The sequence below is a fragment of the Hydra viridissima genome, unplaced genomic scaffold, assembly GCF_058129835.1.
Source record: "Hydra viridissima isolate aposymbiotic clone 2 unplaced genomic scaffold, HvirCarnegie_v1 scaffold_11, whole genome shotgun sequence".
NCBI classification, from domain to species: domain Eukaryota; kingdom Metazoa; phylum Cnidaria; class Hydrozoa; order Anthoathecata; family Hydridae; genus Hydra; species Hydra viridissima.
The window spans coordinates 852,129-903,624 of record NW_028324310.1 but is presented as its reverse complement, the minus strand read 5'-3'; the positions used below and the strand labels follow the sequence as shown (position 1 = coordinate 903,624).

Below are 51,496 nucleotides of genomic sequence, written 5' to 3'. Positions count from 1 at the left end.
CTAAAAAGTTCAAACAAGCAACTTTTTTTTCACAGTTTTTTCTTAATGTTACAAGAAAACGTACAATTAAATTTGTAATTCAATAGGAGGCTAATTTAAATTCAATAAGAGGCAAGTAAAAAATGAGTTTTACTTTTAAGAGGCGCTAAAAATTTGCTTCGTTCAACTATTTAAATATTGCTTTTTTTCGCAATAACGTAAATAAATAAATTTTAAATAAATTAGTTTAAATAAATTTTGATATAAAGCTATATAGAAAAACTGATATACTCATATGGTTTATTACAAAACTAATTTTATTTTATATAATAAAGTAAAATCTTAGTCTGCAAACATAAAGTGATGCAGAAGTATCTTTTATCATAATTCGCGTCCAATTCAACAACGTGAATGTATTTAACTATTTCTGATAAGCTCATTTTAAGACAATTGCTATGAATTTTATATATTTAACATAAAAATATAGCTAAAAAAAATAAAAACAAATAAACTGTATATATTTATAACTGAAATATGTGCGGGCATAAATAATAAGTTTTCGGATAATAAATAATGAATTTTTATTTCGTATTTTAAACCAGTTTAATGCGAACGGTTAGAAAATGCAATAACTCAAAAACTCGAAGTAAATCCGGAAATTTCTTCAATGAAAATAGCATATACATACATACATACATACATACATACATACATACATACATACATACATACATACATACATACATACATACATACATACATACATACATACATACATACATACATACATACATACATACATACATACTGACACAAACTGAAATCATCTAAAAACGAGTGGTTTCTAATGCCAAAATATGCGGGAAAAATCCTTTTGAAAAATAAACTTAAACGATTGAATTATATTAATAGGTGGGGGAATAAGCGGTAACCGTATTTGAATAAAGCAATATATTTTTAAACCTAAGAGCTTGAGCCAAATTACTTAACAACAAAAAACAAGCATGGATTAAGTTTTAAAATGATATGGAATTGTATGCTCAATAAAAACTTGCTTTTATCAATTTCAACTCTAAAGTGCCAATATTTGAACATGACACAGAAAATCTGACCAATTGGCAGTTCAACACCTAATTGACAATTTTGAGAAACGGAAGATGATCCTACAAAATATTGTATATTTATTGTATATTTATCGTATAATTATTGTATATTTATTGTTTCCACCCATATATATATATATATATATATATATATATATATATATATATATATATATATATATATATATATATATATATATATATATATATATATATATATATATATATATATATATATTGTTCTTAAACTGAGCACAAAATACTCAGTTAAATAAAGTCACGGTTTGAACGCTGTAATGCTGTATTTATTACTTAAATAGTGTTCAAATTGACCGTGTTTATTGTGTTTGATTTCATCGTTATGAATTATCCAACTTTATGGGCAGAATTTTTTTAATTACACAGAAGGAAATCCTGTACCAAAAAAAATGGATTTAACACTCTACCTTTGTTTTTTGTTGTTTTTTTTAACGAGAAACCTATACAACTAAACAAGCAGGTTTTTAATGATATAGAAACTTCAAAAATAATAAAAATAATCTGTAATAAAACCTCATAACAAAAAAAAATATAAAAACTGTAATAGCGATAATATTTGGACATCCGCGAAACAAAATTTTTAAAAAGAATTCTAAAAAATTTATTTAAAATAAATTTATTCAAAACAAATTTAAATAAGTGGAGTTAAAGTAACAGTTCTTCCTTTTTTGGTAAACAAAAAATTTGGGTTTAGAAAATGTTTTGTATCTAGGTAGTGTTTTGCGGTTAGAACGAGTACTCAAATATAAAAAAGTGTTATGATCCATCGACAGTTTCAAAGATCAGCTCGACACTTTAAAATACAAGAATTCTAATATATTTTTACTGACTCAAACAAATAATAAAAGAATAAAAATCAAAAACGCTATAAAAGAGACAAAAATAATAATAAAAACTAGCAACCACAACTTTCATGTTCATCGAATTTTTCAGAAGGAGACGAAACAACAATATTTATTGGTTTGGATTTTTCTCTTAGATTTTTCCCACTACTTTCGTTTACCAGTTCCGATGCGATTTGTAGAAATAACTAAATATATATACAAAGATAAGAACTTACATAGTTGGTTTAAGAAAAAATTTAATTACTCATATTAATTTTAAAAAAACACTAAAACTGTGTCCTGCCTATTTAAGAGCAATCTTGAATTTCATCAAGAATTAATTTATATTATTTCCTAGTAATTGTTACTTTTAATCTTAAAAAACAAATAAATAAAAAAAAACAACAAGAAAATGTTGTAAAAAATTCAAATTTTAAGGAGTTTAGTAAATATAAACAAATATAAACATTGAAAATGTTTGCTTCACATGTGAAGCACATTTGCACGTTTTTTACTTTTTAAAAAATTTTAGGAAACGATAGAATCGGATTTTTTTTATTAAAGTGGAGGCCATGCAACGTAATAGAATTTAAATTTGCATTCTTTACTTAAAATATAAAAAAGAAGTTTATATTCTATTTAATTCTTTTTTTTAATCAACATGTTCTTTACGAAACCATATCTTTTATAAAGATAGTTATTAGTGATGCAACTGATATGACCTTTTCCATTTATTGACTGACCGGATATTATTCAGAAAAATCCATATCAGGTGCATTGCAAATATAACTATCCAGCCGGATTCGGCCAAATATGATATTACTTACACCCCTACTAAATACAGGAAGAAAAAAATTATATCAAATTATTAAAAAAATTTTGTAATATGTGCAGAAAAAGTTCTTATCAAAATAGATGGGTAACATTAGAAAGAATAGGTTTCAACCTAAAAAGGTTATCATAGGTCACTTGCAGGCATTAATATTGCATGCTGGCAGCTGTTAGTATAATTTCCTATCTAATTTTATTATTATTTTTGCTAATAAAGCTCAATACAAATAGGTTAAGAAAAAAAATTAAAAGATCCTTAGTTGTCTTATTGACTAAGTCCAAAATGATGAAATAAAGGCAGCAGCAGTTAAAAAAACACATACAAATGTAGAGAAAAACATGGAATTCATTACTAAATGAGTCAAATATACTATAGGAAAAAGTAGAAAGAAAAAAACTTGGACAAAAAATTAATAGGAAGAAAATGTGACATATTATTAGTTTTGATTGTAGAAAAGATGATAGAATAACAGGAATATTTAAAGAACATATTACAATAGTAAAAAAACCAAGCAGCAGCTATATAGATCATCTAACACCTGATCATAAATTCTTTATTCAATATTAGAAACTGGCAACACTGGTCCTAAAAATGCTCTCTTATGTAATGCAACTATAGTTCTCTTGTAAACATTCATCATGCTTGAAGGGTTACAAGGACAAAGCGTAATCTTTGCTTATACATTTATACAGTAAAGCTAGCTAAAGAACTCATTGACATGGTTACAATGATTATGCAAATGTAATGCACCCAGAAGTAGGCAAAAAAAAGTACAAGTCACATGAACTAATCTGAAATGTCTATCCAATATGAGTAGATCAACATCCAACTTAATTTGTTTATATTTTTAAATTAAACTTTTAAGAAACAAATTGCTAAAAAAATGATAAACTTAGGAAGAAAAATTTCAAGTTTAGTCTGCCACTATGGAAAGTATTCAAAGAGTATTTACTAGCTTAGAAAAATTATGTAAACAATTTTTTTAAAATTTATTAAGTTCTAAAAGTAAAGAAAAAATAACTTTTACTCAGAGGTAGATTTCACATAAAATGGCCTATTGGGCAATAGCTAATTAAAAACAGGGCCATTTTATGTGAAAAAATTTATATAAAATTCTATGCTAAAATGCTCAGGACTTGCTTTTCTCATTGATATACACCAGCTAACAAGTTTCATCAAAATTTGAGGTGGTCTATTTGAGACCTTGCAAAACTTTAGTCAATTTGATAGGAAGGAATTATTTATTTTTGTCTTAACATATTTGCTATTCTTTTTAACTAAAAGTTGACTGAAGAAAACTGTGCAATATAAGTTAGTATTTATTAAAATTAGAATGCAAAAGTAGTACAAGAAAGTTACAATCAAGACTTAGTATCTATAATACCTTTTTTACATTATGACCAGTTTTAGCACTCGCTTCCATGAAAAGTACACCAAGCTCTTTTGCTCTGCGAGCTCCCTGTTCCATTGATACTCTCCTTAAAAAACAAATATTTTATTTTTAGCAGCCAATGAAGATTTAACAAAGGGATGCAGATGTTGAGAGCAGATTATGAAATCTTAGAAAACCTTTTCTCAGTGAGGTCTGTTTTATTTCCACACAGTACAATTACAACATCTTCCCTTTCTTTACGAACATTACTTATTGATCTCTCAACCTGATCAAAAGATGAAACATCTAAATTAAAATTAGAATAATAAAGAAACACCATTATTAAAATGAATCTTGTCATATGAAAACAAAGCTAAATATATAGCAAGAATAATCATCATAATTATTTAATTATGTAATCATTTAAGTTGAGGAAAAGATTTGAAATAATAAAATTCTTTAAATATTTTTAGCAAACAAAAAGCTTGTGAAGGTTAATATGATGATTTAACATGCTAAGGAAAAGGCTACTGAGAAGTTTACAAATGAGAGCAACAATTAACTAATTAGATGCGAAACTTAATAACCTGCAATGATCTAATATTTAAAGTAAGAACCATTATTGCTTAACATACATTGCAGCACCATACTTAAACTTTGAGGCCTTTTCATAAGGCATTATTTCCTTATTAAAATACAATTAACACTTAAATTATCGAACAAATAATAAAAAAAAAAGTAAACAACTGTGATGATTTGGGTGGTTATATTTTGGAAACCAGCTGACCAGTTTCTCTTTATGGTAGAATAAAAAACCAAACTTATTTAAGTATTTTATCAGAGAATATTCATCCTATGAAGAATAAAAAGCCAAGATTATATAAGAACAAATAAAAAAATAAGATATAGAAATAAAACTCACTAGTTATATCATAGACAGCAACAGCTGCAGATAAATCTCGAATGTAATTTGGAATAAGACTTCTAAAACGCTCTGTCCCTGCTGTGTCCCATATTTGTAAATGTATCTAAGAGTAATAGATTTATAGTAAATATGCATGGATGCATGTATGTATGGATGTATGTATGTATGCATGTATGTATGTATGTATGTATGTATGTATGTATGTATGTATGTATGTATGTATGTATGTATGTATGCATGTATGCATGTATGCATGTATGCATGTATGCATGTATGCATGTACGCATGTATGTATGTATGTATGTATGTATGTATGTATGTATGTATGTATGTATGTATGTATGTATGTATGTATGTATGTATGTATGTATGTATGTATGTATGTATGTATGTATGTATGCATGTATGCATGTATGCATGTATGCATGTATGCATGTATGCATGCATGTATGTATGTATGTATGTATGTATGTATGTATGTATGTATGTATGTATGTATGTATGTATGTATGTATGTATGTATGTATGTATGTATGTATGTATGTATGTATGCATAAATATATATATATTAATACAAAGTATATAAATAAAAATACACATACACACATCTCTAAGCAACAGCAAATTAATGATGTCTTATTTCAAGTCATGCTCACAAAAATAAAACTACCTTAAGTTTAAAAATATATAAACTATGGCCTAAAGTTAAAATACAAGGCCTAATTTTACTCATTTTACTTGATAAACAAAAAGTTAGACAAAAAAAGAAGTACATGTAATTTTGAATTTTAAAAATAAAGAGCTGTGGTGGCACCCTTCAGACTGAATTTTATTAATTGATCTCTGTGGTTGACACATGGATTAACTATACTGACTACTTTTCTGCTTACAAAACAGTGTATGCAATAATGGTTGAAAACAATTATGTGGAATAGGTAGGGAAATTTGCTGCCAACTTTGTTAGGTTCTTGCCAAAAATAACAACCAGCATCAACTTCTGTATTGGGTTATTGAGTACCATTGCAAGTTCTGTTAAAAATTTCTTTAAAAAATACAATTGATCAACAAATTTTCTAGTAAAAGGGAATTCAAAAAATAGATTATAAAAATATGAGTGGATTGGAAACTACAGATGTTTGGTTAACTTTAAGAAACATTTTGAAAAAATGCTTTTAAACAAAGTTGTAGCTGAAAAAAGATTTAGATTAAGAAAGAAGCATAAACTACTTAATTTCAAGGACCATCAACAACATCTACTGAAACTCTTTCTAAAAAAAAATCCACCCATAAAGGAGGCCTAAAAAAGTTTTAATCTGAACATCCTGCCATTTGATTTAATTTGGTGAATAATTCGTAAACCCTTTAAAACTTGTGGCTGATTTTTGATTAACTTGTAACAATATAAACAATTTTGATTAATAATCTTCTACCTCAAAAAATTTCACAAATTTTCTTAGTTATGTAATTTTAACTGCTGAGCTAATGCTCAAAACTAATCCTTAGCATGGTGGTTTTCAATCTTCAATGTTAATGTCAATCAAGCAGTTAAAGTTCAGAAACAAAAATTGATAAGATTAAGTTTCAAATTTTTCTTCAGCTTCAGATTCAGATTTTGCTTCTATTAACAATGAGTACAATAACAGAGAGCAATAATATAAATGCCATTAGCGGATATATAGATATTGTTATTCTATGGTTTTCTAGTTGATGAATTGTATTTTTGAAGAAATTGTTGACAGAGCTTGCAATAGTGCTCAATAACCCAATACAGAAGTTGACACTGGTTGTTTTTGGTAAGAACTTTACAAAGCTGGTAACAAATTTCCCTGCCTATTCCACAGAATTGTTTTCAAACCTTATTACATACACTGTCTTACTAGCAGAAATGTAGTTGGTATAGTTAATCCATGGGCTTATCTTATAAAGTTGAAAAATGCCTAATTTTATGCAAAAAAGCAGCTTTTTTCTAACCCAAAAAAAATTTCCGTTAACTGCAATCCTATAAACAAATTACACAGAATTTTTGAGTAAATTTTCGCAAAAATTTTCACGTAAATAAATCTGCTGCAAATTCTAAATTTTGTGTAATTACAAAAAATTTTAACCAAAGAATGATTTTGCAAAGTGATGTGCACAAAGGTTTGTGATTTTTTCTTCAAACCACAGATGCCTACTTTTGTAAACAAAAAGTTTTGTCATCAAAAAATGTAGAGCTACATAACTTCACTGAATATTAAGTGTTTCAACAATATTTTTGACATTTTTCTAAAAGCAAGCATTGTGTGAGAAGCATTATTTAACTTTAAAATATTGAAAAAACCATCAACATGAAGTAGAAAGCTTTATCAAAATGTTAAGTTTATAGTAGAGCAAACTCACGATTGATTGCAATATAAGACATGAAAAACCTAACAACAGGTGCACGTTACTCTACAAAGCAAAAGTTTAAAGGCAATTTACAAAAATGAATCAAAAAACTTTTATTACAAAACACTTTAGCATTCAACCCTTGTTTTGTTGAGTGACAGACCCTCAAACACTGTGATTTTGTGATTTTTATCTATGTGTAAACTTATATAAAAGGAGCAATTCAGCTAAAGAAAAGTATTATGGTATTTCTGACTTTAGTGGAGAAGAGGTTAACTATTCATTAAATAACTTGCTATTTAATGAATAGCTAACCTCTAAAATAAATGATTGTCATCTTCATAAATGAAGTTTAGTTTTAATCAGTAAAAATTTAATATAATTTGTCACTGAGTTCACAAACTTTTCCAACTCTAAATTGAAGAAATGCAGACCCATTTTTTGGTATAAAAGGTAAGCAAGGAATGTAATATATATATAATACAAAGCCTTTATCTTCATATGCAAATCTCTTAAACAATCAAATGAAATTTGTTTACAAAACGCAGATAAAAATACACTTTTCTCTGAGGTATATTCCATGTTTAGTTCTGCCAAAAAAACTAAAATTTCTCTTTTTCCACAAAAATCATTTCACTGTGAATTTGAAAAATCTGTAAGTTAACATTTTTTATAGGATTGTGGTTTTGAAAATTGCGTAATTACGCAAAATTTTAATTTATACAAAAATTTTCTGTAATTACTCATTTTTTTGCATTTTGCGTAACAACCTTTATAGGATAGGGCCCATGTGTCAACCACAGAGATCAATTAGTAAAATTCAACCTGAAGGGTGCCATCATAGCTCTTTAGGGCTTGTGCAGACCACTTTTATAATCTAATTGATTTAAACCTTACATTAAGTAATTTGTTACTTTAAACTTTTTGAAATGAGAGTGAGTTGATGAAAAAATTTTATACAAAAATTCCCTAGTCTAGTTTCTATTCTTATAATCAGTTTAAAACTAAAATTCTAACATTTAAAAAAAATAGCTTTAAGTATATTGCAAACAAAAAAATACATGTAAAACTTCAAAATTTAAAAAAATTATATTATTTTTGTAAACTGCATAATACTTTTGTAATCGCATAAATCCATATGCAACTAGTTCATTGGTTAAATTGTGAGCCAAAGAAAAATTATTTAATAAATAAAACATATGTTCTTACAGATAAATATGCATTCAATTGTGTCTAGAGAATATTTTGTGCAAGTATATTTCTTCATATTACAAAACGTAATAATTTAAAAATAAAATATAAACTCTACTATTTATAATTCTAAAAATCCATATTTAAAAAATGATATGCTAACACTTGCTGGCACAAATACTTTCCACAAATGCTTCAAATATGAAACATGCAAAACACACACAAATGACAGCAAATGTACCTTTTTTTCTCCAACAACCAATATTTTGGAGAGGAAATCAATACCAATGGTTGCCTGTGTAAAAGTAGCAAATTAAAATTATTTTATAAACAATGTATATAACAAAAACCTTACAGAAACTCAAACCCTCAGCAATCAATAAGAAAATGTTTAAAGTATTTAATTTATAAATTTGTGTAACAAATTTTGTAACCAGTATTTGAAAATATTTGGCTCATAGTTGACAAATTTTTACAACAATTGAAAAATTTTTACAAATTTATAAAATTTGTAAAAAGTTTGATTTTTTATGCATTCAACAAAAAAAACCTGAAAAATTTTGTAATTATGAATAAAAGACAAATTGTTTTAGACCACTCATTTTTTTTACAGACTTATGTAATGTGGATGTTATGGTAATATTGATTGTGATTTTTGCTATATCAATCTCAGGCTTATAACTAGAACTATCTTCTTTGAAAACAACTTTATTGCAAGAAAAGTTTAATCCATTACAGTAAACAAGAAAAGTTTAATCCATTACAGTAAACAAGAAAAGTTTAATCCATTACAGTAAACACCCATAAAGTATTCATAAAATTTTAGCTAATTACTAAAAACTGAATCTGTGTAATGGGTGTTTAGATAATATTACATTAATCTTCTTATTTTTAGATTTCAGGCAAATATTACATATTATCATCAAATGAGGTAATTCTGAACAATTTTGGGGGGTTTTTTTAATTAAAAAAATTGATAAATCATGTATTCTGGGCAAGTAATATTATTGTAAGACAATATACAAGAAGGATCATCATATATACCAAAAGTATGATCATCATATATACCAAAAGTAGGATCATCATATATACCAAAAGTAGGATCATCATATATACCAAAAGTGTATACTTCTTGAAACTGTTACAAGCAACTCTTTTTTTTGGTTAAAAATTATTTGAATTCACCCCACAGGGTGGAGTGAATCTGGACAGTTGTTGTTTTTCACCTTGTACAAGGTCAGGGTTTAGGTGGGGAACATGTTACTCGTGCAAAAAAGTTTGTCATGCACATTTATCACTTTAGCATACCATTCATGATTGTTCACTGAAAACTGCATAACGCCTCATCTCAGTTCCCTTGCTGGTGCCAATGGACTAACATATCAGACAGAGCAAGAACATGTTTTGTTAAAAATGTTTCAATGTCAGATGTGACAGACTAATCTGTTGTTCTATGGTATTGTTTTAGGAATGATACATCAGCATCTGTTTTTTTTTGGATAGCCATTTGTAAAAGTAGCTATGTAAATTTTTTTGGACTTTTTATTTGAGATTTTCACAAGCACAAATATTCCAAAGCCTTTAGGATAAATTAATAATACCTGCATTTAAAGAATTCTGCAGCAAATAAATTGCAACTGTCCATAAGAAAGTTTGAAAAGAAAGAAGTATGTTGAGAGGAGGAGAACACGTAACCTAACTTTTATAAAAAGAGCCTTAGTCTGTCATTTCTTAAGACAAGTACTATTAACTACAAATTACAAGGACACATTCATGCAGTTCATCAAATTGAGAGAAGCAACAAATACTATATGCTTGGTGAAGTCAATGGAGAATTTTCTGCAGATATCTTTTATTAAAATTTTCTAAAGTAAGCAGTAGGTATGTTTGTTGTAGATCGTTTTGATCAAAATGGAAAAAGGTTTGATGAAAGCTTTCTAAAAAATAAGATAAGATTTAATTAAAATAAGATAAAAATGTCTCGAGCACCATTGTTCAACTGTGGTTTTCTACAATGAAAAAATAATCATTTTGTAAAATTAGAAACACGAAAAACATAAAATTCAAGAGTTTTTAGAAGTTTGTAGAAGAGTTTTTAGCTTTTAGAAGTTTTTAGTTTTTTGCTAAAACTTTTCGGAGAGAAAACAGAAGTTATCAAAAACAAAACATTTTTTGGAGCAACATCTTTTTTAATTTAGTTCGTAAAAAAAAAAGATGCAACTATAAGTCAAAAGTACCTGCTTGTTAAATACATATAAATAGACTGTGATAACATTCATTCAGAATTTGAAAGAAACATGGGAGATATTCATATCCTTTAAGACTCTACAATGGCTAGCAAAAACTGCAAAAAAACATCCAAGCTATTATGTGTAAAAGAGACTCGTTTTTTTATATCAAACTAGATGGATGACAACATAACATTAGAAAACAAAAAAAAGAGGTGGTTGATACTAGGCTCTACATTTGAAAGACTTTTATAGTCAAACCGAAAAAAATAAAGTATGAGCTACTTAATCAGCAAGTTTTATTTGCTTGCTTGATTATAAGTTTTTTTGATGGATTTACTATTGTATTATTTGGATAACTTCCTCTATTTACAAATCTTGCTTCGAAAAATGCATTGAACTTAAATTTTACTTAGTGCAAGTTCAATGCACTTTTGGATGCAAGAAAATTCATGATGTTCATAAACTTGATAAAGTTTACCTCAACTCCACTCTTGTGTTTGTAAACATAACTTAGCATTTCTTTACAAACAATTATACAGTTCATTTACAGGCTAGAGATAATATGAGAAACGAAGGGTTGTTAAAGATTTTCCAGTAAAATCAAGAAAAGTGAATTTTTGACAATATTGTTACAACAACACATTGAGTTTAAAATTGTTTTGTATTTGTAAATAACTTTAAGAGAATTCAGTAATATAAAAATGACAAACCTGATAAGTCATATCAAAGCTATCATACATAAAGCGTGTAATTAGCGAAGTTTTCCCTACTAAAAACAAAAACATGTAGTTTTAAATATTTATTTTTTCAAAAAAGTGAAAAAGTAAAATAGCTATTATTTAGCTGTCAAATTAAATATTCAAAGAAGAAATATTTAAATTATGTTCAGACAGAAAAACAAATAATAAGTCATTAAAATGACTTTATTTTTCAGATAAAGATATGACTATTTTTTAATCATATTGATATTATATTAATACTAATATTATATTAAACTTACCACTTTGCTCTCCCAGGAACACAAGCTTATTTTTTTTTATCTCTACATTTTCATCAAGATTCATCTTCTCTAAGGAACATTCTTCTTTACCAATTATTTAAACTATTATGCTACAATATACAGATATATATGGTGTTATATACAATGAAGTTCATTTTAGGGTAATAGATATATTACAAATTAATGTATATAGTATGTTGTTAAAGGATACTAAGTCAGTCACAAGTCAATGAGAAACTAGTAAAGTTAAATGAAATTAAAGTTTTCTGATCAAATTTAGCTAAATGATTCTGAAATTTAGCTAAATGGTTCTGAAGTGGAGCTAATATAATTTACTTGGTAAAGATTGACGTGTGAGGAAGAGGATGAGTTTCCAGACAGATGTGGTACTTTTAATTTGTATTACCTTAATTCTAACACTCAAACTAGTTTTAAGCCAGGTTGAAAGTAATAAGATGTGGAAGATCTCAGAAAGAAAAGCAGTAAAATTTAATTATGCATTAAAGAATTACTTTATATTAAAAAATATCAGTAATTTTTTTCCAGGTAACCGGTTTCCCGCTTGTCTTTCTGCACATTAACCTCAGACATGGGTCAGACATAAGACAAAATGTGTCAAAAACTGGGAGCTGAATTTTTTATATTTTTTTGGAGCGATTTAAATGAAAGATAATTTTATGGCATTTAGGGAGTCCCTTTGAAATTAATCGCGCTATTTTTTACTTATCAATGATTTGTCAAAAGAAATCGAAATTATGCATTGGATCCAGAACGTTTGTCTTTTTTTAATGACTGAGGCAAATCAAAGTTGACTTGCCGATCAAATGTTTACACAGTTAAAATTGTAAAAATTGGTTTACTAGAGAGGTGTCACTAACTATAATTTCGGTTATGTTTTTACTTCTGGGTTGAGTCGTTTTAGAAGTTGTATTGTTTTCTAAATGGAAAGGTCTTCGCGTGAGAGTTGTAATATAAACTTTGAAGCTGAACACTCTAACTTTCTCTAAGAGCAGGTGTTGGCCTTTGTTTTGGAACCATTTTATCGCTAATTCGCACTCCCTCGGCCCTTTAAACGTGAAATAAATAATTCTTGGTAAAATGATCAATCGTCGTAAAACAAAATATAATTAAAAATGAAGACAAACTTATGTAAGTATCAGAGATTGGTTTTTCGGTTTTTAACGAGCTGCCATGAATCAAGTAATAAGATTTTATATCAGTCATATGAGACAAATCGAAAACGATATATATTTTATAACATATAAAGCTAAAAGATGAAGAAAAAAAATTGCGATATCTCACAAACCTTGTTATTTTGTTTCAAGCCTTAGAGACGTTGCGCAAATTTGCTCTTTGATTAAAACCATTAAACTAATTTTTATAAGATCATCTTTTTTAAATTACAAAATTATGAATGGAATACAAACTTGTCTAACCAAACGTATTAAGAGTTCTATTTTTAATAATTTTCATAAATTTTAATAACTCTCATAAATTTCAATAACTTTCATAAATTTTAATCATTTTCATAAATTTTAATCATTTTCATAAATTTCAATAATTTTCATAAATTTCAATAATTTTCATAAATTTCAATAATTTTCATAAATTTCAATAACTTTCATAAACTTTAATAATTTTCGTAAGTTTTAATAATTTTCATAAATTTTAAAATTTTTCTTTTTATCTTAGATATAGAAGTTGGTTATTATTTGTTATTTTTTGTGAAAAACCAAAAAACGAAACGCTGATGCTCAAATTTACAAATGCTTCAATCAAAATCTATTCTTCATAAACAGCAACAAGGACTTTTAGTTTTAACATTTTTATCAACTTTATATGTAAGCTATTAATATATATTCAGTTAAAATCGAGTTGAAAGAAGAACTTAAATTAATCGGTAAATATAATTTTTTACAAGCTGGTGATATGCTGAATAACACCATGTAACATATGTTATGTTTATTTGAAGTTTTTAATGCTTAATTACTTATTTTTTGCCACTAAATTCAAAAATCACATTCGTTTTGGATGTGACATCGATAGTTTTATATACTTTTTTGCTTTCATATTTTCTCACTATATATAGTGAGAAAATATGAAAGCAAAAAAGTCTATAAACGCAAGTTCTCTCTACGACAGTACGCTGCTTCAAACATTGACATTGTGAGAATGATTACAAAATAGTTAGCACTTTTACATTTATGAAAAGATATTTATGAAATTCAATATTAGTTATAACAAAAAAAAACAACAGCAGAATTCTGAATTGTAAATGTCTTAATAACACTTCTTAACATTGGAAGTGGTTTTGACCGCCGAGATTTTCTAGAGCGCGTGCTTGTATTTTTTCTGACTAGAGAATATATATAATGTTCAATCTTAACAGTATTCCATTGTCCATGATATCTTTTTTTCCGTCGTTGCGATGTTTTGACGAAACCTTATACTGTGCTTCTCACTAACACCCAAGTTTTCAGGGAAGAAATATGACAATGTAAAAAATGATCTTAGAGGACATATGACAATCCAGTTTCTTGTGATTCCTAATATGCATTGCAACCAGCTGTTTGTAATTAATATCTTTGTTATTACTTAGGAATCCGAAATTGCATTATAAAGTTTCTCTTTCAACTTTCGTTATCACTCTTTCCAGTTTTTCCGACTTTAAGAATGCGTTCACTTGTTGCCAAAAAAATATGCCACCTTTGATCTTTCCCTGAGATATTTTTGGAAGCATCAGACTATTTTCTTAAAAAGTTTCTAACATTTTGAAGAAATTCGTCTGATGATATTTTAAACCCCCTTGTACCTGTATCTTAAATAATTGAACTTTTGTTCAAAAAACTGATATCAAAATATAAAAAAGATATAAGCTTGATTTAGTTTTTGAAAAAAGCCCCCCCCAAAAAAAATCATTTTCCCATTAACAAAAAATTCCCTTTACCATTAAGAAATTTTGAAAAATCTAAATTTTTTAGATGCGCTATATGTTACTTACACGCCAATTTTACAAGTATGAAAGAGTTGCATGAAAAAGATTGCGGAATATTTATTATAATTATAGCATAAAATAAAGTAATAATTTTTTAGACAAAATAAATCTGAGCAAAAGGCTTCTCCTTCTGTTTATAGACGCCATAAGACCTTTGATGGCCTGTTCTGCACACTTATTTGTTTTGGAAATCAGCAGGCCAGATGTTTTTTGAACTTGTAAACAAGATAAGATAAATTCAATTCCAGTTTCTTTGAAAAAATGGAAAACTTGAGTTAAATGAAACAGAAATTTCATATTATCACAACCGTTCTGCTGTATCAAATCTGAGAAAATGTAAATGAACCCCATAAAAATGATAAGAGTGTTAATAGTGTTGTCAAGTCAATAACAAGAAGTGTGACAAAGAGTTAAGGAGGTATGGATGTGTTAAATGTGTTGAATGATTACGACATTGCGATTCGTCAATTTGATGCAGAAGTATTCGGCCAAAAATGACTTTTTCAGCATTTTGTGCTCTGTTTAACATTAAAATTTCTAAAACGTTAATTGAAATAATAAATCGATGACGAATTTGACGGAGTTGTTTAGTTTGCTCGCTTTTTTGTCTCGAATTTTTTGAATCAAAAAGTTTAAAAGGTTTGAAATCCCATAGGTTTGAAATCCCATAGGTTTAAAATCCCATAGGTTTTCAATTGAACTAAGTACTAGAGATTGAGCCGGCAACACAAGAATTTTTTTGATGTCTTCAGACAGCTTTTGAACGGTGCGTCAGATTTACATGACTTTTTCACTATTAAAAAGAAAATTTTATCTGCTAAAAATTGCTTAAGAAAAAAAAGCGTTTTTTTAGATTTGTTTGAGAAAATATTCCTTAAAGTTTACCGAGCTGCTCAACCTACCCTAGCGGGGCAACCTACCCCAGAGGAGGCAAGTTGAGCAGCTGTGTAGGGTACGTTGAAAGTAAAGTTAGTAAGTTAAAGTTTTTATTTCTGAACTTTTGACTTTGATATTTTATTTACTAAGTAATATTTAAGTAAAAATATTTTTAAAAGAAGCAAAAATTTTAGAGTTTTAAATCACATTTACATATTTTTTTAAAAAAAGGATTTCAGATATTTTAAATTGTTAAGAGTATTTAATAATGATTAATTTAAAAGTTTTTATGGACCTTAAAATGTTTATCGAGCGAAATTTGTTTCTCCGTATCCGATAATGCCATTTTATTAATTAATTTTGTTAATTAATTTTATTAATTGATTTTTTTCAAACCTGCTTAACATACCCCGACTAGACTAGGTGACACAAAAGTTAGCTTATAAGAAGATCTATAATACTTAGGGAAAAAATGGCTATGTATAATCGAAAGTCAAAAAGATGGGAAAAATATAAACATTTAAGTGTTGCCAGATATATGTTTTTTTAACAATCTAAAAGAAAAATATTTTTTTTCTTTTTTGGTCCAAAATCGAAAAAGTGCTCGTGCATCTCACTTGACCGCGGTCCAACAACCATTTGAAGCGCATTGTTTTACCATTATATATGCCTATCTTTCATTTATTAGATGTTTTGTCATTTGATGCGTAGCTTTTAAAATATTTTAGTTGCCCTACTTGCCCCTATGCTAAACTCGCCCCCCCCCCCGACCCTACTTTGAGTTTTTATAGCGTTTCTTAGGTCGGTATGATTTGCTTTGTTGATTGTTAACTAACTTTTATTGTAAATTGTTTGATGCTAGAAGTAACATTAGTACTGAGAATACAATCCCAACAAAACGTTTTCATAGGGCACCTTTTATTAAAAAAAAACATTACAAAGGGCTTTTAAATACTATAAAAAGATTGCTACTAAAAATACATTCTTAAAAAAGTTTTGAAGCTTTGAGATTTAATTTCATTGAAATAAGAGTTAAACTTAAGTTTTATAGCCTCGCATATCATATATTCGCGAATATAAAAATTTTTTGATCATTTTTTCGCTCTTATTCTCTTTGTTCGGTCTTTTATAAGCCAAAGTTGTTTCTTGTCATGGCAACGCCTTTACCAGCATGCGTTTCTATTAAACTGCACCCTTTTGTGCCACGCTCTTTCGTTGAGCTTTTAAAGCGAAAAGATAAGTCGCAACAAACGCGAATATAAGAAGACTTTTTGTTTCCACAAATTTTAAGTCAATTAAAAACTGTTTACAGTTAAAAGAATTCTATTTTAATGATAAATTTCTTATTGAGTTCAATAGTTTATGTGTTTTATGCTGTTTACAGTAACTATAGTGTACCCTCATATCTTCTAGATAAACTATTTGAAAGCCTTAAATTTTGTTCATTTTTTAAAAAGCTTTTTAAAGAGGATTAAGAATTTTCACTAGCTGTCCATTTGTTTATACACAAAATGAGTTGATAATCTCGTTTGGCACTATTTACTCCATTTGAAATGTGTTTGTTTTTACAGTGATGGAGTTTTTGGCTCAATTATCCAAATTATTTACGATTCTGATGATGCTATTCATTTTTTTTTATCTGCGGTTAAATTTTCCGTATTTTAGCCAATTACTATACGATGTCGGTGAGCAATTCTCGGTCAATTTTCTTGTATGAATTTAAATTGGGACAGAGTGCTACCAAGACGGGAAGATAAATTATACAGGCATTTGGGGTCAATAGTGTCAGAGAAGTTTCAGCCTTCATGATGAGCCCGTAGTGGTCAACCCACATTAATCCAGGAGGAGGATGTGGTGGAAGCCAACCCATCCGAAACTGTTCAGGGGATCGCGCAAGAACTGGGAGTAAGGGAAAAAATCCACCAAAAAAAGACTATTGCTACAGTATGTTGGTCTGCAGTCAGTGTAATCCACTATAACTTCATGGAACCAACCCAAACCATCACTGCAGAGTCTTATTGTGCTGAAGACGGAGTTCATGCAAAATTTCGCCAGAAGCAACCGGTATTGAACAACAGGCATACTCCAATCCTAGTGCATGACAACGCTCGGCCACAAATTTTACAAATCACTATTAAAAAATGAAATGAATTGAGCGTCGAAGTCTGCCTCACCCTCCATACTCCCCAGACCTTGCACCAACCACTAACCATCTTTTCAAGTACTTCGATAACTTTCTCACAAGTAGAACGTTTTCCAATCATGACCAGGCAAATACGGTCTTGTCTACTTTATCAAAACCTGGGCACCAAATTTTTTTGTTGACGAAATAAATCAACTTGTGTATGTGTATATATATATATATATATATATATATATATATATATATATATATATATATATATATATATATATATATATATATATATATATATGCATACATATACGGTTATATATATTAATATACGGTTTTATAACATCCGATGATCACTATTGCGTGAAACTTTATGTATGTATGTATGTATGTATGTATGTATGTATGTATGTATGTATGTATGTATGTATGTATGTATGTATGTATGTATGTATGTATGTATGTATGTATGTATGTATGTATGTATGTATGTATGTATGTATGTATGTATGTATGTATGTATGTATGTATGTATGTATGTATGTATGTATGTATGTATGTATGTATGTATGTATGTATGTATTGTAGATCATCGATTCTGTTTAGAGAATCCTAGACTAAAGCCAATTAAGGCGTATGTATTTACAATTACTCTATAATATCTCTGAAGTATTTGAAACTGTAAATTTTAAACTACAAAGGTAAACTCGGTCAGCATTTCCAGTCTTCTCACTTTGCTGCACCATGACATGGCACTATTATGTAATACCAATTTACATATTTACATTATATTACATTCAGGTAATTGTGTGTGTAAATGACTCTCAAAATTATTTTAAAATCGTAAAAGCCTTTCCCGCATTGTGAAACGCTAATTGACGCATTAAGTCTATGCGAATAAATTTGTTTAGAGCAAAGTGAGTTTAAAGTTCAATGACATAAAAGGATGAGTACTTTCTGTATGAACGATCAACACAGAGTGAATAGTATCTGCCATTTTTATTGTGCAATAATTATCCAAACCGCGAGTAATTTTTTCCACTCACTTCAAGTCTGTCTAGGCACGTGACACCAAGCTCTAGCCAAATCTATTTAAAATTATAAAAATTATTCACCTATATAATGTCTGTTCAAAAACCTTTAGAAAGGCAGAAATTGTTCAAAAACAAAGACAAAGATACAGAGGTAGCGTGGAAATAATAGTTTGTAGAGTTTTACTTAAATTTTTTGTCTAACGTCTAAGCTGATTGATTTCTTTAAGATAACTAGAGTGTTAATGTTATTTTCCACTATTCTTACTCATTATAAATGCTGTGATTGAGACTATTAATAGGCAGGTATGGAATAAATATATTCTCTTAAAATGGTAACACATTTCTGGTGTTTTCAACTGTAAATTTACAAGTAAAATGCACCAGTAATAACCATAACTGCTTTCAAGTTCTTATCGTGGAAGTGTTTTTTTTTATAAAAATTATTCTAAATAAATACAGAAATTTCAATGTTTGTGAAGAACAATTTCCCTGTAATGTTTTATGTAAATTTTGACTAATGTTAGATGACACATTATTATTACTTATATATTGCACTGTAATTGTATATATATATATTGCACTGTAATGTTGTATATAAGTTGTAAATACACTAATTTTTGAATTCCTGTAACACTTGTGTCATTCACATTTTAAACAAATATTTTGTTATAGTTCTTAAATCTTAATGTATTCTGCATGTATAAACAAAACAAAAAAAAATAATGTAATATAAACTATTTATAAAATGTATATTAGCTACGTCTTAACTTTACAGCTAAAATATTCAAAGTATAGCTAACCTTTTTTAATTTACATATAAGATTTGAAAAGGTTAGTTCAATAAATCCTTAAAATTGATAATATAAATGATATTGGTTGATTGAAACAATACTGAAATAAAATTAACAATTATTGGATTTTTTTTTAGTCTTTGAGGCAAAGAAGAAATGAAGTTTCAGTTGTACTAAGAAAGGTAGTTCTAGAAATTATTGGATGTAATTAATTTTCAAATTTTTTTGTGAAGAATTCATAAGGTTAGGAACAAAAGTAAAGATTAAATTCTTTTAAATTTTTTTTTTTTTTTTATTTCAGGCAAAACGAGATGAAGCTTTACAAAAAAGGAGACTTGTTCCAAATGTTGAAGAAGATGAGAAAGAGAATAAATTTCAAGTAAATTGAATGCATTCATTTGTTTTTAAAAAAATGTTTATTTGTTTTATGTGTATTTTTTTTCTAATTTATTTCACTGATTAAGAATCATGCAATATCAAATCTATCTCAATTTTATCTTTCATGTCAATTATAATCATAATTTAACCATTTTATTTTAAGGATGCTTCTTTGCAAAGTATTGTAGAAGTAAGTCTTGTTGCTGTTTATTAATATAGTTATGTTGGACAGTCCAGTTCTGTTAAGATAAGCTAGTACATAAATAGCTTTGTGTTTTGATAGTGGTTTTACGTCAATTTTTAACTCAATTATCAAGTAATCAACCCAAACCCTTTCTAGCAAGAAAGGAAGTGAAACTACATAAAATTGTTAACAAGCAACTGTTTTTTGTTTTTCATATAGTAAATTTATTGCAAGTAAATGTATTAACTTGAGATTCAATCAAATTTTTTAGAATGCTGCTCATGGTGACTCTAACAACAGGCTAGCAGCAGTGCAGGCTGCACGTAAGCTACTTTCCCGAGATCGAAATCCTCCTATTGATGATCTTATACAGTAAGTGACTATACAATAAATGCAGAAAAAATAAATCTATCTGTGTATAAAATTATTGTTATTGTTAGCGACAGGATTAAAAGTTTCTCCTTCAAAACCGTTTTTAATGCTCTATTAGCTTTCTTTTAATTGTTTCATTTTATTTAATAAAAATAACACTAATTAACATTTTTCTAGCTGAACCTTTATTAATGAAAAATAAACATTTAAAGAAACATTCACATATTTTTGCAATTTTTTTCTTTGTTTAGCGTTTAATTGTTTTGTTGTAAAGTTATTTTAAAAAAGGAGGTCATATCAAAAAAGTTATTTCCAAAATAAAATATTTTTGAAAATATTTTTTTTAAATTTCAGTTTGAGCTTATATTTAAAAAATTGTAGTTTTTTGTTTTTTGTTTTCTTCAAATAAGAAATAAAATAAAATGTTTAATTTTTGAGTTTAATTTTTAAAGTTTCCTTTTTTTAGATCTGGAATTCTGCCAATTCTTGTTGATTGTTTAAAAGTGGATGACAAGTATGGTTTCATATTTTTAGGAAGTTAACAAAAATTATTTTATCAGGGGCAGCTCCAGTGTCTTAGAAAGATCTTTCCCTTATCTGTTCACTCTTTTGTCCTTCTACCACTAGTGGGAGTGGTAGAAGATTCCTTTTCAAATGATTTTATTTTAAGGTTGCAGTATTCTATATTTAAATATTTCTAAAATTTCATTTACATGGAAAATATGCGAAAAGCTAATAGGAATTTTAAATTGTCATTAATAGAAAACCTGTTAAATTTAATGCTGCCCCAAATATAGAAGACTTTACAACAACTTTAGGATTAGAACAGTTAATAGAATACTTCATATAAATCTAAATGAAATGTTTTCCTATTTTGACCATTACCCAACATGGCTTTTGAAAACTAAAGCCTGTGAATAGAAAAATAATTTATAGAAAACTTTTTGATCTTTCTAGAAGTACCCCTTCCTAGTGTAAACATCAGTAAACATTATTTATCTATATTTAACTTTTTAAGTAAGATAATATTTATAAGAGTAGTTATAATCAAATTTAGGTTTTGAATCTTTGACAAAACATCTTTTCAATTAATGAAATCATTACAATCATCAAAAATCATCACAAATCATCGCAAATCACTTACAAAATGTCTTTTGTAAGTGATTTGCAATGATAAAATCTTTAGGGTTGAATCCTGCTCTGTTAAGTTACACATTCATTTACTATTTTCATTTATAAATATTTTGCAGTACTTGTTTTCTGTTGTTGACACTAGTTCATTTTTTAGTTTCAGGAGTAATGTCCATTGAAATCATTAACAAGGTTGAAATCATTGGTTCATTTTTCAAGGTTGAAATCATTGAAATCATTGGTTCATTTTTCCAAACCAGCCATACAACCCTTTGTGATCCTAGAACCCCTCCATGTTTAACTGCTGCTGTTAAACATTTTGGCTCTAACACTATATCATGTGTCTTTGAACTTAAGATTTTTAGGAAAATATTTGAATTAATTTTCAACTGACTAAATAAATTATTGATTGTCCATGTCTATAAAAAAATTATTGATTGTCCATGTTTGCATAACATTTTGTAATTTCAATTAATTTCCATAATTCAATTGCTTAACTTTTTTTGATCTTATTGATCAACAGGTTTTTGACAAAAAATCAGGAGCAAATAGTTCACTCAAAATAAACATGTAAGTTTGGTAATCAATACATTCAGAGTGCATGCTGTCCAGTCATACTAAAAAGTTTTGAAGAAATTATTTTGAATTGGTATAGAAATTATCAATACCAAATCTATTGTTGAAAGCACTTTTTGAAAAAATTAAAAACTGCTGTTAATTTTTTAGTGTAAATTTTTCAGTTTTCAGTGTCATTTTTTTGAAATAGGAATATGAAATTGTTTTTTATACATATGAAGACCACACGGGTAAAACCACAGATGTCACATTTTTCTCATTTTGAGAAAAATGAAATTTTGTGTTTAGAGACATCAGATATCAGTTCATTGATAATCTATTCATTCCAAAGTATTTTTTTATGACATTATAGTCTAAACACAATATATAAATGCAGTCTTTTCGCTAATTACAAATAATATTTGTTCACAGTGTCCATTCGAAGTTAAGACACTCAATTTGGACATCTGTGATTTTTCCGTTGTAAATTCAGCAGCTTGTTAACTAGATTAACTTGTAACCTTTTAGAGCACTTATTTTGTTAAAAGTACATAGTAGTAGATAATACAAATCAAATAACTCATCAAATTTTTACAAACTTTATAAAAAGTACCCATGCAACAAATTGTTTCCACAACCCCATCTACCATACTGTCTGTAATCCATCACTTTGCATTAAAATTCTATAGCCCAGACAAACACCCCATTGAGAAAAAACCCTTAATAAAAATAAATGTTATTTTTATTTTCAACAAAATATTTCTACAAATATATAGATATACGTTTTCTAAATAGTTTTACAATATTTTTTTACATTCTCTTACTCTGAGTCAGAGATTTGCTCTGGTTCTGATTCCTGGACAAGTAGGTTATCAACTGGCAAGTGATCATAGAAAGACTTATTTTGTTCACTTATAAATTTTTTTAGTTTTAATAAGTCTTTGAATTTTTCAAAAGAAAGTGGCAAAGGGGCTATGTATGCTTGTTTTGGCTTATCAGGCACTTCAAAGACATGTTTAGATCGGGTCAATCTTCTCCCTCTTATTGAACCAGAACATGATCTAGACCTATGGGATGTAACACGCATAGAACTAAATATACCACTCCAGTTTTCCCTATACATAATTAAGTCAGAATTAGCCTTTGATATTTCAACTTCTCTAAGTGAACGTATCTTAAATGGACAAAGAACTAAAAAGCTTGGCTTTAAAAACTCTGTAAACTTCAGAAACTTTTCTTGTGTCATATTTATAATGTTGAATGGCTCTGGTTTTTTGCGAGATGCCTGGAAAACACTCCTCCAATCTTCTGGTGTTTCTGCTGGAAACTTTTGATTAATAATAGCCATATCTCTGTCACATTCCATGTAGGAATGACCTCTAATAGGATATGAAACTGTTATGCTGTCAAACCTTTCTATCTTATGAACTAGCTAATAAAAGAAACGCAAAACTGTCCAATTTTTATTTTGTCCTGCACAGGAATCGCAAAACAATTTGATATGCTTTACATTTTTAGGCAAATGACAATTAAAAAAATCATGAAGCATAGAACATACATCATCAGCGCCTTTGTTGCCTACAGTTTCATCATAGCAATAAAAATATACTTTTTGAGTAGAAAGTATGTGAATGTTGAAAGAGTAAAATGACAGTTGCCTGGAGTAGTATACATCTTGAGATGAAATGTTTGGGCATTTAAGATTTTTTTGAAAATCAAAGCAGATTGCTGCACAGTCTAAAGTTTGCTGAGCTTGTAAACGTGCAGTTCTTTTTCTTTGGTAAAACATTTCAGCTTTTCTCTGATGAAGTTCAAGAGATCCATTCAAAGCATTTTTGTTTCTTAACAAATCATTAGCAGCAAGAGAGTCAATAGGTACTTGACAATCTATTGCAACTACTTTTTTCTTTGTTAAATCACAAAATGAGCAGGTGTCCTTTCTAGGATATCCAAATGAAATGTTAAACTTTGAATTAAAAATTTTACGATAACTTTCATAGGAACACTTTTCTAAAGGATACTTTTCTTTAAACATGCAGTACATTTTAAAAATATTTAAGTCTTCTGGAAGGTAAAGTCTGGTAGATTTTGTTCTAGCATAATGAGAAGATTGCCCTCGAAATGACTTGATATGCTGCACTATCATATCAATGTTTTCAACAGAAAAAGCATGCTTTTTGTTTTTATGACGTCCTCTCATGTCTTTACAAGTTAGACCTAATGATTGAAAAGAAAGTAATTGAAATAACATGACAAAACAAAGTTTGTGTCATTAAAAAAAAATTCTTAATAAAAACATCTTATTATTTTAATGCCCCATTATATATAAAGATGTATACAGTATATATATGTATATATATATATATATATATATATATATATATATATATATATATATATATATATATATATATATATATATATATTATATATATATATATATGTATATATCATAATTTATTTTTACATACCTGTGGCTGAAAGAACTTCTTTGATTCGCCTTACACGATTTTCAGTCAAACCAAATATAGATATGAATGCTTTGATACACACACATACTTTTGTAGAACTCTTATCTCTAACAATGTTTAGGTGGTACTTATACGAATAGCTATGAAATTTAGATTGTTCAATTATTAAATTTCTGCTTCGTCGACGCTTAATGTTATGAACAGAAATAAGAGAAGAAATATACAAATCCTGCTCATCCTTTGTTTTCAAGTTGTTGAAATATGATATAAGTTTTATTCTGTCATCTTCTGTTGTAACTTCAAAACACTTCAGAGTAACACAGTTACATGGTATTCCTATAACATGATTTTTTAATCTCAGATCTCGAGTAAACTCTCTTTTTCTTCCATTGACTGCCTTTTTTTTAGGTTTTTCTGTGACTGTAGGGTTGTTTAGATTATCCGCCGCCATATTTTTTTTAATGATAAATGTTGGTCACGTGAGTTATTATTTTATTACCATTGGTTTAGTTATAAATAACATGGACAACTGCGTTTTTAACCAAGTAAACATTGGACAACAGTGGTTGTTTCAAAGTTGCCCTTTTTTTAAAATGACCATCGAACCTCATAACATAGTTTTTTTGTTATGAATTTTTAAATTAAAATAGCTTAGTACTAGAATATCATAAAAATATCTAAAACTCAAAATTTTCAAAAAGTGGACATCTGTGGTTTTACCCGTGTGGTCTTCATATGTATACATATATACTTTTTATTAATTCTATTTTTTAATTTTTTTTTTCTTCTTATAGCTCAGCTCTTCAATTTGAAGCTGCTTGGGCTCTTACAAATATTGCATCAGGTTCATCACTTCAAACTCAAGCAGTTGTCCAGGCAGGAGCAGTTGCTCATTTTATGAGGCTATTGGAATCAAAACATCAAAATGTTTGTGAACAAGCAGTGTGGGCTCTTGGAAATATTATTGGAGATGGACCAGTGCTAAGAGATTATGTGATAAGACATGGAGTTGTTGCTCCACTGTTGACCTTTATTGATCCAAATGTACCTGTAAGTTTTGTTAAAACCTTAATTATATGTAATTTGTAGTGCCCTTATATTTCTTAAGAGAAAAAAAGGTTATTAAAATGTTTTGACCATTTACTAAAGAAATAAACTATTTTGTTATTTTTCACTTGCCATTTTATCATTTAAATGTAATGGTCTTACTCAATTACTTAGGTGATGACAATATTCTATCAGCCATTTTGAGTTTATTTTGGGGTTCAAAAATAAACTTTTGGTGATTGTTAAAAGTTTAAACTTTAATAATTCATTATAATTTAAGTTACTTTAATTGATTAAAAAAGTATAATTTTAAAATCAAGGTAAGAATTACATAAATAAACCTTTAATAAAATTTCACAATCAAAATCTATAGCTGTTTCTAAATAAAATTAATGAGTGTAGTGTTATCAATCTGTAATAAAAAGTATTCCATTTATTGTACTAACTGTATGACTAGAGCTGAATATTCCATTAAGGTGAGACCTTTCTACAAATAGTAGGAACCACTTCAGCCTATATCATCAGGATAATATAAGTGTTATTATATTAAGTATTAGTAAGACCCATTGTACAGCACTCAGACCTGGAATCACCTAAACAAGGATTTTTGTATCTGAAGCTGTCATATACATAAAGTTCTTATTTGAGAGCCTTGTGTCTACTGTCACTTTAAATCCTGATATCAGAACAAAGTTGCTTCTAAGGCAGCAACCACTGCATTTAATCACTAATTGTAGAACTTGTGAAAATTATTTATAGGATTTGAGTTATTTGATGATTTAATGATAGTGGATAAATTACTGATGGTTTTGCTGTAAGAGAATAAGGGATCCAAGAAAGTGGTTTTTATTTTCCTTGATCCTGAATTAACAAATAGCCTTTGTGATTTTAACAATAAGGCTTTTCAGAATCTTACATCTGAAGATTTCCCGCAGCGTGATACATTTAACGTTAATGATATTGAAAAGTGTTAGTTGGCTTTTGCTTTTACAAAATTAAACTCTTTAATAAACTGAAATAAGGAACTGAATTATAACTTGATACAATATATTGAAGACTATAAAATGAAGTTTGCTGCACCTACAAAAGCTAGCGCTTTAATGCAATCCTCATAAACTAACAACAACAGTGACATTCTGTTGACCATAATCTTAAAGTTGGTAAGACTAATAATTAGGGCTGTAAATCCTGGCTCGTGTTCCTGAACGGCTCAATGATCGGCTCGACAAGAGCTCGTTCATGTTCGGCTCGAATGGTAAACAAGCCAGGCTTGAACAAAAAATTAGGCTCGTTTATTAAACGAGCCGAGCTTGAGCATCATAGGCTCATTCATATAGGCTCGATTAAAGCTTGAATATATATATACATTTATTTATATTATAATAATATATATGTAATAAATAAAATTATGATATTATATATATCAGTATATAACAAAAATATAGTGTTAGTGTAACCATATGAGATATGACCCATATAACTCTTATTACACTAAATAATTGATTAATATAAACAATTTAATTACGTGAGGCTGCTATTGACTATTGTCATTTGCCAACAGGCCCAATATGTTTTAGACCATTTTTAATGGATTTAAGAGTGTACAAATTATGCAAAACAGAAAAGTAAATATAAAACTTTTTTTTCAAACTCTTTTCTTACTAAACAAGCTTTAAACAAACAGGTTACAATAATTATTTCGAGTTTTAAACCAGTCGAGCTCGAGCAACATGTAAAACGAGCCGAGCTCAAACAATAATAATCCTTAACGAGCCGAGCTCGAACAAAGAATCTCACGTTTGAAACAAGCTCGAGCCAAGCCTGAACACTCTTAATATATAAACGAGTCAAGCCGAGCCCTGGCAAGCTTGGCTCATTCGGCTCGATTTACAGGCCTACTAATAATATACATTTGTAAAACACGTTTTATGCTGAAATAGGGTAAAAATAATTCCAAACACTCTGTAAGTTATTGCTGGTTATAAAAAATATTAGGACTTTTTTATAAATTCATCAACAGATTTCAAATTTCATCTAGGAAATTTTTTTGTTTAAAAATTAAAACTGTTTAAAATTCTTTCAGAGGGGTGGGGGGGGGGTAATTATAGGCTTTGTATAGTTATAAAACTGAAACGAAAATTTGTATTTTATAAAAAATATTGGGACTTACTGCATGATTTTAATTCTACATCTTAGTTATTTTAGATATTTTAGTTTAATGTGGCATAAAAATTTAAATCATTAATTTTTCTTAATTGTAATAAAATCAAGTTTGTTCATTTTTACAGATGCAATGTTAATTCAGTCTGTGATTAAAACCTTAAGCTCTGCAGAAGCTGCAAAGGGTTATTGTGTACTATTTTGTTATGTTATTTTCTTCAGTTAACATTCCTTCGCAATGTGACATGGGTCATTGTAAATTTATGTCGCAATAAAGAACCACCACCACCTATGGATACTATTCAACAATTGCTACCTGCTCTTGGAGTACTTATACACCATAATGATTTAGATGTAAGATAATTTAGTTTTATTTCTGCTCATTTAAGTTTTTATTAAATGAAATAAATTTACCATGATATACTGGTATTTATGTTGGAGGTGTATTTCCGCAAATGACAACTTTTTTTCTGCTTGAGTCTTTAAGAAATATTTTAAAAATGAAATCCACAGGTTTTTTTTGTTTGTTTTTTTTTGATATTTTAACAAAAAATTTAAGCATTGTTTTTTTTTCTTTGTTAAAAATGTTTTATAGATTAAGTTAAAAATGTTTTCCTAATTTAAATAAAGAATATTAGTAGTGTTAGTCTCTCTCTCTTCCATTCTCAATATTGTTTTCATATTATCTATGTGTTAAGATACTGGTTGACAGTGTGTGGGCATTATCATATTTAACTGACTGTGGTAATGAACATATCCAAGCTGTTATCTCTGTTGGAGTAATTCCAAAACTTATTTCATTTCTTACACATCATGAAATTCGTCTGCAGGTGAGTTAATTGAGTTTTATAAAAAATTAAGAAAAAAAAAAGGTCTTATAAATTAATTTTCTTTAACATAAAATGTAACTGTATCAAAGTAAGGATCTTAAAAATATTTTAGACTGCAGCTCTTCGTGCAGTTGGCAATGTTGTTACAGGCACTGATGAGCAAACACAAATGGTTATTGATAATAATGCACTTGCCAACTTTCCTGCCCTTTTGCAACACCCAAAAGAAAAGATCAGAAAAGTGAGAATGAATTATTTTTTCATAAAAAACAAATGCACATTTTTTTTTTTGTAGATAATCTGAGCATGTTATTTTTTATATTGTTAAGGAAGCTGTGTGGTTTCTATCCAACATTACGGCAGGAACAGAACAACAAGTTCAATGTGTTATTGATGCTGGACTCCTTCCGCTTATTATTAAAGCTCTTACAGAAGTAAAAAAAAATATCTTTATTTGCTATGAACTTTTTCCTAAATCTCATATCTTTTTTTTTTTTTCTTTTTTTTTTAATTTTTAATAACTATGAAGTTTGAATTAATATGATTAAATGTTATGGTTACATGTAGGGTGAATTTCAAACACAAAAAGAAGCTGCTTGGGCCATTAGCAATCTCACTGTTAGTGGAGTACCGTCTCAAGTAAGTCTTTACCCTTCTAGAATGTCCAGCATGTTGTATCAGGGTTTAATTTCAGTTGAGAGCTTAAAAATTTATTTCTGGATCATAGATATTTTTGTTGTTTTGAGTATAATAATTTAAATAAAATTTTATTTCTTAGATTGCATATGCAGTGCAGTGTAATTGCATTCCTCCATTTTGTAACTTGTTGAGTGTGCAAGATGCTCAGGTATGTTTTTGTTGATGGCTAATGTCTTTTTAAGGTTTTAAACTTGTTTCTCTAATTTATTTACTTTTCGTCTACTCTTACATTCGTTAAATTAGATGTTTTAGTTTCAAATAACAAAGTTTCTTTAAACAAACCAAAAAAATTGATTAAAATTGTTTATAAACTTTTTTATTTAAATCAGTTTCTTAAGTTAAATGCTCCTTTTTATAGATTATCCATGTAGTTTTAGATGGGCTGACAAATATATTGAAGGTGATTCAGCGATACTTTTATATAGTTTTTTTTCGTATATGAATCTGTTGCAATTTTTATACTCCTTTTTAAAATAAATATAATTCATTATCGTTTTTATTTGACAGGCTGCTGGGGAAAATGCTGATAGAGTTACGTTAATTATTGAGGAATGTGGAGGTGATCTTTTAAAAGTTTTAAAGCATTTTTTTCTCTCTTATGTTTCTCTATTATTTGTGACAGTATATTTTTTTATTTTGATGTTTGGTTTTGTTCAACAAATTCCTTGTGTGACATTCTTTTTTTGATCAACTCGAATATTTTCTTAAACTGAACTATTGTAAGAGGTTTTTTTTTTGAATCTTTTTCTCACAGGGTTGGATAAAATAGAGGCTTTGCAAAACCACGAAAATTCTGAAATTTACAAGCTTGCATTCGAAATTATCGAAAAATATTTTTCGAATGACGTAAGTTACAAATGAATCTAAATTTATCTTATTTTTTAATCCATTAAAATGATTGCATTTTTAATTTCGGTATTTTCATGATGGAATCCCCATTACGTAAGTTCGTATTCTCGTTGAGAAAAAAAAGGAAAGCCATTGTTTTTACATATCAATGTATTTAAATTTTGTTTTCTTTTGTAGATGGATAATGAAGATGAAGCTGTTGCTCCCGCGCAATCCAACGGACAATTTAAATTTGATGTCAAGGAGGGAAGCGCTAACTTTAATATATAAACGCGCGTATTTGTTGAGTGATGCGAGAAGAGAGACGTGAGGTGCGGACGCATTCGCGGGCATCATATTGCGTAGCTTTGGCGCTTCTTTGCTGCGGCTATCTCATATACTGCGCTTTCTTAATATTATATTCTTGCTTATAAAGAGATAGTGAACTGTTATTTAGCCTGAAATTGTCAACTATTTTATCAGGCCAGAGCTTGTGAGTTGTTAAACGATCTTTGCGTGCAATTTTAAGGATAATTTTGAATACTTTATTCGTGTGTAATATGTATTCGAGCCGTTTATTTTTAAATTTTATGAATTTTGTAACCTTTTAATTTTTAACGTAATTTTCATGTTCATTTTCAAATGAATGACTATTTTTGAACTTCATAGACTGTTTCTATGCTCTAAAGAATTAACTTCGCTATCCTAATTTTAGGTTAAAGATTCTGTGCAAATAAAAACTATGATTTAAATGATGGGCTATTCCTTTATTTAAAAAAAAAGTGATTTTTTTCTATACAAACTCCCTACTGATCGCAAGTCACTTCGTTTTTTGGTTAATATCCTGTTTTTCTCTACTGAAATATATAAAAAGATATAAAATGTCAAACCTGTTATATTTCTTTACCAGAAAAGTATCCATTATGTCTATAGTGTATTTATCTTTTTAAATGTCTAAACTGAATCGTTGAAGTTTAGAAATCTACATCTTCCCTTTTCTAGAAATTATGTTTTTTTTATAAGACTATCATGGTCCGAAGTTTCACTAGATTTAACCAGCAACCAGGCTTGTATCCAGCCCTAAAGACTCTTTAAGGCCCTGCATTACTTGAATCAATCTACGTTCTCCATTTAAAAATCTCACGTGTAACTATTACTTAACGTTTCATTTTCATTCACAATCATGAAAATTAGATAACGTTGTCTTGACAATAAGTGTTTTGTTTAGTTTGAGAAGGTCATTACTTTATTGCAGAAAACATTAACATGAGGTAATTCTAAACTATGAATATGTATAGATGTTTATATATATATACATATACATGTTTTGCATTGCATTTGGAGAATGCAAAAAGTTTACCGCTTTTTTTTTTTGTTTTAATTTTATTTAAACAATATTAACTATATTAATATCATTTTACAAAGTTAATTTAAATATGTTAGTCAAATGATTTCCATCATAATCGATGACCTTTTGCCATCTAGTAGGCAAGTCTTGAAAACCATCCGTGAAGAATAATAACAGTGTGGACTCACAAAAAAAAAAAAAGATGAGATTTTCAACCTCTCGCATCTTTCTTGCCGGTTTCATCAATCTTGCCGGTTTGAAAACGATTGCCCTCTAAGAGAAAGCTCAAGTGAGCAAAACAAATGGTAATCTAGTTGTACAAAATCTGGTAAATAAGCTAAATGCGACATGAACTCCAGTCTAGCTCAAATATTGTATTTAGTGTTTCCACAGTAACGTATGGACGAGTGTTGTCATGTTACAATATGACTCTTCGCTTTCCATGACCTGATCCTGTTCTTTTTTCTTAGATTACTTTATTCAAACGTCTTAATTGTTGAGTATAACGTTGAGCACTAACAGTTTTGTTAGTTTTAAATAATTCAAAATGCAATAAACCTTTCGTATTCAACCAAACGCATAACATCACTTAATTACAGTAGTAATCTCATTTTGGAGTTGCAACTATTGTTTGACCACAACTTTAATATTTTTTTTTTACTACTAGGGTTCACAAATTAGATCGATTTCTTATCTTCGGTAATTATTTTCCATGGTCTTCCAGAGCGCTGCTGGTATTCTAAGTCATAGCATCTACTTCTAAACCTAGCAAACTGTCTTTGACAAGATCTCTCTTTTGGAACATCAATTTCATGAACAGAAAGTATTGCATTGGTATCTTCTACATTATTTTTTTCCTTCGATACACATAAAGCATGCCTGTTTTAAATAAAGTTTTTCTGCTTCCATTGTTTTAGAGAAAATATTTAAAAAATAATAAATTAACTTCACTTAAAGTAGGTAGTCATGGTAAACAAGAAAATCATGTATTAAGCATAAAGATAATGTTTAACTTTTCCATACCTAAAGTTTAGTTTCATATATATATATATATATATATATATATATATATATATATATATATATATATATATATATATATATATATATATATATATATATATATATATATATATATATATATATATATATATATATATATATACCAAAAATATTGTATGCATACTTTACAATGAATTTTACCATAAATTCTAAGACCAAAAAAACACCAAAAGCTGTCCAGTTTTTGGTTCGCCTAGTGTACTTCCATGCAATGTCTTACCAACTTATGGTGACATTGAATTTTTATGTGTGGGAATACTAAAAATCAGTGCAGGCACTAAAGAATCGACGTTTGGAGAGACTAGTGAAATTGTTTCAGTAGCAATCGAGAAAATTAGGACAAGAGCTTCAATCTCGATTGTATCTCATCGTTGTTCAAGTATTCAACATTTGTCATATTAAATTCATTCTCATGACGTTAGAGATCTTTATCAGTTCGTTCAATATTAAAGATCTCAAGGATGCTTTGCTCTCAACATACACCAAAGGGAACACTTTTTACCCTCATTTTTTTATTTGCAGTTTTTAAAAGCTGTTTTTCCAGGAATGGATATGTATGAACCATCTTTTAATGGCTCATACTCAACAGTATGATTTTGAAGAGATACTGATAAAACGAATGAGCAGCCGCTACTATATTTCAGAAATGTAAAATAGCTCGTCATAATACGATCAGCCATAGTGTCATATAAATCATAAAAGTCAGTTTCTTTCAAATTTATTTCTATTCTAGAATGAAAAAGAGATTTCTTCTTCATTCACATGATTAATACACAATCTTTTGTCATCACACATTTATAAAAGAGTTTTATTACTCGCAATCTTTTTTGGAAAATCTGCAGCTGAAACTTTTGTAACTTTTGTAATTTTTTAAAAAAAAATTTTCAAGATCATACTTATCACTATTTATTTTTTTCCGAGTTAAGAATGAAAAAAATTTGAAAAATATTTCGATGCAGATTTTCTTTTTAAGTGGAAACATAGTTGAAAGATTTTCTTTGCCTTTGATTTGCCGAATACACTTTTCTTTATTTCTGCAATCTTTTCTTTCATAGAATACCAGTCATTGTAGTTTCTGCTTTATCAAAATATTTTTGAACGACTCGCCAAAATACCTGCACCCAAATCCTATAAAGCTTGTTTCGCAAAACGCCAAAAAATGCGTAATAACGTAAAATGTCGCGTAAATTTAATTTTGGCGTAATTACGCAATTTTAAAAACTGGAATCCTATGAAAAACTTAGTACTTGTGGATTTTTCAAACTTGCCTTAAAAGTGGTAATTTTTACATAAAAAGAGAAAACTGAGCTTTTTTGGCGCAGAAGGTAACAAGAATTATCTTAAATATTAGAATAAAACTAGAAGAAAAGTATTTTTCTTATCTGTGTTTAGTAAACAAATTTCATTTCGTCGTTTTCGTAGAAATTTGCATACGAAAATAAAGGTTTACAACTTATATGTATATTAGATTCCTTGTTTTCCTTGTGTGGCAAAAATAGGGTCTGCTTTCTTAAATTTATTATTTTTTCTGATTTGGAAATATTTTGCGTAGCTTGGTCAAGACTGAGCAGTGCAGGGAAGAAGTAGCATAAGTCCTAAGATTGGGAGTAGTAAAAATGTTTTCGGATAGACGTTCAGAGTAAACTAAAGACTTACGCAGGTGAAGAAATTGAATACTCACGCAGATGAAAACGTTTCTATGCCCGAATGTTGCACACGCACAAGATTTCTCAATATTGTGAGGAAGGGCTGTATACCGGCTGTATATCAAACACCTAATACCTAAAAATTATTCCTAGAACTTTATTTCCTTGGAAATTGAATGATCTCTGATCAGATTTTTGATTAAATTAAGATTCTACTACAGGTATTTCTAGCTTAATTCTCTCAGTTCTTTTCTAGTGTCAATATTCGTTTTAATATTTTCATTTTAAATAGTATTAAGTTTTTGTTCACTGTAGTTCTAGACTGATTCTTTTAGTTCTTCCCCACTGTCACTATTCTTTTTAATATTGACATTTCCAATCAGACTTAGTTCTTGCCTAATGTTTTTCTAGCCTAAAACTCTTAGCTCTAACCCCCTATCAGTATTTGTTTTATAATTGAAATTTTTGAATGGATTTATTTCTGCAAAGTGTTATATATATATATATATATATATATATATATATATATATATATATATATATATATATATATATATATATATATATATATATATATATATATATATATACACACACACACACAGAGCAAATATGCATCAAATATATATTTTAAAATCTAAACGATTTTATCTGGGTTATGTGTAAATGCTAGCGATTAGGGGCGACTAGTTGAGAAGAAAGGGAGAAAGAAAAACATTTTTGCTTTGTTCCAATTACTAGTGTAGTGGTTAAGTGGACCTTCTTGTGTAGGTCATGATATTAGAACGATATATATTTAGCAATACTTTTCTAGCACCAGCACAATTTCCATTTTCCTTATAATTTTTTTGTAGGATTCAATTTTTGGCGAAATATGTTCATCACATTTAGATTAATCAATTAACCCATATCTTGCATTTTGTGCTTGGTGTTCTCCTTTTCAAAAACACAAATGACCACAAAATACTTGATCACCATGTTGAAATTGATCTGCGTTGTAGTATCGAAATGATGCTCTTTGTTTTGCTTTTTATACCAAGCTACCAATCGAGTGTTCTGCTATTTTCACTAGAGTCTAAATTAAATATAGCATACTCATTTTTCCTTGGCTTTTTCGCTAAGGTAATAGGTTTTTTTCTATTATAACTTTACCAACTTATGTTTTCATTTTATGCAAACTTTACAACTTTTCTCTTGCATATAAAATGAACCTTATATAATATTTTACGGAATGATTCTTAAACAAGTCTTAAAATAATCCATCATTACCTAGACACGTTAAACGTATCTTAACCTTAGCGTTGGTAAAATATTTCATGAACTTTATTGTTGGGAAATCTGGATGTGGTAAAACAACACTATTAGTTATTCTATTCATTAATCTAGGGTGACTTGATTAAGATACACTAATGGCTTTTGGCAAAAGTCTTTTTCAGCCAGAAAATTGCATTGTAAAGAAAGCATATGAAGAGACACCACCTAAAGAGACTACATCGAAAGTTTTTGATAATAAAATAGCAATAATACAAGATGGTATATATGTTTCTTCACTTATTTAGTAAAAGGAAATAAACAGCTCAGTGATATTGAATGTAGTTTATTTGAATCAGTATTAAAACCATGTGTTCCACATCCTAGTGAGTTATCATCAGAAAATCTTATCATTTTTGACAAATTATTATTAGAGAAACAAAAAAAAAGTGAGGCGTATTACAAAGAAACACTTGCACAAGATGCAATGTAAAAAGTGAGGAAAAGAGCTCAAACCATGCATTACTGTAGTGATTATGACAATATATGCAATGATGGTAGAACAACAAAATTTAGGAAACTTTAAAGCTGTGAACAGAATTTAAAGGTGTGACTAGAATTTAAAGGTGTGAGCATGGGCGCCGGCAGGAATTTTTACAAAGAGGGGGTAAATGAAATTCAGCAGTGATATTTCAAAGACTACATAAATGCATCAATTAATCAAGTCATTTTATTAGACCAGTGACAACAGAAAATTAAAGAAAATGTAAAAATAAAAAAACACAAGAATTAAATCATTGTTATTCAGTAAATAGTAATTGTAGTCGTCTGCGTTCACTCCCAAACTTATTTACAATTTGTTCCATAAATTCAGATTTTCTGTAGCGTATTTTTTCACGATGCACGCTCTGCATGCAAAACCCAGACAAATGCTCATTGGACATGATTGATCTTAGCCAAGTCTTCACGCACCGCAATGTACTAAATGATCTTTCTACAGTACATGCTGTTGTTGGCAGTGTTATTAAAATGAGCAAAGCTTCACGAACCGCAGGGTAGAACACAGTCCTTGGTCGTAAATCTGTGAATTTTTTTATTGTGTTTTGAAAAGATTGAATGGTCCAAAAATCAAAATAAATTACACTATCGAGTTTAAAATTATCAATTTTGTATACTTCATTTGCAGTTGACATTTTCTCAATGAATTTTTCACAAGTTAAAGTTCTCATCTTTGCAGGATGAAGTAAACAAAGGTTAAATTGAACAAGGTTATCTTCTGAGAACCGTGTTTGAAGCGAATCGATTAATGAATTGAGATAAGGGATATACATAGCCTGGCGAAAGTATTCCTCGACATTTGTATCCATTGCTCCACAATTGTTTCGGTATAACTGCCTTGAACATTGCCTTGTTGGTGTTAGTTGCATGTTCAACTTTCCAGACAACTGGATCACTCTTGTAGATTGTTGGCAGTGTTCTGGCACATCTTTTTTGAAATCATAAGTTTCATGGGGCTTGAGTTACAGTATTGTGCAAATTAATTGCATCAAAATTAAAAACAATAAAAATCCAGGAAATTTTAAGTTTTCTTTCTCTAATAAAATAAGAACTCATGTACTAATATTTTGTGTCCTCCCCGTGCTGCATCTACTAAAATTTTACAAATGTTTTGGATTTCAATGTCTTTAATTCAAATCTGAATGATAGTGTTGGTAAGCTTGTTTTAGTTGTTATTATTTTTTTTACAATTGCTCAGAGATTCTCAATTGGATTAAGATCAGGGTAGTTGTTAGGCCATTTAACGGTTTTAATATTACTTTTTACTATGAATTTCTTGACTTTTTTGGATGTATGGCATGTGGCTAAATCCTGCTGTAATATTCCGTTTCCATTTGGAAATAGTTTTAATATCTCTGGAATTAAATGTGTTTGCAGAACCTAAATATAAGTGTCAGAGTTTATCATGCCAGTAACTGGGTAGAGTCTTCCTGGTCTTCAAAAGCAGAGCAAACAACCCAAAACATCTTCTTTTCTGGATGCTTGTCATATTGTTCAATGTGTCCGGGTTGTATAGGCTCACCATCAGAGCGACGAACAAACTATGACCGTTGGCCTCTCACTTCAAGATGTGATTCATCCGAAAATAAAACCTGCAATCAATAAAAAAACAAGGTAGCTGTTATTAAGTCTCTTCAATTTAATACCTTCAATTTAAAAATAGTATGGTTATACAAATATAACAAATGAAATAGCTGTAAACTTAATAAACACATTTTTTCTTACCCTTCTCCATTGTTCTTTCGTCCAATTTTTGCATTCCTTTGCCCACAAGAGACCCTTCTTCTTCATGACATCTGTAAGTATTGGTTTCTTAGAAGGTTTTCTGGCAAACCTTCTAGCAGCTTTCAACCCCCTCCGCACAGTAATCGAGCAGGCATGGATGTCATGCGTAGCCAAATTATTTATTAGTTAGTCACTTTTTTGGATTTTTGATACTCTCTAGCATCAGATATCGGTCATCTCTTTCTGAGGTCTTTCGTTTTCGACCACATTTTACTTGTCTTAATGGTGATAAGTTCCTCTTGCAATGTAATGCTTCTTAACCCGGCTAACTGTAGATTGGTTTACTGAACATAATGTGGTTATCTCCCGTTGAGGTTTATCAGAATATTAAAGTAAAGTTAATATTTTAGATCTTTTTCTTGGTGTAGTGTCCATCTTTGTTTATTTACTTTATTTAAATTCATCTAACCTTCTAATCACAGTTAAATTTTAGAAAACACAGAATAAAACAAAAAATAAAAAGTAAAAAAATGTTTGATGCAATTAATTTGCACAATACTGTATCATACTAATGATTGATACTTGAGATCATCATTTATTCTAACTGCTGCCTGAATATAAAGTCCAACATCGAAAACTGAGTTATCGTTACTATTTTTATATTCTGATGATTTATCTGCAATCATAACTTCTGACTTTTTCTGCATGTTTCCGTTGTATGCATCAACATTTTGTTGCTGCCTTGGATCTTAATGACTTTCACTTGGTGCCACTACCGGTTGAGGAAGAGTAATGTGTTTCTGTGATTTTTCGGAATCATCTGTAATTGCAACACGTTTAAAATTGAAGTAATCCAAAATATTACTACTTTGTCGTTTTTTAGACATTTTTTTCAGTATTCTGAAAAATCAATATTGTAAAAATCTAAATTTAGAACAGTTCACAAAATTAAATAAATCGAAGAAACTTTATCATATTTATTTCTGAATAAAGATTTTACATTCAAGGTTGTTTTCTATAAATTAAAAAACTAATGTGATGTAAACACCTAATAATGCTAAATTTTATAATAATATAATGATTAGTTAAAAAACATTAAATGATTTATTAAATACAAATTAGACATTCCCAAAAACAAAACAAAAACTAAAATACAGCAGGCTAATGCAAGTTAATCAAAATAAATAAATATAATTATAATAATCAACGTTTAGCTAGCAAAAAACAAAAGTTAATAGTGTTATTAAAATGACTATAACACAATTAATTGGAAAAAAATAAATAGAAATACAATACAAATAAGAAACATTTTGCCAACAAACAAAAAAACAACAGCATAAAAAAGAAAAATGAAATTGACACATTAAAAAGTAATTTAAAAAATTTGATCACTGTATCTAATTCTTTCTTCGTTAGTTCGAAGTTTATTTGTTAGCGTAAGAACTTTGTTATTATAACTCGATTTCTTTTTTTTTTATTATTATTATTATTTCCTTTATTTTCCTTTTTTTTCTTCCTCTCTTCTTTTTGGATTCTATACTTCTCCTCAATTTTTTTTTTTTTTCTATTTATTCCTTTTTTGTTTTTCTAAGAGCTATTTCTATCATATTTTTTTTAAAACTTTCATTCAAACATCTTTTTTTTTAAATATAAAATATGCCTTTATAAAAAAGCTTCAGCCATCGTGGAAGTCATTGCATTTAATAGTGATATTTCATTTAAACTGTCAATCAATCAATGAATATATATTTCGTGTTAAGGATGTTACAAAAAACACAGGTCATTGCAAATAGTAATTCACTAATAAAATTCACTAATAAAATTCACTAATAAAATTCACTAATAAAACTCACTAATAAAATTCACTAATAAAATTCACTAATAAAATTCACTAATAAAATTCACTAATAAAGCACAATGACCTAAATAATATAAAGAAAAGATAAGAAAAAAACATAAGAAATAAATTAGTCACAGTAAAAGTAGAACTTTACAAAAATTTATTAGTAACACTTATAAAACAGACTTTTAAAAGAATTAAAATATAGGTCAAATAGTTATTATAATGTATTAACATATACATACATATATACGTATATACACAAATAAGAAATTATAAAATGTACATAAACATAAAGAAAAAAGTTATAGAGGTTAAGAATAAAGTTAAGCGTAACTTTTTAGATAAAAATGATGGAGCGACTTTAAGAACAGATTCTTGGATCTAAGGATAAAATCTGTTTTTAGGGTGTACAGAAGGATGTTCCAAGAAAGGATACACTGATATGTAATGGAATTTGTTCCATGTTTAGTTGTCTGTTTTTGTGAGATGATTAAGTTGTTAAAGTGGCTGATTTTAGGTTATGCCCACACGTTGTCCTACTGTTAAAGTAGTTACAAAATATGGAAGGAAGGAGACCGTGTTGTTGATCTCAGACAAATGAACAATTTAGAAACTGGATTAAATCATAGAAACGAAGAACTTTGGATGTAAGATGTAGTTTTTACGTTACGGTAAGTAAACTATAAATGAGTTAAATTGATGAGGTATCGAAATAAAATCTTTTAAAAGTTAAAAGAAATTTTTTGAATATTAAAATTTGTTATTTTGTTTTTCCAGGGGGGGCAACTGCCCATCCCCTTGCCCTTGCCTGCCGGCACCCATGTGTGTGAGTAGAATTTAAAGGTGTGAGTAGAAATTAAAGGTATGAGTTGACACAGTGAAATAATAGGGTATATGTGAGCACAGTGAATTAAGAAGAGATGTATAGCATAAGGTAGTGATACAACTTTAAGACTTTTAAGTGAAGTTATTGAAGAATATAGAGATACCAATGAGATATCATTGTTTAGTAAAAAAAAAAACATTGGTTTTAATGCTAAATTAAAGTTAAATCACAATCTAAACTATTTAGCGCAAAATGTTTGATGATGTGCTTTTGTCATTACTTCAATAAAACCGAAATCTTTATAAAGTGTAAAGAGTTGTACATTTCCATCTAATGCTGCAAGACCAGTTGGGTTTAAATCTCCAAATCTTAATTGACTACTACAAGCAGATGATCTTGCAGTAAATTTTTTTTTATCTCCTGTTGCACCGTATTTAGCTAGCCATCGTTCCACCATGAACTTTCCAATCAATAGATAGACATATCCATTTATTTCACGCTTCAGCATCTGTATTAGTCTTACATACGACTACAGACGCAGTCTAACACCACTTCTAACAGATATTGAATTTCCAGCAGTTCCTGAAGTTAGCAAATCTCCTTGTGGACTAATACAAACAAATATATCCTATCCTCCACCAAGCTTTTTATTAGTCAGGTGCCATATATTTTTATTCACAATGTATTGGAACCATTGTTGCCATTCTAACTGTTAGCATTAGATTAACATCAATATGATCTTTGTTTTCTTTCTTTATTAATGTTGTTTCCGCATTGACAGATTGTTGCTCATTTGTCTGTCTACGAAGAAGAAAGTTTTTTTGCAAAAGTGAACCAACCAATTTTGACCAGTTGTGACTTAACTTTGTCAATGACAGTTTTTTAAATTTCATTTTGAGAAAAAAAAAACTTAACTTTAAACATAAACAAATTACAAACAACAACGTTGCAAACTATAAAAAGTATATTGTTTGTTACTCAAAAGAACGAAGTTCTAACAAACCACAATTTTTACAAAAATTATCATTTTTGTTTCTCTATTTCATTAAACGATTTGAACTGGGTGCATAAAAAAGCACTTCTTAACATATTAAAAGTTTAATTTTTATGGGAACTTTTGAAAAAGAAAACTTTGAAGCTTTCACAAATTATTCAATACGAAAAAAAAATTTTAAGAAGTTCATAGCATATGAATAATGAGTCTTGCTTAGAAAAAATTTTGTTGCAATGCAGCAGTTATGAAACTGATAATAACGGACAGTATTAAAATGTTATAAGAAAGGATTTACTTGGCTTATGAAAAAACAAAAACAAGTCTTTTTTAAGTGATAAATGATTTAGGTGTAAATAGAAAAAACAATGCTCTTGCAAAGATATTTAAAACTGAAAAGGAATTGCTTTGTGGTACGTAGGTGCATGGTGGCGATCGGAACGTTTGCATTTTGGGGCTGATTTGATTTTAATGGTTCAGATTTACGTATTATCTACCCAGGTCCATTCAACCAATACTCCTAAATACAGAGAAATACAAACTTCAAGGCTCTATCAGCAAAATGTTGATTGATCAAAACGAATGGTGATAGTTTTAACAAGTTATAATTCCTACCCACTCAGCTCGCGCAGTTAAATCTTACATAGAACAAAATGTAATATAATTTAATTTCTTTAACAACCCGAACACCGGATTTGAATTAATCGAATCTATTTGGACTGGATTGATCTCAAATCCGGAGTCAAATTGGACTGGATTTGGTTATTTCTATTATTATTATTGCTATCATTATTATCATTATTATTACTATTATTATTATTACTATTATTATTATTACTATTACTATTATTACTATTATTATTATTACTATTATTATTATTACTATTATTATTATTACTATTATGATTATTACTATTATGATTATTATTATTATCATCATTATTATTATCATCATTACTATTATTGTTATTATTATTATTATTATTATTATTATTATTATTATTATTATTATTATTATTATTATTATTATTAATATTATTATTATTATTATTATTATTATTATTATTAGTATTATTATTATTATTATTATTATTATTATTATTATTATTATTATTATTATTATTATTATTATTATTATTATTATTATTATTATTATTATTATTATTGGTATTATTATTATTATTATTATTATTATTATCATTATTATTATTACTATTATTATTATTATTATTATTATTATTATTATTATTATTATTATTATTATTATTATTATTATTATTATTATTATTATTATCATTATTATTATTATTACTAATATTATTATTATCATTATTATTACTATAGTTATCATTATTATTATTGTCACCATTTTTGGTTTGTTTTAAACTTTTTTTCATTTTTTTTAAATTCAAATAATATCACAAAATAGACCCTCAGTTCTGGATGTTACAAATGTGAATAGTTTAGACCCTTATTGCATTATTTTCCTCAATTTCTTTTCTTTGAAAATTTTATCCATTTTTAATAGAAACTTTTTTATAGCTATTTAACTAGTTATTGGAACATTTTATTATCAAGCAAACAAGTTTAATATATATACTTATATATTAAAAATTAAAAGAAAGAAAAAAGAAATTATAAAAATTTTGGCATAACTGTCTATCAAGAAAAGGAAAGAATCAATAAATGGAGGGCTAACCTTGGGCAACACGACAGTATACTGATGGAGTGAAAAGTCCTAAGGCATAAATTTTCGTTGGTGCACTTCGTTAATTAAGTTAGACAAGTATTGCATGTTTAGTTTATGAACTAAATGGCCAAGGCAACATTTTACACGGTTAGCACGGATCACGATCAGGGTCGGACTGGCTTGAAAAAACGGCCCGGAAAATTTTGGTCACGGCGGCCCACTTCATTGTATGCTGCATATATTTCATATATATATAGGGGCGCCGAGAGCCTTCACGCCGCCCATGACTGCGACTATGATTAACGCCCTTATTTTTCTAAATTTACCTATATTATATTTGTAAAGGACTTTTTATTTTTAGTTGCATTATTGTTTATTATTATTTAAAGTATAAAAAAAAAAAATTTAAACTTCCCAGCCTAAATATTGATAAAAAGAAATATTTCTAAAACACTGCTGTAAGTTGTAGTCTAGAAATAGTAGACACAATCGCTATTCAATATTGACTAGTATAGCAACTTTTTCATCGTTTGACTAGTCGATGCCAAGACATCAATTATTGCATCGTTATTAATTCTCGGAAGAAGGTCTTTTTCACAAGACATCAACATGAATGACTGTAAACTTGACTGGCTCATCAAAGTTCTTAATCTGTTCAAAATATACTTCAATTTCGAAAATGACCTTTCACAAGCAACTTGTGATGAGGATAATGTCAGCACAAATTTGTAAGCCAGAAACAAATTTGAATACGCAAGACTATGCAAGTTAAACTTCTGGAGGACAAAGTAACAACAAACAATACATTTTTTGCAAGATTTGCATTTATTTCTGTGGCTGTCACTGTTTTCCACTTCTGGGATTGTAAAGACAGTTTCAGATTCTTCGGATTTATATTGTTGCATGTTGTCCGAGACAGAGTCAGATACTTCCGTGTCAAATATCAAATTATATTCATCTTCAAGAGTTATTTCGAAACTTTCCCATTTCCTTGCAAAGTCCGATAATTCCGTTTGAAGCTGATCCTTTGTTACACTAGCATCAAACTTTCTGAGCAACCCACTCAGATGCTGTAATGCAGCACTAGGCATTTTTTTCAAAATTTCTGCAAAATTTCTTGGATCTAAACAAAATAAATCAGCATATAGACTACCATGCTCTGAGAATCTCTGTTTTAAACTACTGATTACTTGATCCATTACCATGTTGTGAACATTGATACGAAATTTATCTTTTGCACTTTCAAGTAGTTGATTTGCTCTAATTCTTTTCTCTTTCAAACCAGTCTGAACTTCAATGTCGAGATTTCTTTTTCCCAGTTCACTGTTCGCAAGTTCTGAAAAATGTGTAGCTGCTTGAAAAATGGAATCAAAATTTCCATCTACTTTTCTTAACTCATTAATACTGTTTTGAACCATATTATAGGCTCGTAGTACATCCATTCCAGTTGTTTGCAAATATTCAGATAATGGCGTTGTGTGCTCAAATACTTTTAAAAACAATTGTGCCGTCAAAATAAATTCAAAACTTGTCAATGAATCTAAAAGAGCTTTCGCTCTGTAACGGACGTCATTATTGAATTTGATTGATGTAGAAATATCATGAAATGTTTGTAACATGTCAATGTACAAAAAATCAATAACTTGTGTTTCTTGATCGGAGGTTTTGATGAAGAAATTTCCAAATACCTTAGTAAGAGCTCTGTCTTTCCCCCACCAACGAGTTTCACCGATTACAGATATATATTTCAATTTGCTAAATTCACGCCAAACATTGAAGCGTAAACATGATTCCCGTAAAAATACTGCACATGTGTTCAAAACACCAAATAAGGTAGCAACTTCAACAGCTTTTTTAGTAACATCACCCATTACCAAATTTAAAACATGGGCATAACACCAAACATGAATCTGACCTGGGGAAACTGTATTTAACCAGGTATTGAATCCATTGTATTGACCTTGCATATTAGAAGCTCCATCGGTTGCATTGCCAATACATTTACTTACATCAATGCCTACCTTTTCAAAAACGCCACAAACCAAATCACACATTCCTTTTCCAGTTGTTGATGTGCAATTGACTATCGATATTACACGTTCATGTACAGATTCGGTTACATATCGGATCACAATAGAACACTGATCCTGTACATTAATATCTTGTGTGGTATCAATTTGAACACTAAACATACCGGCTTCTCTAATCTCTTCCACAATCATGCTCGTTAAAGATGTTGTTATTGCATCAATGACTTTATTAACAGTCGTTTTTGACAGAAAAGTGACCAAGTCGCCACGACCTGTTCTGTTGCTAACTGAATCATGCCGGGATTTGCTTTTTTGAACCACCTCTTTAATATGTGCTTCCAACAACGGATCAAATTTGCCAATTAGCAAAAGAATCTCTAAAAAATTCCCATGATCTACACTGTCATCAAGCAATGTGTACCCAGACTCTACTGCACCTTTGTAGCTAAGTCCACGCTTACCAATAACTTTTAAAGTTTCTATGATTCTTTCTAAAATTAAACGATTCTTTTTAACCTCTTCACCATGTTGGCGCGTATAAATACTTATAATATCTTTGGCATTAATTTTTAAAACATACGACTCTGTGCAGGCTGCATGGAGTGCACTTCTTTCATGTTCTGATATTCTTTGATAAATATGCTTGGAATTTGCAATGTTATATCCACTAATGAACGTTGATTGATCTGAAGGTTTGCTAAATGCCAGACAAAAAGAACAAAATAACTTTTGTGTGTTTTCTTCAAAGGTCAGCCAGTGACGAGGTTTATTATTTCTGAAATAAACGCTCTGGTAATTAATTTCACCGTTTAGATCAAAATTGTTTTGCTTCGGATGAAATTTAAAAAATGATTTCAAAATGTCTGCTTGTGGTTTCGGAAAATAATAATAATTGTTTTGAGTTTCTTCACTTGGCTCGCATTGATTACTGTTCAATTTATATTGAGTGTCAGAGTTAGGATAAGAGGTTGCATTGTCTTCAAAACTATCTGCCGTTTGAAATTTAGAACCATGTGCATCTGCCTCATTAGGTGATAATAATACCGCATTAGCGGGATTGCAAATTGAATGGAGATCAGTTATTATTTCTGTTGTTGCTACATCAGCCATATTGATATTAACTATTGAGTTAGTACTAAAAGATGTTGCAAACATGTTCGTTAACTTTTTACATTTCTGGCCATCGTTCTCTAAACGTGCTTTCTTTCTTATTCTTTCTTTCTCAGCACCTCCTTTTCGTTTATTCATTTTCTATGGGGTAGAGTATGTACAAACGAATATATACAAATGTTTAGTATTCGAATTTCGAATACTAAACATTTGTATAACTATTAGACAAATAAATTTGGTTTGAAACCGTAAATTCAAAAGAAACTAAAGCTGTAGATGACTTTACTTTTTCTTTCTTATTTTCTTTTTCATTTTTTTTTATGCAAATTTTCTTGTAAGTTTGTTTTAATTGTTTATAGCACATATATTTTTTGGAAATGGTTTTAACTTAAAAATAAGTTATGAATAATTAATGACTTAAAACGCACTTGTTGAAGTTTTTACGTGCCTAACTTTTTTTAAACTTGCAGTACTAACACCGCCTAAAGATAAAGCGCGCATGCTAAACTCACTATTAATATAATACTTCTTTCGATCAGCTCAAGATGGCCGCCAAAATTTATATAATTAGCCGGCAAATGGCCTTTAATTAGATGTAATTAGAGGCCAGAAAAAAAGTTATAATATTTTTAGTTAAATTTTAATTTATATTTTATTTGGAAAATAAAATGTAGCCTAACTAAAAATATAATATAATTTTTTATGCCAATCGGCCCACCGGGAATCTCCCGGTATCCCGGCGGCCCAGTCCAAGCCTGATCGAACTTATAAGTATTCTGTTATAACTTTTTAAGCTGGTCAAGAATCTTTTTTTAAAATTATATTTGCTATTCAGGGAAAAAAGTTATGAGATAAAAACGAAAACGGATACATGTGGAGTTGAATGAAATACGCGTATTGCTCACTTGTTAAATGCGGCTTTTATTAATTAAATCTCAAGTGACCAATTAATCTCTGTAAATTTTGTGGATAAATTTTAAATTGGTTATTATTAAATCTATTCTAATATAAAATATGCCTCAAAACAAGTTGCTCTCAAAGAAAAAAGAAAAACCATACACCGAAGAGCAAGTTGCGCTTGCTCTGGCCAAAGCACAAAGCATTGAATTTTCATTTAACAAAACTGCTCAATCATTCAACATACCGGTAGCAACTCTTTACAGGCGTGTCCACGGCATAGTTGAAACAATTGGGAGTGGTTCAAACACGAGATTGTTGCATCAACTTGAATCAATTTGGTAGATATGCTCATTAAATTATCCAATTGGGGCTTTGGAAGAACTTATAATGACATCATCACACTAGTTACCAACTATTTGCAACACCAAGGTCAATCTCATTTGTTTCCTAATGGTACATCAGGGAGAGATTGGTGTAAGTTTTTCATAAACTGGTGGAGTCATAAGTTGAGCATTAGAGCTATAAGCAGTGGCGGCGTTAGGGTAGGGCCTGGTTGGGCGATGGCCCAGGGCGCCGAATATAAAGGGGCGAAATTTAGCCTTTTTTTGTATGGGGTTCAATTGAGCTAGGGGCGCCGTAGAAATCTCGCCCAGGGCGCTGGTAGTGCTAAAACCGGCACTGGCCATAAGCAATAGTTCAGTACTCAGAACCGCTCGAAAAAAATCCACTATATAGTTGGAAATTGCATCAATGATGCTGGTAATCGTCCTGCTCCAAAAAATCTAAAAAATATCTCTACAAAGATTGGTGCTTAAGTGGCCCAGACAAAAGTTTCGCATTCAACTCGTTGACACAAAAAAACGAAAAAATATAGACGCACCAAGGTTCGAAGAGGAGTGTCTCAATAAACCTGAAATACTCGAGAGATTGAAAGATGCTGAGAGCAAAAAAGCAGCAAGCTAAAAAACAACACAAGCTTAGCTTTAATGACGAGCAGCAAATAAACCAAGCAACAACAGCGACTCCAACAACATTAATAGCTACAAACCAAGTCAAGTCTAAAAAGTGCCGTAAAGTTTTAGGCGAAGCTTCAACAAGTCAAAATATAGAATGGTACCAGTGTGAAAATTCTAAATGCAAGGATTGGCTTTGTCAAAAATGCATACCAAAGCGATATGTTAAAGGCGCTGAGTTTTATTGCACCAAAAAGTCCCGCAAAAGTGACAACTCAGCTCAGCCTCTAGTACCTCTCTACAACTCAACATCATCACAAGAATAAAGTTTTTTTATTAGGTTGTTTTTTTAATTGTTAATGTGGGTTGTTTTTTTAATTGTTATTTTTGGTTGCTTTTTGTTTTTTTTAATTAAGTGTTGTTTTAATTACATATAGATTTGCGTATTTCATTCTCCCCGAATGTGCGGTAGAATGAAATAACTTTTTTTTTTCAATTAAATAAAGTTTCTTAAAAAACTGAAAACTTTTTTTACTTGATTTGTATATATTTAAATACAGCTCAAATTCCTCAACAACTTTAAAAAAATTAAAAACCTATTTCTCTTAAAAAAAAATTAATTAAAATTCTTAACTATTTCATTTGACCCCATTTTACTCTATGCTTATAAAAACAGCAGAACGAAGATAAAAGATACAATCAAAGCATTGAAGGACAAAAATGGGGAAATAATAACAGAAGGTTCAAAAATTGCGAATATACTAAATGATTTTTCAGTTCAGTCGTTGTTAAAGAAGAAAAAAATAGTCCACCAAGTGTTAAAAATCATGCAAATGTCAAATATCAAACTCCTTTATTCACCTTAAAAACTATAGAAAAACAATTATTGAAACTAAATGTAAATAAATCAACTGGAGTCGACAAAGTACACCCAAGAGTTTTAAAAGAATGTTCAAGTGCGTTAGCAAAGCCACTATCAACTATATTCAATACATCATATTCAACTGGAGTTTTACCAAAACAATGGTTATGTGCAAAGGTTACACCTCTATTCAAAAAAGGCGACAAACTGGAAGCCACAAACTACAGACCAGTCTCTTTAACATCAATTGTATGCAAAGTAATGAAGAGTGTTGTAAGAGATTGTATAATGGATCATTTGATTACCAATGATTTGATTATAAACGAACAGCATGGTTTTAAAAAAGGTAAAAGTTGCAGTACAAACATAGGCGTAGAGTTTTAGTTTTCCCGGATGGGGCATAAACTATTTTGTAGGAGTTGAAAATCTATAATAAGAAATAAAAAGTTTTTTCAATAGGCATAAAAATGTAATTTATTTTCTCAAGAAAAATGTGTTCATGCGAATGGAGGCACGCATTATAAACTCATCGATCAAATGATCAAGATCAAGAGTGTAGGCAATATCGCGATGGCAATTTAAAATAGCGAGATGATTCAATTGCTCCTGAGACATTGTAGAACGCAAATAAGTCTTTAGCCTACGAAGACAAGAAAACGAGCGCTCACACGTGCATGAGGTGACAGGCAAACATAGTAAAATTTTTACCAGTTTCATAAACTCAGGAATCAGTGAAATTAATTGAGAAAGGACACCATCGTAATCTACAAGCTCTTTCAAAACTGATTCAAAATTAATTAGTTGAATATTCTTGAACTTTGCATGATCCATAAATATGCCGCGATGGAGTTGTAGCCTTCTATAATCTTCAAAGTCATCTTTGTAAAAAGCCTCAACGAATCCAACTTCCAAGCACTGACCAATAAAAAAATTTTCTACATTTGCTAAATGCTCAGTGGTCTCAGTCGGTTTAAAACGGGTTGTAAGTCCCGTTATAACACAATCCAGAGATGCATTGAAAAGCTGGCGGTAGTAGTCCTCTGGAGTCGTAGCAAAGTATGGAACTCCACTTCCAGTAAATTTTGATATAATTTTACGTTTCTGTGGCATCTATGGTTTGTCAAGTAAACTACATTTTGCTGCTACAACGGCTGCATCCCATTAGACTTTGAAGCGAGTATCGCCCCGGGCTTTTTTAACACCTTAAACGTGTAGATGGTATCTCTTGCTTTGCTGCATAATTAATTAAGCTGCATGCCTAAAACAGTTTTCAATAAACGTTTAACATTACAATTTGCTTAAAATAATAAATTTAAAAAAATTCACTATGAAATAAAACAATATTTACCTTGGAGTGCTGTATCAGCATCCTCGATTAACGTGAAGATCATACGCAAAATTTCCAATTTGAAAAATGTGTCAAGCTTACAAAAAGATTCCAAATAACCCGCTGCTTCTGACTTATTTTTGGCTGAATTATCAGAATGATTTTCAAAATCCTCTAACCAGTTGATAATGGCGGAATAGTTACTCGTAATAGATATAATGGACGGTTTTCTAAGGATCCATCGAGTGTGGGAAAATGGTCGCAGTGATGTTCCGCTTTCTAGATCCTCTACACTTCGAAATTTGTTGAAACATGCCAATCGTTTTGGAGATCCACGGGTAAATACGATGAATGATTGCACTAAGTTCATAATATTCCTGATCTCTGTTTGATTTTCAACAGAATCTTGTGCTACCAAGTTAGATTATGAGCGCGGCAGTGCACGTAAAAAGCCCGCTCTTCTTTCCCACTTATTAAAGTCTGCAATCCATAGATACTTCCAGACATGTTAGACGATCCGTCAAAACATTGGCCCCGACAATTTTGAATCAACAGGCTAAATTAACACAAAACGTCCATTAAACAGTTCTTGATGTTCTCGGTTTGCTAAAATCCCATTAAAAGCTCCTCAATTTTAAATTTTTATTAACACGTCGAATGCAGATCGAAACTTGTTCTTTCGTGGACATATCCGTTGTTTCATCGGATCAAACTATAGAATTGTGATTCCCTTATACTTTCGCATAGCTTACGAAGTGTTGTATGAGCAAAGTCTTGCAGGATTTCGTTTTCAATATCAGGCGAGAGCCACTTTTGCTTTTTAGGAAGATTCAACCATTTCTTCAGGTACAGAGAACCGTCTGCTCGTAGTTTGAGTAGCATACAAAAGTTTGAATAATTTTTAACCTTTCCACGAAACATTTATTTATCTAGTAAATAATTTAATAATCTAAATTTTTCTTAAACGAAAATAAGGAACTACCAAATAAAGAAGTTTTGTAATATTTTTTATAAAGCCGTACGATT

At 29.2% G+C, this 51,496-nt stretch overlaps 4 protein-coding genes and 1 pseudogene across 4 annotated transcripts; 1 reads left to right on the top strand and 4 right to left on the bottom strand.

Moving 5' to 3' along the window:
- Positions 1 to 1,818: 1,818 nt before the first annotated feature.
- Positions 1,819 to 12,594, bottom strand: LOC145191519 (ras-related protein Rab-6B-like). The gene is made up of 7 exons (XM_090067468.1): positions 11,864 to 12,594; positions 11,574 to 11,632; positions 8,874 to 8,927; positions 5,072 to 5,177; positions 4,347 to 4,455; positions 4,162 to 4,255; positions 1,819 to 2,151 (listed from the first exon to the last, which is right to left on the bottom strand). Exons 1-7 carry the CDS (start codon positions 11,925 to 11,927, stop codon positions 2,017 to 2,019), a joined length of 621 nt encoding a protein of 206 aa, XP_089923594.1. The 5' UTR covers positions 11,928 to 12,594; the 3' UTR covers positions 1,819 to 2,016.
- A 6,222-nt stretch (positions 12,595 to 18,816) lies between these two features.
- Positions 18,817 to 31,278, top strand: LOC145191117 (importin subunit alpha-3-like). Its single transcript, XM_090066599.1, has 17 exons — positions 18,817 to 19,053; positions 19,831 to 19,875; positions 19,995 to 20,072; positions 20,235 to 20,261; positions 20,527 to 20,627; positions 21,094 to 21,141; positions 25,579 to 25,834; positions 28,214 to 28,345; positions 28,690 to 28,821; positions 28,934 to 29,062; positions 29,151 to 29,255; positions 29,389 to 29,460; positions 29,600 to 29,668; positions 29,879 to 29,920; positions 30,028 to 30,079; positions 30,275 to 30,366; positions 30,547 to 31,278. The coding sequence occupies exons 1-17, from the start codon at positions 18,991 to 18,993 to the stop codon at positions 30,637 to 30,639; spliced, it is 1,536 nt and encodes a 511-aa protein (XP_089922725.1). The 5' UTR covers positions 18,817 to 18,990; the 3' UTR covers positions 30,640 to 31,278.
- LOC149881574 (uncharacterized) lies at positions 23,040 to 25,258 on the bottom strand. The gene is made up of 2 exons (XM_090066600.1): positions 24,785 to 25,258; positions 23,040 to 24,530 (listed from the first exon to the last, which is right to left on the bottom strand). The coding sequence occupies exons 1-2, from the start codon at positions 25,233 to 25,235 to the stop codon at positions 23,746 to 23,748; spliced, it is 1,236 nt and encodes a 411-aa protein (XP_089922726.1). The 5' UTR covers positions 25,236 to 25,258; the 3' UTR covers positions 23,040 to 23,745.
- A 12,516-nt stretch (positions 31,279 to 43,794) lies between the features above and the next one.
- On the bottom strand, positions 43,795 to 46,566 carry LOC149881573 (zinc finger MYM-type protein 1-like). The gene is made up of 2 exons (XM_090067159.1): positions 44,442 to 46,566; positions 43,795 to 44,393 (listed from the first exon to the last, which is right to left on the bottom strand). The coding sequence occupies exons 1-2, from the start codon at positions 46,564 to 46,566 to the stop codon at positions 43,795 to 43,797; spliced, it is 2,724 nt and encodes a 907-aa protein (XP_089923285.1).
- Positions 46,567 to 49,601: 3,035 nt separating this feature from the next.
- LOC149881572 (zinc finger MYM-type protein 1-like) lies at positions 49,602 to 51,108 on the bottom strand (annotated as a pseudogene).
- Between the last annotated feature and the right edge of the window lie 388 nt (positions 51,109 to 51,496).

What these genes read in the sequence shown, in the direction of transcription:
- LOC145191519 (XM_090067468.1), bottom strand. Translation starts at nt 11,927, where the DNA reads ATGAATCTTGATGAAAATGTAGAGATAAAAAAAAATAAGCTTGTGTTC. An exon ending in GTTCCTGGGAGAGCAAAGTG is followed by an intron (nt 11,633 to 11,863) that starts GTAAGTTTAATA and finishes TTTTGTTTTTAG; the next exon opens with TAGGGAAAACTTCGCTAATT. An exon ending in ACAGACCTCACTGAGAAAAG is followed by an intron (nt 4,256 to 4,346) that starts GTTTTCTAAGAT and finishes TTGTTTTTTAAG; the next exon opens with GAGAGTATCAATGGAACAGG.
- LOC145191117 (XM_090066599.1), top strand. Translation starts at nt 18,991, where the DNA reads ATGTCTGTTCAAAAACCTTTAGAAAGGCAGAAATTGTTCAAAAACAAA. An exon ending in TTATTGATCCAAATGTACCT is followed by an intron (nt 25,835 to 28,213) that starts GTAAGTTTTGTT and finishes TATTTTCTTCAG; the next exon opens with TTAACATTCCTTCGCAATGT. An exon ending in ATCATGAAATTCGTCTGCAG is followed by an intron (nt 28,822 to 28,933) that starts GTGAGTTAATTG and finishes AAAATATTTTAG; the next exon opens with ACTGCAGCTCTTCGTGCAGT.
- LOC149881574 (XM_090066600.1), bottom strand. Translation starts at nt 25,235, where the DNA reads ATGGCGGCGGATAATCTAAACAACCCTACAGTCACAGAAAAACCTAAA. An exon ending in AGAAGTTCTTTCAGCCACAG is followed by an intron (nt 24,531 to 24,784) that starts GTATGTAAAAAT and finishes TTCAATCATTAG; the next exon opens with GTCTAACTTGTAAAGACATG.
- LOC149881573 (XM_090067159.1), bottom strand. Translation starts at nt 46,566, where the DNA reads ATGAATAAACGAAAAGGAGGTGCTGAGAAAGAAAGAATAAGAAAGAAA. An exon ending in ACAGAGATTCTCAGAGCATG is followed by an intron (nt 44,394 to 44,441) that starts GTAGTCTATATG and finishes GAAATTTTGCAG; the next exon opens with AAATTTTGAAAAAAATGCCT.